Raw genomic sequence first — 72,089 nt, forward strand, 5'->3', positions numbered from 1 at the left:
GATTCCATTCATTTCTTTTCTTTCTCAATTCCTTCATTGTTCTTAATCTTATCTGAATTTCTGGCAAGTGGCAAGTCTCTGCTACATAAGATACTCTTGGGGTGTGGATGGAAAACATTATTCAATTGTTTTCATTCTTCGTTGGTACTCGTTTGAAAGAATGTTTGAGGGTTTAGGTTGTTAATTCCGAGTCCTACTTTGGTAGGAAGACAGTTAGTGGAGTTGTATTTGTGGTTATTTTAGATTCTATTTCTTCTTTGAATTACTTTAAAGCTTTGCTCCAAAAATTTTCAGGGTCAATCAGATCTTGGTCGGTTAGGGAGTAAAAGATTGGTGAGCTCAAGTCTAGGTAAGTAGGTTCTGTATCAGAGTTGAGAAGGGAACACTACTACTCTTTTAATGTTTTCATTGCAGTTTGTTCCAAATTCAAATATTATAATTTGGCTCTGTCCAGAACTTCATTGAAGAATATCAGACGCAGTTTTGGATTTTTAGTTAAGAGTAGTAATATTTGGAAATGAACCTTGTCCTGAATGATTGTTGATTTGCATTAACTAGTGGACTCTACATTTTAAAGGGCGGCATGAGCAAGTTTTCTGTTTTGTGTTTTTGTATTATATTTCTTACTAAACCTTCATATCATTTGAAAAAAAGGGGGGGGGGGATCACTTGCGTCCAATGTGTTATTCATGGACTATTGTACTGTCCATGCTCCAGGTATTTGATAGTTGCCAGGTTTTTATTTATTTCTCTTTCAAGTAAATTTGGTGTTATGGCAATTCTTTTGGTTTGAAGTAGACATCAAACCTGGAAATGTTTGTATGATGGAGCTTTTTTTAGTTCAGAAGCGATTAAGCTATCTACTTGGTTTTAGAACTAGGGTATTGTTGAAGCTGTGGAAAATCAGGTTATTTGCCTAAGTTGGTAATCTGAAAACTTCTTTGGGTTTTAACTATTACGGTTTATTTACAACTTTTTAAGTCCATCAAGGCATACCTGCCAGTATAGTCATGTATTTGATGGAATGCTTATAGTTGTAAGAACATTTGGCTGCCAAAAGCTTGGTGTGTTTACTTTCCTTCTGGCCAGTAGATCGGTGCTCCCAGTGGGCATTGGCTATGCTATCCCTTAAGAGGTAGAAATTTTCCCGTTTAGAATTCGAATAAAAAAATTACGTAGACTATTTACTGCTATTGGAATATAAATTAGTACTGTACTGTTGTGCTTATGTTATTCCTGTTAGTACTTTGTGTGTATCGGTATTGTTATTTTAAAAATATTTAATGCATTTAAACAATATTTGCAAATATCTAAATAGATTTTAAATATAAAATACTCCGTCACTATATATTATGCAAAATGCTTATCGATTATATTCAATAGATTTCAACGTTTTGACTTTTTTGAACTTTTTGTAGTTTTTTTTTTTTTTTTGGTGAAAAATAAAACAAAATTACGTCAACTATTAATAGACGCTAAAAGCCTTGTCCCCGTGAAGAACCATAGACAAAATATGAGGAGGTATTTCAAAAATCTGTAAGGTTGCCTGTCATGTAAGATTTGCACTTAAGTTGCATTCTCTAGGTACATACGTGATCTCCCACTGACCTTCAGAACGCATAAGTTGTTGAATTATTTTGAGCAAGGTAATACTTGAGTCCATCGACTCCTCCATGGTCAAAGCTTGAACTACCTTTAGGTTATCTGTTTGAATCATGGTTTTATTGTCTCCCTTATTTTGTAAAATAAGGAGTCTATCAAGAATGCCTTAAAGTTCAGCCTTAAAAGATGTGCATCTACTAAGATAATGGTTAAAGCCTAATATCCAATTTCTATCTCGATCACGAACCACTTCATCAGTGGAAGCATTCTCGAAATTTTTGGCCACAACTCCATCAGAGAATAACTGAACCCAATCTCCATCATAATGAGAGTCGATTGCCAGATTAAGATGGTTAGCATTGGAACCATTAAGAAAAGGTTCAAACTATTGCGCCAACTTAGAGAAATTTTGATAATATCATAAGTCGTCCAAGTTGTATTTTGGAAAATGGATAAGTTCATATTCTTCCAGATTTGTCATGCAATTAATCTGAATAGGCACGACCAAGTAATTCCCCGATCTTTCAACTTAAAATGACAAGAAAGATTAATGGAAAACCAAATTTGAAAGGGGTTAGAAAAGAACCTATGTTGTTTCTTAAAGGGAACCACATGCATCCATGCTTCATTTGCTCTCAAACAGTCTCGAAGAATATGTAGAATGTCCTCAGTATCATGACCACATAAAGGACACGCGTTGGAATGACCAATTCCTCTTTTAATACGTTTTGAATTAGTAAGAAGTCTCTGTTTGGATGCAAGCCAAAGAAAAAGACGAACTATTTGGGGACCTTGGTATTTCCAAACAACCTTCTAACTAACATTTGTGGGGTGCCAAAATTCTTCTTTTAAGGCTCAATAAGCACTATGAACAGAGAAAAATCTTGAGCCAAATTAAGCCCAGATGACCCTATCTATTCCACCAGCAGAATGAGGGGGGATACTCACTATACATTTAATCACATTTTTAGGCAACCAAATATGACACAAATTTAAGTTTCATGAACCATCAGGTGGGATCCAGTCCCTTAAAGTGCTCTCCAAGTCAAGGTTTGCGCGAGTCGGAACGTAAGAAAAAGAGGACCAATTCTCCGAATCCAAGAATCCTTCCAACAACAAATATCAGCGCCATTACTGACAAACCACATAAGATTCTCACGAAGGAAAGGCCAAACCTTAGAAAGGGAACGCTATAAGTGTGAACATTGACTTCTGATAAGAGAATCCGGAATGTGATCCTTCCATCCATATTTTGAACGAATGACTCTAAGCCATAAAGCATCCTTCATAGTGACCAAATTGAACTCCAATCTTCATAAGAAATGAATTATTTTGATCCTGAAGGTGCCGAAATTCAAGTCCTCTTCGAGACATTGGCTGACAGATGGACGCTCAACCCACCAAAGCAAGTTTTAGATGTACCACAGAACCACCCATATAAACTGCCTAGCTATTCTCTCGATCTCATCACACACGCCTTTCGGGATTGCATTGGACTACATAAAATAATTTGAAATAGTTAGAAGAACTGACTGAGCCAGAATGACTCTTCCTGCAAAGGAAAGTTTCCTAGTTTCCCAATTTTGCAATTTACATCTCACTTTTTCCACCACGAAATTTAGAGTACTTTCAGTAACTCGTTCCTGGAGAGGAGGCACCCCAAATAGATCCCAAGATTAAGAACTTTTTGAATCCCAAATATCTGGCTAATCTGATCACATAACTCTGTCTCAACTCCATTGGAAAAATACATGTTGCTCTTCCTTGTACTAATTTTGTGCCCCGAAAAATCACATAAGTGCTTCAAAATTCTTTTTAACAAATAAGCTTGCTCCACCTCTACTTTGCTGAAAATGACTAGATCGTCTGCAAAAAAAAAAAGATGAGATAACGCTGATCCCTTGATAATCGAATTAGATTCCACTTACCAGTATCAATTTTTGCATGAACAATGTGACATAACCATTCCATACAAAGAACGAAAAGATATGACAATAGTGGACATCTTTGTCTAATCCCTCTCACAGACTTAAATTTTTTAGTATGAACTTCATTCCATAATATTTGCATAGAAGAAGAAATGGCGTCCATAATCACTTTCCTATGGAACTCAGGAATCCTAACTAGTAGCAGAGACGCATCAATGAATCCCCAACTAACTCTATCGTAGGCCTTCTCCAAATCTAACTTGATCGCCATCCAGTTCTTACCAATTCTCTTACTACGCATAGAATGAATGACTTCTTGCACAATGATAACATTATCAAAAACATTACGACTAGTAATAAACTTAGCTTGCTCCTGCAAGATGAAATTCGAAAAAGCCACTTTAAATCTATCAGCAACCACTTTCATCACCAATTTATGCATCACCGAGCAAAGATTGATGGCCGAAATTGACTAAAATCTTTTGGTCTATCTTTCTTCGAAATAAGCACAATCAAAGTATTATTCAGCTCTGCCTCGATTTTATTACCAGCAAAGATTTCTCGAACCCATTAACATATTGCACCTCCAATAAAATCCCACTAACTTTGGAAGAAGTGCGCATGAAACCTATCACTTCCTGAAGCCTTAAGCAGAGTCATGTCAAAAAGGGCATTTTCTATCTCTTCGTTTGAAATTGACTTTTCTAATAAAAATAATATCCTAATTCTTAAGGCAAGGAAAGATATTAAAGGGAAGGTCTATCATAGGAGTAAGGATTTCTCCATAGAGTTTCTTAAAGAACCTTACAACCACATTTTTAAGAATATTCTGGTCAAAACACCACTCTCCATTAACGATACGTAAAGTCATGATACGATTGAATTTCTTCATTTGAATTGTACGACTATGGAAAAACTTAGTGTTACAATCTTTAAGCTGGAGCCAATCACACTTAGTCTTTTGCCTCTATAGTAATTTCTCATGGTTAAGCACATTTTCTAATTCATCCCAAACATTCATTTCAAGATTTACTAACCAACTAGAGGACAAATGATCCATAGCCTTTTGGATATTCGCAAGCAACCTAATAAGCTGTCTTTTGCGAGTACCTAAAAAACCATAGACAGGCTTGTTTCATTCTTTGACATGTGAGGTAAAATCATTAAGAGAGTCAGCCATATTACCTGAATAACTCCACTTATTCTTGACCAAATCAGGAAAATTCGCATGTTTTGTCCATCCTGCAAGAAACCAAAAGAGACGCCCTTTAGGAGCACTAATAGCCGAATTGGTTTTGAGGAGAATGGGCATGTGATCTGGTTTGATGCGCAAAAGGTAAAATACAAGATAGTGCAAAAAAGATGATATCCAAGTGTCATTGGCAAGTGTTCGGTCTAGCCTTTCATACGTATTGCCTCTTTGCCAGGTAAAGGAGGGTCCAATAAATCCCAGATCTTGTAAATTACAAGAGTCAACAAAATTACCAAAAAAATTTGCATCTCTTACTTGTGCTACGATCACTTTTCTTGTCATCAAGTGATAATATAGCATTAAAGTCCCCCATAATCAGCCACAGAAAAGAATCGTTAGGTAACATGATTATTAAATCAGCCTATAGAGAATTCTACTTTGCTCTGTTAGGACTACCGTAGGCAAAAAAGATAAAAAAGAAGTTATTGGGAACACTGCCATAAACACGAAGAAGAATGAACTGGGGATGATTATGGATGACAATTGAAAAAACTCAGAGGAAAAATATTCTGTTATATTTCTACTGCTTTAGTTTACAGATTATAAAGAGAGGAATAATCATTTTAAAGAAAACAATTCCTAATTTCCTAAGAATCTGTAACTGAGATTAGTTTCTATTTACAAGGGAACTATTAGTAACAAGGTAAGGTTTCTATCCTTAATTATAGGGATTCTAACATTCCCCCTCAAGCTGGAGTGTAGATGTTAATCAAACCCAGCTTGCCAATAAGTTCTTCAAACATGTTTCTGTTCAAACTTTTAGTTAACATGTCTGCAACTTGTTGTCTAATAAATAGGTAGGTGATGCATACTTCTCCTGAGTGTATTTTTTATTTTATAAAGTGACGATCTATTTCCACATGTTTGCTCCGATCATGATGCATGAGATTATGTGCGATCTTGTGAGAGCTTTGGTTGTCACAAGACATCTTCATAGGTCCGTATAAGGCACTTTTAGTTCTCTCATAAGCATTTGTATCCAAACTCCTTCGCATATACCATGAGATAATGCTCGATACTCGCCTCTGCCGCATTGCGCTACCACAGACTATTTTTGCTCCTCCAAGTCACGAGATTACCTCAAACATAACTACAATAGCCGCTTGTAGGCGTCTATCATTAATGAACACTTGATCGCATCGATGTAGACTTTCACGTTTCGGTTGGCGGTCTTCTTGAAGTCTGTGCCTTTACCGAAGTTCCTTTTAGATATCTTAGTATTCTATATGCGACTTCGTGTGCTTCTCCCTCGGGGCATGCATACACCGACTAATAACACTCTGCTGAAGGCTATATGCGGACGGGTGTGAGATAGGTAGATAAGCCTTCCTACTAGACGTTGATATCTCCTTTTGTCGATTTCTTCTCCATCCTCATTAGTTCCCAATTTAAGGTTAAACTCCATAAGAGTTTCGGCTGGTTTGCTGCCCATCAAACCAATTTCTGACAGTAGATCAAGAACATATTTCCTTTAGGAAATGAAGATACCTTTTTTCGACCTTGTTAACTCCATACCAAGAAAATATTTAAGACTCCCCAAGTCTTTAAGTTCAAACTCTGTACCAAAAAATTCTTTCAATCTCAAAATTTTGCTCGAGTCATTTCCTGTTAATATTATATCGTCGACATAAACGATAAGGATGCAACATTTACCCTCTTCCGAGTACTTGTAGAACATGGTGTGCTCTGCTTGTCCTTGAATGTAATTTCTGCTAGTCATAGATTTTGCAAATCGGCTGAACCACGCTTGTGGAGATTGTTTCAGCCCATACAAGGACTTCTTCAACTTATACACTTGGTCCTTGTTTTCTTCAAACCCGGGTGGGAAATCTATGTACACCTCCTCATTTAATTCTCCGTTGAGAAAAGTATTTTTTACATCCAATTGAGTCAAGTGCCAATCAAGGTTGGCTGCAAGAGATAGCAAGAACGAACGGTGTTTAGCTTGGCAACCGGTGCAAACGTCTCGTTGTAGTCGAGACCATAAGTTTGGGTGAATCCCTTAGTCACAAGTATAACTTTGTATCAGTCAATACGACCATCGGGTTTAAATTTCATGAAAATCCATTTGCACCCTACGATTTTTTTCCCTTTAGGTAGATCTGAGACTTTCCATGTTTTATTATTTTTGAGGGCCTTCATTTTTTCCATCACGGCTTGTCTCTACTCAGCTGATTCAAGAGCCTCTTCTATATTTTTTGGAGTTTTTATAGAATCAACATTAGTCACAAAAGCTTTGTAAGACTTAGATAAATTTCCATAGGATACAAACCAAGAAATAGGATGTTGAGTGCAGCTCATTGTACCCTTTAAAACTGCAATTGGAAGATAGATGGATGGTGACGGAGGTGGAACTTCTGTTTCAGAACAGTCCTCAGTTGGAGATGTAATTGGCACTGCTGTATCAGTTTCAGGAGAACGATTCCGTCGGGAGTAAACTTGTATTTGTTGTTTTCCTTGATCAGGTGGCTGTTGTACTTCGGTAGAGGTATTGTTATTGGGAAGGACGGTTTTAAATTCTTGCTGTACAGGGGAAACATCAACTAAATCTGGGATAGGTTTGTTTGTGATAGTAGTAGTAGGATGAAGAGGTATAATGAGGAGAGTATTAAGGGTCTCATCTTCATTAAAAATCTCCCCCTGAAGATGAGATGCTGCAAAGTATGGTTCATTTTCAAAGAAGGTAACATCCCGAGAAACAAACATTCGGCGTAATGTTGGTGAGTAACACTTATAGCCTTTTTGTGTAGGGAAATATCCAATGAAGATGCAGGTATGAGCTCGAGGATCAAGTTTGGATTGATTTGGTTGATGGTTATGGACAAAAACTTTACAGCTGAATATTTTGGCTAAAAGATTAGGAACATGAAATAGAGAGAAGGCCTTTAAAAGAATATTTAGAGGTGTTTAGAAATTGAGGATCTTTGATGGCATTCGGTTTATGAGATAATAGACAGTGAGGACAGCTTCTCCCCACAAGTATTTTGGAACATTCATGGTGAACATTATGGCTCGAGCCACATCAAGGAGATGACGATTTTTTCTCTCAGATATTCCGTTTTATCGAGGAGTGTCAGGACAAGAGCTTTGGTGTATAATGCCTTGGTCAGAAAGGTATGGACTTAAGACAGAGTTAAAGTATTCTCTCCCATTGTCAGTACGGAGGGTATGTATGGTAGAGTTGAATTGGGTTCGAACCATTGAGTGAAAATTTTGGAATACTTTGGGTGTTTGATTTTTCTTTGAGTAGATAGACCCAATGAGACCTAGTATGATCATTAATGAATGTTATAAACCATCTAGCCCTGTAATATTTTTCACTCATTTGGCTCCCCATAGGTTTGTGGATTAACGAAAAGGTTGGGACCTGAATATATGGTTTTAATGGGTATGGCACACGGGTATGTTTAGATAATTGACAAATTTCACACTTCAAGGAATTAATACTTTTATTTCGAAATAACAGCGGAAGATGTTTTTTCAAATACACAAAGTTTGGATGTCCTAACCTACGGTGCCATAACATAATAGTGTCCTCTTTTGAAGTGGATAGAGCCAATCCCCCTTGTGTACTATTTTTATTCCAAATATATAGTCCATCATCAACTTTAGCAGTGCCAATCATCCTTCCCCATTTCTGTTCCTGTATCACACAACCAATTGCAGAAAATTCAGCAAGAACTTTTTCATCCTTAGTAAGTTTACTAATTGAAAGTAAATTACAGGACAAGTTTGGGACATATAGGACTTTATCGAGAGAAAAACTCTGTCATTTGTACTTCTCCTATTCCAGCCACAGGTGAGTAAGAACCGTCAGCTATGTGGATTTGAGATTTGTTATGACAAGGGGTGTAGGTGTGAAACAACTTGGAGTCACCTGTCATGTGATCAGATGCACCCGAATCGAGTATCCAAGGAGATTGATTATTAGATTCAAAAGAAATGTTGAGGGCAGTACCTTGAGTGGCTAGAGATCCATGAGTAGTGGGAGTACCAAGTATCTTATGGAGAGTCTCAAGCTGTGTTTTGGTTAAGCAAACATCAAGAACATCATTTGCAGTAGTGGAGGATATCATGGCAGTCTTATTATCCTTATGTTTTTTTCAGGATAGCCATAGAGTTTGAAGCATTTTCCTTTTGTATGACCAACACGATTGCAGTGACTATACCATGGTTTTGTTGATCCAGAATCATTTTCAGCACGTTGTTTTTGTGGTTGTGGACCTTTGGAGATGAAAGCAGAGGATTCAGTAGGACGGTTAGAAATCGGGGTCACAGGTTTAGGTTCCTTTGAATTTCCCATCATGACAAGACGACGCTTTTCTTCTCTTCTAACTTTTGTAAATGCTTCACCGATCGTTGGGAGAGGTGATCTACCCAAAATTCGGCCACGGACCTCATCTAACTCACGGTTCAGTCCTGCTAAAAACTCATAAAGACGTTTATTGTTGAGATAGGTCATAAACCTGTTGTGTTCTAAGTGTTCACCCCAATCTGCCTCATAGTACATATCCAATTCTTGCCACAAAATTTTTAGATTGTTGTAGTAGTAAGTTACCTCGAGTGTTCCTTGTTAGATATCCTTTAACTTAAGCTTGATCTCAAATACTTGGGAGGCGTTTCCAAGATCTGATTAGTTTTCTTTGACTGCATCCCACATGTCTTTTGTAGTTTTGAAAAAAGATAAGTGCGACTTATACGGCCTTCCATCAAACTGATTAGCCAAGCCATTACAATTGAATTGCTGAGTTCCCAAGTGGCATAAATAGGATCAGCTATGGTTGGTCGTGGAATTTCTCCCTTGATGTACCCTAATTTTCCATGACCACGAATCACCATAAGAACCGATTGAGACCATTGCAGGAAGTTCTTCCCATTTAGCCGATGATTGGTGATTATAAGGGAGCAATTAATTTCACCTTGAGTGATTCCCTAATTGATATTCTGAGTTATTTGTGATGTCTCAGTTTCAGAGAAATTTTCATTGATATCACCCACTGGAGGACTAAACCGATGAAATTTTTAGGAAGAGAAATTAGAGAAAAAAATAGGATCGAATGAATCCTAAAGCTCTGATGCCATGAAAAAACTCAAAGGAAAAATATTATGTTATATTTATACTGCTTTAGTTTACAGATTATAAAGAGAGGAATATTCATTTTAAAGGAAACAATTCCTAATTTCCTAAGAATCAATAACTGAGATTAGTTTCTATTTACAAGGGAACTACTAGTGATAAGGTAAGGTTTCTATCCTTAATTATAGGGATTCTAACAATAATCCGAATAAATTCCTTCCAGCCCACCCAAATTTCTTTTGAAAATTCAAATACGATGAGAAAAATCAAAACCCAATTTATCAATAATTAAATTTACTTTATTACCGCTAATTTTTTTGTTCCAGTAGTCACAATATCCGGCATATACTCAAGATTAAATTCACGGAAGACATAAAGAAATTTGTTGCTTGCACAGCTTTGACAATTCCTAGAAAATATTGTTAAACTTAAATCCATATGATCAAAATAATAATAAAATTATGATAAAACAATTAGATCTTACTGCCCAGAGCTTATAAATCAGGCCTGAGGTCATTTCGCTGCATTTGAACCATTTAGGCCCAATTCTTCCATACTTTTTGTCGAAATAGCCTCAACCAACCTGGACATAGAGAAGCATAACAAATTTTAAGAAGAATTTTTAACCTTAAAATTGCTCTATTTCCCATGTGATTTTGTTAATTTTTTTAATAGCTCGAAAACTCTTTGCTTTCCCTCCTGTTAGTTATATAGCTTTATTTAAAATCTCGTTAATTAGGTAGCAGTTAGCAGTTATATTTTCTGTTATCGTCCTTCTGTTATTTTTCATTTTCCACTTGTATATAACAGTATCTTTTGCATCAAATATACTTGAGCAATTTCTTTTTACTTCCATTCTATATGGTATCAGATGTGATATTTCTCTGTTATAATTCCTTGTACTTTCTTGTTTTCCAAACAATTTTTTCTTCTTGATTTTCCTTTCCTACGATGGCCCTCCATGATCATACACTACCTTCTAGTCCATACTATCTTCATCCAAATGAAAACCTAGCTTTGGTTCTTGTTTCTCCCGTCCTATCAAGCTTGAATTATCATTCTTGGTCTCGAGCAATGACAATTGCGCTTTTATCCAAGAACAAGCTCCAGTTTGTTGATGGCACCATCACAGTTTCGCTTCGAACAGACCCTCTTTACTCAGCTTGGGAACGATGTAATACTATGGTGCTTTCTTGGTTGCACCATTCCATCTCACCTTCGATCATGAACAGTGTTCTTTGGCTTGATTTTGCTTATGATGTTTGGCGCGATCTTCGGGAACGCTTTTCTCAGGGAGATGTTTTCTGTATTTCTGATCTTCAAGAAGAAATCAATGCATTCAAACAAGATGATCGCTCAGTCACTGATTATTTTACTGAGTAAAGATCCTCTAGGATGAATTGATGAATTTTAAACCAATTCCAGTTTGTTCTTGTCCCACATCTTGCTCTTCTGGTGTTTTTGCTACTCTTCAAAAGTATCATGATAATGATTATGTGATTCGATTCCTTAAAGGTCTCCATGATCGTTTTGCTGCTGTTCGTTCCCAAATCATGCTCATTGGTCCGTTGCCTACGATCAACAAAGCGTTTTCTTTGGTTATTCAACAAGAACGTCACCTACCTGGTGTTGGCTCTTCCTAACTGTTTGTCAGTAACACACTGCGCCAACACCCTTCTTCAAGGAAATCTCAGCCGAAATCAATTTCTGACTCACGGCAGTGCACCTTTTGTGGCAAATCCAGGCATATTGTTGATACATGCTATGAGAAGCATAGTTATCCACCTGGTTACAAGTCTCGTGGTCGAACTTCTCGTGCACACACAGTGCCTACTTATGGTGCTGCACCATCTTTGGACGCTTCACAGTCTGTTGCTATTTTGCCACCTAATTCTCATGTTACTTTGACACAAGATCAGTTACAACAGCTCATTACATTGCTTCATTCTTCTACCTCCCCCACTCATGTTACCAATACTGCATCTTCTTTACCTTTACAACCTTCTGTATCCTCAGGTAACCTCTTTTCTTTTCAACCCCACCATTGGATCATTGATACTGGTGCAACTGATCACATTACACACTCTTTATCTTTTTTTGCCTCTTTTCATTCCATTAAACCAGTATATATTAATCTTCCCAATGGTACCAAAGTTTGTGCACGAATTTCTGGTACAGTCATTTTTAGTAATAGCCTATACATTACTAATGTTCTTTATGTTCCCCAATTTACTTTCAATATTTTATCTGTAACTAAACTCACTGCTACACTATCTTGCTCCTTTACTTTTCACAAAACTTATTGCTCTTTACAGGCCCTTCCATCTTTGAAGATGATTGGTACAGCTAAAGTTCTATATGGTATCTATATTTTGGACTCACCAGCTCAAACTCTCTCTATTACCACACCAATTGCCTTATCAGCTACCAACACTTCATGTTCCCTTTGGCATCCTCGTCTCAGTCATCTTTCTGACTCCAGATTGAAGCTACTTTCTCCTTACATACCTTCTTTGTCCATATCAAATAATGCACCTTGTAAAGCCTGTCATTTGGCAAAACAAAAGAAAATATCCTTTCCTGTAAGCACTTCTGTTTCCAATGAAAAATTTGCCCTCGTTCATATGGATATTTGGGGCCCAACCAATATTATTTCTATTACTGGTCATCGTTACTTTCTTACTATTGTTGATGATTTCAGTCGCTTTACTTGGATTATCTTATTAAGAACAAAATCTGAAGTTCGTACCCATATTCAGAATTTTTTCACCCTTGTTGAAACTCAATTTTCATCCAAAATTAAAGTCATTCGAACTGACAATGGCAGTGAGTTTGCCATTCCAGCTTTTTATGCTTCCAAAGGCGTTATTCATCAAACCTCTTGTATTGAAACCCCGCAACAAAACGGTCTTGTTGAACATAAGCACCAACACATTCTCAATGTCTCACGAGCTCTATTATTTCATGCTAATTTACCTAAGCATTTTTGGGGACAAGCTGTTCTTCATTCTGTTTTTCTTATCAATCGCACCCCAACACCTCTTTTAGCTAACCCCACTCCTTTTGACCATTTATACCAAACTAAGCCATCTTTTCAGCACCTACGGGTTTTTGGTTGTCTTTGTTTTGCAACCACCCTTACTGCTCATCGCCATAAATTTGATCCCCGAGCTCGTGAGAGTGTTTTTCTTGGATTCCCACCACATGTCAAAGGTTACATTCTTTTTGATCTATCAACTCATGCCATTTTTGTCTCAAGAAACGTTCATTTTCATGAGTCTGTTTTTCCTTTTTCCTCTCAACTATCTTCTTCCTCCTCCATCCCACAATTAACCTTTGACCCCTCAATTACCTATGATTTGCCACTTAAACCACAGGTTTCACCTCCCGTACCCTTGCAACCCTCTAGGCCACCTCGTCTTAGGAAACCACCATCATATTTAGACCAATATCACTGTCTTTTAAGCAATGCTGCTACCAATCATCGTCAATGCTCTACACCCTTTACTCTTACTCTTAATGCCTCTTCTATACCAACTACATATTTACAAGCTAGTAAAATTCCCCACTGGCAAAAAGTAATGCAAGCTGAAATTTCTGCTCTTGAACAAAATAAAACTTGGATCATTCTGGATTTACCTCCAGGCAAGACTGCCATTGGCTATAAATTGGTCTATCGAGTGAAATATCGAGCTGATGGTTCTATTGAGCATTACAAGGCTCGCTTGGTTGCCAAATGATTTACACAAATTGAGGGAGTCGATTATTTTTATACTTTTTCCCCTGTCGCCAAGCTTACTACTGTTCATTTATTGATTGCCATTGCTGTTTCCAAAAACTGGTTTTTGCACCAGCTTGATGTCAACAATGCGTTTTTGCATGGAGATTTGATTGAAGAGGTTTATATAGTTTTGCCCCCTGGTTTTGCTTCCTCTACTCCACATAAGGTCTGTAAATTGTAAAAGTCATTATATGGCCTAAAGCAAGCAAGTCGCCAGTGGTTTGCTAAACTCACAACATCTCTCACTTCTATTGGTTATGTTCAATTTACTTCAGATTTCTCATTGTTTGTTAAAAAGGATGACACTTCTTTCACTGCCTTACTGGTTTATGTTGATGATGTTATTCTAGCTGGTGATCATTTAGATGAAATAACACGAGTAAAGCCTTTCTGGATTCTACTTTCAGCATAAAAGATTTAGGTGATCTGCAGTATTTTCTTGGTCTTGAAGTTGCTCGCAGTTCTGCTGGCATTTCTCTTTGTCAACGAAAGTATACTCTTGACCTCCTGTCTGACTTTGGCTTCTATGATTGTAAGCCTGTTATGACTCCTATGGTTACCAAACTCCCTTGTGATGCTTCTGAAGAATTGCTTCCTGATAATACTATCTTCAGAAAACTAATTGGCCGTTTATTGTATCTTGTCTCTACTAGACCTGACATCGCTTTTGCAATTCAGCAGTTGAGTCAGTTTTTGGATCAACCCACAGTCGCTCATCTTCAAACTGCTCATCGTGTTCTCCGTTACCTGAAAGGCTACCTTGATTTTAGACTTTTCTTTTCTGCTTCTTCCTCATCTATACTGAAGGCTTTTAGTGACTCGGGCTGGGCTGGCTGCCCTCTTACAAGACGTTTTGTAACTGGTTATTGCCTTTTTATGGAGATTCTCTTGTTAGTTGGAAAGCCAATAAGCAAAACAATGTATCTCGATCCTCTTTCGAAGCAGAATATCGTGCCCTTGCATCTACTGTTTGTGAAATTCAGTGGCTTCGGTTTCTTCTATGTGACTTGGACTTATCTCTTTCTGACCCTACTACTCTGTTTTGTGACAACAGTTCTGCTCTTCAAATTGTTGCAAATCCTACATTTCATGAACGTACTAAACACATCGAACTTGACTGTCATCTTGTTCGTGAGAATGTGTTGTCCGGTGTTTTTAAACTACTTCCTTGTTCTTCCAAGGACCAACTTGCTGATATTTTCACTAAAGCCCTTGCTGCTGCTCCTTTTCAGTCTATTTTATCCAAGCTGGGACTGTTTCCTATCCACTCACCAGCTTGAGGGGAGGCTGTTAGTTATATAGCTTTATTTAAAATCTCGTTAATTAGTTAGCAGTTAGCAGTTATATTTTCTGTTATCTTCTTTCTGTTATTTTTCATTTTCCACTTGTATATAACAGTATCTTTTGCATCAAATATACTTGAGCAATTTCTTTTTACTCCCATTCTACACCTCCCATCATTCTCCCCGGATTTCTTGATCTAGCAGCCCCCGAATCTGAAACTTTGGTCCCCTCCGACAGGGCGTCGTCGACTGGGACAGTGAGTTTGAAAGTTGTCATGTGTCTGCTAGGGTTCGGCCCTCCAGTGGAGACGACGACTAGAGCTTCCACTAGACTTATCATCGAACAAGTTGGTTTGGTTGGGAGCTCTGGGACACTATCACTGTCGACATTGAAAGAGCCCAATCCCGAGTCTGGAATCTCACCCTCACCTGTTCAAACATTGAGTTCGCTAACAGGAACCCTTGTAACAAATGATTTCCGCCGACCAATAGCCTCACTTACATAACTTCGAACGGGTGAAGTTTTCCTAGCATCTGGCCCGGAAGACGACCCAGTAGCCTGGCTTGATAAATTAACCAACTGCAGATTATTCGTTCTATGGGTCAAGGAACGCCTAACTTCTATTGGGCTTGAATGAGCAACCTGGTTTCTGGACTAGACAAACCCAACTTCCAAGCCCTTGACGGTCTTTTTAAAACCAACTGGATTAATTATAATTTTAAAATCTATTTCCTTAAGGGGACTTTGTTGTTGACCCCTGGTTGCCATCCGGTCTCCAATCACGTGGAAAAGATCATGCCCTTGATTATCCCCGACGAAATCTCTTACTTTATTACTCCTAGCTTCCATCTTTTAATCTTCTGCTCCAGATTTGCTTCCAGAATTGTGATATGTTTCAATTAAAGCTCTGTAACGAGAGGCTTCATTATTTTTTGTCGTGATTTTCGCCTCAATCTTTGAAAGATCCCTTGTTTTCCTCCTGGATTTATTTTCAACTAGCATCCAAGGCTCGTAAGTTTCGCCAGTCTCCTCCGAACTATTAACGATAATTTTTCCCACTTCTATCAAGGTACTAGACGGCGGTGGCTGTTTTACAGAGCTGGGTTCAGAGACCCTAGAAGGGCAAACCTCCTTCAGATAGCCGTATCTTCCACAATGACAACACACCGTTAGTAAAAACTCATACTCAACTTTTTGTAACTTACCGTTGATTAAAATATGGGATACCAAGGACATGTCTTGATTAATGTACACTACCAAGCGAGTGAATCTTCCTTTTGTTCTATTATCAGGATTCAGATCTAGTTTGGCCACTTTACCCACCAGGCCCACTATTTCCATTAAAATATTATGTATATACATATATCCTAGCAACCCTGGGAGTTTAATCCATGCCATAACCACGCTCGAAAATTTTTGTTCCAGATCGAACGAAACCGTCCATGGTTGCACAGTCAAATACTGACAAAAATAATCCACAGCCCCTCGATAGAACCTTTTTGCAGTCAACCTTATTATCCAATCTGGCTAAGAAGTAATCATTCTCAATGTCCATCAGATGGAATGGTGCAGAAGGCTTCCAAAGGTTATAGATTTTATTATGAAGGATCGAGAAACCAATATTGCGACCCAAGAGCATCAAAATTACAGTATTTTCCATGTCCCGAATATGAATATGTTGGATTCTGTCAGAGAATTTGATTAATGGAATACCATTGCCTGCCAACAATTCGAAATCCTCATTTGACTCTAAAACGAACCCAGCAGATCTATAAGAATAACCTATTAATTTGTCTTTCCAAGAATTTTTTGTATTCTCAATCTAATCTGCCGCTAAATCCATACTCCCATTCTCATCTTTATCCCTAAAACGTACTTTCGTAGGGATTTCACCTTCCTTGAAATAAACAACAGAAACGATAGTCTCACAGAGAGAATCCATTCATTTTTAGGGCTTATTTAAATTTTAAAATTCATATCTTTTTATACTATCCTATACATTATATTTTGGAATTTACATTGAAAGGAAAATAAAATTATGTGTTTTGGCTTGTTCTGAGTTCAATTCTACGGGGGTCGAACCATCAGCAATAAACCAAGTTTTCAAAAATATAATTCACTAATACAAGATTAATCCATCCAATCTTACTTTACTCTTTTTTTATTTCCCTTTCTCTCCTTATTTCTTGAACTTGTAGGTTCCTCTTATAGACCTAACAAATGTTACTCATCAATTCATCATTTTCTATACAAATTCTTACTATTTCAACATAGTTAATAATAATAGGAAAAACCCTCCTCACTTCCTTCATAAGAAGCTCTAAAGTGATTTTAAGCGTAACTACTTCAGCATTGATTCTCTTTTGATTTCTCAAGCTCTCATGATTAAGAACATTTTAATAATGGAAATTTGAATCTTTAATATGGTTTACTACCTTTCCTTTAGGGCTTGAAGTGATTGATAAGAAGAAATGGAATGAAGTAATTTTTTCTATTTCGATAGAAAAAGGATCACTAAATAAGAAAAAAAATGGAAAGAGAAATGGATTTCTCTAAAACCCACCATCTACAAGCATACCAATAGTGGACTTGTGTCGACCGTAACATCCACCATACTATTTTTCTTCTAAACTTAATAGAAGAGAAATAAATTTCACTTAAACTAATTATTCTTGCTATAAGATTATAATAAAATATATCATAACATGAACTGAAGTCCGATCGGTGACTTGAAATTTGACCTGAAAAATCCTTTTATATACATTTCTAAAAACCCTCTTGAAGGGGGTGCTCTTCAAACACTCTACGGGATTACCTTCTTCTTCACCTGAAAATATTCTTCCTCTTTACTCTAACCATCCATGTCAGGAAGAAAAAGAACTAACCAATGGGGCGACCAACCAAATCTAAAAGCTCAACAATTGGTACGGTGAACGTGGATCGAGCACCATCGGATAATTCCAAAACCCATCATCATTCGATATCTAGCATCATCACCCTTTGACGACATTAACGACCACCGATCAACAACTTTCTTACCATTGAACCCATTATTAGCCTCTGCATGCAACCAAACTAACCCATCAGACACTGGCCCCATATCAATCTACACAAAGCACATCATAAAATGCCATCACTGTTTGATAGCCTCCTCCTTGCCGAAAACCACTAACATAACCGTTACTTTTCTCCCTCGACCACTAAAAATCCTGTCGGGACTCTTTTTCGTCCCTCCCCAAAATAATGATTTATCAAATTGGGACTATTTTTTGGGGTTTTAAGCGATTCCTTCTTTTGCCTTCCGAGAAGAGCAGTAAAGTCAAATAAGCTTTGAAAATTGTAATGAATGGAAGAATCACCCCAACTTCATTGTATTTTTAGTGCATTATTCTTCTGAGGTTCTGTAGATCATTGATGCTTAAACCAGATAGTTCTTCTCCTATCAATCGCCTGCAGCACATCGTAACTATGTAAGCTATTGCGTATCACATTGTATGTAAATCCCACTATATCATATTTTAAAGGTTCTTATCAACCATTAAGAGTTTCCTGATAAGACATTGTTATGAAGAATATTTTAAGTGATCTTTACCATTTTCAATATTATGTTATGTATATCATATTGTATATACTAGCATTTTGTGAAATCCCATCACAAGAGTTGTTAATTTTTTTATGTTATCTAGTCCATAAAATTTTCTGGTTTTACTGGTTTGTTTATAAAATTACATGTGAGATTTGTATTATAGGATTCCCATATCACTAGTGACGATGAGAATTAGATATAGTTTTAGGAGTTTTGGTTTTGCTTAAATTGGTGCTCTTATATTAATTGATGATGGATATTATTATCCATGTTCATACTAAAGTTTAAGGATAGTATGTTGAAATAGGTAGAGAAAATACATTCACGACCTTCGACTTTCTTACAGTCCGCTGATTTACGATCACGACCTTCGATTTTCTAACAGTACTTCGATTTACAATCCTGATTGTCATTTTTAAAGCTTGTCGATTTACAATCACGACTTCAGTTCATTAATTTACGATCGTAAACACTTCATAAAGAGTTCTTCGATTTACGATCAACACTCCACTTAAACAGTTCGCTGATTTACGATCATGATTGTCATTTTTAAAGCTCGATGATTTACTATTATGATTTTAGTTTATTGATTTACGATTATGAACACTTCATAAAGAGTTTGCCAATTTACGATTGCTACTCCACTTAAACGATTCACCGATTTATAATCACAACTGTCATTTTTAAAGCTCGTTGACTTACGATCATAGCTTCAGTTCATCGACTTACGATCATGATCACTTCTTAAACAGTTCATCGATTTACGATTGCGACTCCACTTAAATAGTTAGCTGATTTACGATCACGACTGTCATTTTTAAAGCTCGTTGATTTATAATTACAACTTTAGTTTATTGATTTACGATCACAAACACTTCAAAAAGAGTTCATCAATTTACGGTAGCGACTTCACTTAAACAGTTCGCTGATTTATGATCACGACTATCATTTTTAAAGCTCGCTAATTTACGATCACATCTTCAATTCATTGATTTACGATCATGATCACTTTTTAAACAGTTCGTTGATTTACAATCGCGACTCCACTTAATCAGTTCGCTGATTTACGATCACGACCTTTTACTTACGGGATTTCACAAATCTCACGTCCGCTGATTTACGATCATGACCTCTTGCATACAAAATTTTTAGAATATTATGGATTACAATACAGTTTGCAGTATTCTACAATACATTTCGTAACATTTCTTCAGATATAGTTTGCAGTATTCTACAACAAGGTTCATTTCCTTAAAACCATTTCTCAGATAACCTTTAACTTCTATACCTCACTATCAGACAACAAAACTTACTCAGTAAAGTTTTAAGTTAAAACTTATGTAGTAAGCCCCCAATTACACGTTTTACACGTGTAAATTTGTCTTAAAAGAGTCATTTTATAACTCTTCTTCAACAAGGTAGGGGAAAAATTGTTATAGAATTATAATAAAATATATCATAACCCTACTTGAAGTTCGATCCATTCTGATGACCTAGAATCTGACCCGAAAACCCACCTTATATACATTTCTGAAGACCCTTTTGAATGGGGTGCTCTCTAGACACTCAACAGGATTACCTCCTTCTTTACTAGAAAATTTTTTTCCTCTCTATTCTAGCCATCCATGTTAGGAAGAACACGAATTGATTAACGAGGCGACCAACAAAATCTGAAGGCTCAACAATTCCTTTAGCCAGATGTTAAATTTAGTTTTTATAATTAAACTTTTATCTTGACATCAATTTAGTTTATAGGTCTTTTTTTAAAAATATTATGTTCCCATTTCAGACCTCATTTACATACTTTACTCATATCTCAAGTTACTCGAAGTAAGACACTAAATATAGTCCAATTACGTAGAGTATGTAAGCTATGACATGTTGACTGATCTCAACCTTAGTTGCATCAAGTAGAGTATGCCAAATTGATTAGTTGACCATTAAACTTCATTCAACATCCATTGAAATCAATTCTATTATCAAGAAATGCACCCAATGATAAGAGTACTTCATGTAGCACAAATGAACTATATTTTTATGTTGATCTTCTATCAATTAGAAGATCCATCAATAGAGTTGCATCTTTTAGCGTTGCCATCACTTTGCCACATAAGAAAAAAGTATTGGTTTTAGGCGTCTACCTTTCAACTAAGACGATAATAAACTTTGACATATAAAGGAACTTTCCATTTGAGATGTCATATATAAACAAGCTCTCTTTAAGTGTGACTTAATTCAATAATTTAATGCACATAAATTTATATTATGACTGGCTAGAATAAGTTAATCTTTAAATTGCTAATAATCAAAAAAATATTAATATTTTAACTTGCTGCAATTAAAATAGAATTTAATAATAACACAATAAAAAATAAATTTGAAAATTTACCATGATTGTGACAAAAGAAGTTATGTACTCATCTTTTAATATTAAGACAACCATTTTACAATTTGAAAATTTAGGTTCAAAAAAGGGACTTTGGTATGGAGAATTTATAGGTGGGAGAGTCACTTAGATCAGATAGTTGGGCGACCCAACAATAAATGTCGGATCAATGTATCTGGGAGTGAAAGTTAGGCTAAATATGTTGATTTCGTAGTTTGAAAGTGAAAAACCTCAAGGGATTGGATATTATTAAGAGAAGGTAAATTGGTAATTTAAAATTCTTTTCAAAAAGATTGACACAATGATGTATAATGATTCGGCCTCAAACGCCCTTAGCCTCACTTGTCAATGATTTTATTAATTCACTAATTTGAATTGATACCTTTCAAGGAAAAGATATAACATTTACAATTCCTATATCTTATTTATGCTAAGATAGAAGCATCCCCCTTAGATTTCAATGCTAAACTAGAACCCCTAATCACTCTAAGGTTTTCTACTTAAAAATCTTAAGTGCACTCTTTAATACAAAGAGAAGATTTGAGCAAACAAATGATGAACCTCTAATAGGCAAGTGTTCACAAAATTAACCATTAACAAAAACCTTGTACAATGATTTTAAATAAAGCCCAATAAACTACGTACAAGAAAAGATGAAGAATTAGAAGATTTTTTTACTAATTTGCTTGCTTGAGTATTTGGATATCTCTTGATTGTTTCTTAATGTGTTCCCAAGTTCTATTTATATCAAAAGTAAATTCTAGTTGTTTATAGTTGTTGTGAATGATAAAGTCCCGCTAGTGTAAAGCCTTAGATTTTTTTAAGAATTAGAAAAGCTGATTTATGGCTAGAATTGTGAACTGAGTTATTTTGAAAAGTCAAATCAAGAGGTTTTTTAAAATTACCATTGAATTAAGTTGTAAATCATTTACTAGTTAATTACAATGATTAAGGTGTTATGATTAGTTTAATTAGTGAGGTTAGGACTAAATTGTAAATTTTATAAAATTTTGGGTAGTTTTTATAAATTAGCAAAAGTTACATTTAAACACTTGGGAGTTTTAAAAGGTAATTTGACCAAGGGTCCAATAGCAATTAGACTCTTGGAATTTTTTGAAAGGGTTTAAATGGTTAATTTTTTTAACAAGCACATTTTCTCTTAAAATTCTCTCAAATATCTCCACCATTTTCGAAGTTCTTGATTCCTAACAATAAATCTTGGAATGTAAACTTATTTTTCTAGCAAAACCATCAATGTTTTTAAGATTAAAATATGATTTCTCATTTTTCTTTTCTATTCTCTCCATTTTAGCAAGAAAATATAAGTTAAGGGAGATTGATTTTGGCCTTACTTTTTGAAATTTCAGTAAGGTAACGATTATTTTAACATTAATCTATGATTCCTTAATCTTGAAAAGAGATTTCCAATGATTTTTCTTATTTTTCTCAACTATGTTATTGCTTATAGGGTAAGTGTAAGGTAGATGAGATTTCTTGAGGTTTTTGATGCTATCAGGTTAGATTTATAGTGTGAATGAGTTTAGAATGTTATTAGGATGTTGGGAATTAGATTTGATTTGAGTTTAGACTTAGTTCTTTAAAGTTGTCATTATTGAGTGCTCAAGAGAATGTGAGGTAATAGAGGTTTCCAACTGAGAGTTAGGTGTTCAAAGGCTAGTTTTGAGTTCCTAAATATGAAACCAAAGTTAGATTTAATTTTTAGTAAGGTTCGACTGAGTTCTCAAAAGCGGGCATTGAAGTAGAAAAATGCATCGCTTGATTGCATTGCATGTTTTTTTATTTAAAAGGTATTGATTGTTGTTTCTTATTGTTCTAACTTGTTTTGTTATATTGATGTCAATTTTAAAGTAAAGGAAATTGGTGAGAGCTCAAAGGTGAGAGGGAAAGAGAAAATCAATGAAGCTTGAGCGGTTTCAATTTGCCCAACACAAATTTCAATTTATCCTATGTTATAATCTAAATTGAGTTGTTTAATTTTATTTTCATTGTAAATATATTGATAAGATACTTTGATAAGATGCATGTGAACTTGTATAAATGATGAATCATGATATGTTGATTGAAAGCGATGATTACTTGTGGTTGTATGCCATCTATCTCTAAGATTATGTTGTTGTTGGTCTTATTTATGATATTGTGAGGTACATATGTTAATTGGCCTATTAAACAATTTTGGATAGTTCTCAAGTATAGTTGACATGTAGGATATTTTTTGAGCTCTTATGTTACGATTTAGCTTTTTGCACTCAAGAGATTCATTTTTGTGGCTCTTTATGCAACATCAGGGTACAATTGGATTAAGTCGTGTTATTCACACACCAAAGATTCGTTTTTATGCACCTATACATGTGCTTGTGCACCATTTGTTGGGGAATTGATTAGATGTTTATGTATCTATTTATGAGAACGACTTCACTTATTAAGCACTAAAATATAAAATTGAGAATGGAAATCATAATATGACGTCTTAATATATGAATTGAGTATGCATATGTTATAATTGATATGAAAATTGGTATACGACTATAGTGCACTGATGGAATTCTTCATATGTTATAATAATTATAATGGTCTGATTTTTAGTGATATTAGAAAATGTAGTTTCGAGGCCCCATTTCCGTAAACTGAGTCTATAAGGATAATGTAAAAATATATTAAAGATTGGTCCAGTAATTTTGTCGAAGTAATGGTTAATTAAAGCTTAGGGACTAAATTGTAAAAGTCCAAACACTATAGGTTTTGAACTGGCCAAAGGTTTAATGACCTAAATAGCAATTAACCAAAGGTCTAAAATGGTAAATAAACCATTTTATATCATAATATAGTGGATTATGATGTTGTTTTCCACTGACAAATTTAATGATGATTAAGGTAAACTAATTAAAGATTAAGTTAATTAATTAACGTTAATTAAGGTATAATCAAGGTATAAAAACTTAAATTAGTGGGAAAAGATGTCATCTTCTTCATTTTCTTTCTTCATGTCGTCCATGGAAGAGAGAAACCTACAGAAATTTCAAAAACATTCGACCCTCGTTTGGTAAGTAAATTCAAGTCATTTTTGTTGTAATTCTTTGGGATTTGGGGTCATGGCAGCTTAATTTAGTTAGCCCATGTACCAATTTGTAAACTGTTGAAGTTTTAGAAAGTTGACATTGTTGATTTCTTGAAGAATTAGGCTTAAAATTGATAGATGTTAAGCTTAGAATATGAAAAAGGACTAGATTGTAAAGTTAATTTAGCTTATTGTCAACTTTGTTAAATTAGGGACCAAATTGAATAAATGTAAAAACTTTCATAAAAACATGTTAAAAATAAAAGTATAAATTCCTTAATAAGAATATATGCAATCGATTTTAATCCGAATCTAGGAATCAAAAGTTATGCTTATCTCGAGTTCAAAGACTAAATTAAATAAAATATAAAATATGAGGGAATAAAAATAGAATTATATGAAATCATGCATATCATGGTATAGTATGAAAATGTTTTTGTATTGATTGGTGATATAAAATAATTGTATAGATCAAGAATTGGATAGAAGTGGAGTTAATCGAGGAAAACTAAAATTGCATATTACTCCTTAAGTATCCACTCCTTTCACATTTTTAACAGGTAAGTTCATATCAAACTTCCTAGCTTATTTTATGTATTATTTGATTTTGTGTTCGATTTCTTATATAGGTTTAGATATAATTAGAATTCTAGTAAATTTAACATGCATGGTTGATTATGGACTGGATTGAATTGTCATGTTGGCTATTATGTAATAGTACAGGGTACAAATGTGAAAATTAATTGATTACAGGACATGTAAATGAATTATGTGATCATGTATAGGGATTGGTAATGACATATATATATGGGAATGAGGCTCGTGTGAACTTAGTAAAAGGTTAGGATACGTTTGGCTTGCCAATAGGGTTATACGTGCACTTGATCAGGGATTTTACATGTTATAGCGAGGTATAACATTTGTTTCAAGTTCTCAGGTTATATGTAATTTAGATTTAACCCGGACGAAAAATCTGCGATAGCAAAAGAGTTCGATTGCAAAAGAAATCTCGAGGAAAGGAAGGGGAGCCAAAGATTTATACGATTAGGGCAGACTCCGTAATCGACATTGAAAGGTAGGTGATCTTTTATTTGTTTTTTTTTTGGAAATGTTATGGTTTTTGTTTTTTTTTTAATTTGGTATAGTTTAGATACCCAAAATCGAAGGGTTTACGACGACAATCTAGGGTTTTTAATCACAATTTCAATGGCAAAAAAATAGGTTTTTTAATCTGCAGTGGTGGTTGAAATTTGTTAGTGCTATCGATATTTGATGCGATAGTGGGGCAGAAGATGTAGAGACTGAACTGCATAGAAAAGTAATAATTCCAAGCAAAAAACTTTTGAAAAATGTTTAAATACCAAAAAGGGTGGATACTTATTGTGTTGTGTTGTTTACTTTTAGTAATGTCTTATTGTTTGTTGTATTCAAAGAAGTGGTCCCTACGTTGTTTTGGATTTTGTTTTTTACTGGTTTTTACTGAGTAAATTGTTTGTTTATGCTTGCAAATGTCGTGTGATGAGGAATATTACCTTATTTTGCATGTGGGTGGGCACTTGTAAAAGATCCATATGTTAGATATGTAGGTAGGGAAGTGATTAGGCTTAAAGAGGACCCAAACACAATATCATATTTTGAATTATGTAAAATAGTTAAAACTGGGTTAAGGTTTCACACTATCCTATTAATATATTTTCTTAAGCCTGGTATAATAGGGTTGCAAAATAATCTAGGGATGATTTATGATGACACTACCACAATAGTTATGTTAGACTTTTGGGTTAAGTTTAAGGAGATTAACTTATATGTTGAACATGGGGTGGACAACCCTTTCATTGTAGATGATATGTTACTATTGATTACCCCTCTATTTAGATCAAATTAATAATGAAGGAAAATGGAGCACATTTGGTGATGTTGAAGAAGTTGATGGAGAGTGTGATGTTGAATGGGTAGAAACTGATGGGGAGGGGGTACAAACTGCTAATGAGGGTGTTGTTGAAAGGGTAGAAGCTACTAGGGAGGGGGTAGAAGCTACTAGGGAGGGTGATGTTGAAGGTGTAGAAGCTGCTGAAGAGGGTGATGTTGAAGGGATAGAAGTTGTTAGGGAGGGTGATGTTGAAAAGGTAAAAGCTGATGGGGAGGGTGTGACTACTGCGCAGTTTGAGGCAGATGAGTATGGTGGTGAGGAAAGTGGTGGGCATATGAGTTTAGGATCAACAGTTGGAGAAGATAATGATAGTGGTTTTAGATTATCTGTTGGTCATGAAAATGCTGCTGATTTTGCAACATTAGTTGGAGAGGACAATGTTGTTGCTGTAACTCATGGAGAAGAGGAGTCAGAGGTAGTGTTGGATAGGAATGAGACTAAGGTATGAGACTCAGATGAACATGGCTGCTTGGTTGGTCAGATAAAGATGAAGAACATAAAGATGGTGAGAGAATGTGAAGCAAGTTTCCCCTATACAATGACCGTCGAATAGGCAAAAATTTAGTTTAGGAATATTGTTTAATGATAACAAACAATTTAGGACTACAATTCAAAACTACTCTAAAGATTGTAAAAGACAACTAAAGTTTCTTAAGAATGAACCGAAAAGGGTTGTTGTGAAGTCCATTGCTTTCCCTAACTGTCCATAGAGAATTTTGGCTAGCTACATCTTGTTGCTAAGTGTTTGCAGATTAAGACTTTTCAGGAGAAGCTAAATTGTTTAGTTAGTTTTAAGAACAAAATTGTGACTGTTGCTATGATTGCCCAACATTTCAAAGCAACTATCAAGGATCGCCTTAAAATGAAGCTGAGAGAAATTCAAAGAATATGTGCTTCAGAGATGCATGTAAATGTGAGCATTGAATATTGTTACAGAGCCAAGAAAATAGTTGGGAATTCCAAGAAAAAAATTGGCTTGTTATAGAACTATGCTCAAGAGTTAAGGTCAAGGATGCCAAGCAGCACAATAAAAGTGGTTGTTCAAAGGGTGATAGCAGACTCCCCTCCTCATTTTAAGAGGTTTTATATATCTTTTGATGACTAAAGAGAGGTCAGAAAGCGGGGTGTAGGCCACTCATTGGGCTAGGCAGTTGTTTCCGAAAAGGCCCATTTAAGAGTGAATTTCTCACAGTTGTTAGAAGGGATGCAAATAACCAGATGTTTCCTATTGCATGGGATGTGGTTGAAGTGGATTGCATTGATCTGTGGGTTTGGTTTCTCAATCTTCTATCGGTTGATTTGGGCTTGGAAAATGTTTATGGGTATTAGTGACCAATAAAAGGTTAGTTAATTAACTCATTTGGGCTTGGTATTGTCTTATTATTATGTTAATTATAATTAACCAAATATTTCTAGCAATCTATCTGGTTCATTATGACACAAATAGGGTCTTGAAATTGCGATTTCTGACATACTGACAAGGATAGAGCATAGGAATTGTGAGAGGCATGTGTTTGCAAATTGGTCAAGGAAGAAGCTAGGGAAATCTTTTGAGATTAATTTTTGGAAAATTAAGAAATCCACGATTGAGAGGGAGTGGGGGAACTATGTGCAGCACTAGAGAAGAAAGATAAGGATGCTTATGATAACTTGATGAGAAAGTCTCCAAAGATGTGAACCAGGTCTTTTTTTGGGGCTACTTCTAAATCAAATCTAGTTGACAACAATCTATGTGAAGCCTTTAATTCGAGCATTTTTGAAGCTAGGTTTAAAAGTATTATCAGAATGCTTTAGGATATTGGAACCAAGATGATGACTAGGATAGTACAAAAAAAGAAGTTATCTAATGGATAGAAACAAAATTATGGTCCACTGGTGAAAGCTAAGTTTGATGCCAACAAAAAGGACTGTGTAGAGTGGCAATTGATATAGAATGGTGAAAATGGATATGAGATGAGAAAAAAAAGTTATCAATATATAGTGGACCTAAGTCAAAGGACATGTAGTTGTAGAAGTTAGCAGATTAGTGGGATTCCATGTGCTACCATGTATCATCTAGGGCTTCAGCCAGATGACTATCTGCATGACTATTATCACATAGAAACCTACAAGAAAGCTTACTCATTTCTAATGCAGCTCATAAAGGGGCCATATGATTGGGCAAAAATTGGTATTGAGCCAGTGCTACCTCCTATTGAAAGGAAGATGCATGGGAGGCCAAAAAAGAATAGAAGAATGGCCAAAGATGAACCAAAGAAATTGAAGTCTGGCCACTTGAGTAGGAAAGGTCTAATCATGATATGTACTCAATATGGCCAACATGGCCATAACAAGCAGTCTTGCACACAAGGAAACGAACATGCTAAACATGTACAATGTTGTTCTTCCGTTATATAAATTGATTAAATTTTATTCTATCTAATCACTTTTATTATGATCCATGTTTTGCAGCAAGCTGCACAACCACCCAAACAAAATGAGAAATCTCTCATTAAAAAGTCAACTACCTCCTAAGGGAAAGTAATCCAAAAAAGAAAAAATTACATGGAATAGGGTTGTATATAGACTTGAATACTATGAATCAAACATTTTATGTGAGTTTTCTTCCTTTTACAATTGATCTCCCAACCAACAATATTGTATATTGTTCTGATCAACTTAAAACACTTTTACAATTTGGTATAACCATAAGGAGCATGGTGATAGGTTCAAGTAAGGATAGTAGTAGACAATCTTCTTCGATGCCCAAGTCGCCAAAAAATAAGAGAAAGGCTCCTCTCGACCATCTGGGAACACAAGAATCGGTTACAGGAAACATGAGTAATTCATCGAAGAAATAGTTGCCAATTGCTATAATCTCCCCTGCTTTGTCACATTTTGAGCCTACAACCTTCTTCTTTGTCACTTATAATAGTATATTATATCTATTAAATCAAACTTGTTTTTGGCTGGTATAGCATAAATGGTGTGTAGGCTAAATCATTACTTTTGGAATGCTTTTGTAAAGTACATTTTATCCTAATTGCAATGGGGAAATTATATGATTAAATGTGGGATGTTTTTCAGTCTTATATTTTTTCCATTGCATTATTTACTATGTTAAAATAAATTACATAGACAACAACCAAAATTGGTCATTAATTACAAGCAGAATGTATATCAAGGTTCCAAATTACATAAACAACATAACATAGAGGTATGTTGGAAAACTTTACATTCAATCAACATTTCCAACTAACAGCTGCATATGCCGCTTACCACTACTGCCAACAACCTATGGCGATGCATAGAATACATAACATGGAGCAAGAAAATAATATTTTATACATTGACTTCTCCTTCTTGATAACTTTCATTTTTTGCTTCATGGTCATCATTTTGTTCCTTAATGCTAGTTCTCCTTCAACACCACAAACTAGTCTACCTCTTTCAACCTCATTGTCAACAGCACTACTGCCACCATTATGGCTACCATCAAATGCAACCAAATTCATAACCTTCTTTCTAAGTGCTAAATTCTCCTTTGAAAGATTTCGTTCACTGTCACACAATTGACGCAATAATTCAATCACACAGTCACACATTTGCCTATCGTACCACTTGAAAAAACCACAACCATCGTCCTACAAACAAACCCCAAATGAGTGACAAAAAAATTAAATCATAAACCCTCAACCTAGGGAAATTTTTGAAATAATCCAAATTAAGCTGAAGTAGCAAATAAAATTAGTTACTTACCCGAAAATCTGAGCATCCATAAAATCTCCTCCCTAGATTTAAATTGCTCTATGAAGTGTCTCTTGGAGCTAACTTCTTGCAGTAACATTTTACTACTTCCCCATTATACACATGCTCCATTCGTGATGAAGTACTAATATTTGAATACCTCGATTTTTTCCTTGAACCATGCGATACCTATTCTCTAAGTTGGCTATTCGAACTGTATGATTCAGATTTGAACAAATTTCCCAAATCCATGATTTTGAACGACAAGGAAGAAGAAGAATAACAATTTCCTAAGGTTTATGGTAAATTGAGATAATGAGAGGAGAAGGATTTCAATCCGGGTTTCTTAAGAGATAGTGATTTCTTGAAGATTGGAGATCGCTGAAGGATTTTGATCGTAATAATTTTAGGGATTTCACGATTTGGGAATAAGGGTTAAGGATTTAACGATATGTTTTAATTTTACCTATAATTTTTTTTACAAATTATTTATTTCTTTTTTAATTTCATATTTAATTATTTTTTTACATGTCATCATGGCTTGACTGACGATCAACTCATGTCTACTATTAAAATTGAGATGATTTCTAGAAAAATTGTAACTTGAGGGCATTAATCCAAAAAAAAAGGTCAATGGCTCAAACACAAAAACTCCTAGACGTTGAGGGTATTTTAAATAATTATACCTTAATTTTATCTCGTTAAGAAACAAAAACATATTTACTATGCAGAGTTGGGTTTCTCATAAAACAGTAAAAACAGTTCAGCTTTTTTCTACTCTTCTTTTTCCTCCTCCTCCTTTACTTCACTGTTTATATTATCCCTGCTAGGGTTTTGAACCAATCGTCTGAATAGATGGAGAGACACAGAGATCGCGGAGAACGTTTCAACGATCACCCGCCCTTAAATCCTACTCCTTGGTATACCAATGCCCAAAGACCTAATTTCCCTCCCGACTACCACCATCAACACCACTATCATCCTTACAACCACCACCATAACCCCCAGCAATTCGACTATTGCCCTACCCAGCAGCAATTCGATCATCTGCCGGCCCAGCAGCAATTCGATCACCGGCCTACCCAACAGCCATTCGAACACCGGCCTACCCAACAGCAATTTGATCACCGGCCTAACCAACAACCATTCGAACACCGGCCTAACCAACAGCCATTCGAGCACCGGCCTAACCAGCAGCAATTCGATCACCGGCCTACCCAGCAGCAATTTGAACACCAGTCTAGTCAGCAGCAATTTGAACACCAGCCTGGCAATCAGCATCACTTTGAACGCTTCCCGGAGCAGCACCAGCAACCGATCAGTGAACAAAACGACGCGTTCTGGTCCAACGGTGGCAACGGTCCCAATGCCGGTCGAAAAAGAGGGTTTCACGATTCTGGCCGAGGAGCCTCTCCTGGTAACAGCGTAACATTACCCATTCATATTTTAACTTCTTTTTTTTCCTTTCATTAGGATTTAAGCTCACTTCGACTGTGCCTATTTGCCCCTTTTCTTCTTCTTTTTTTTTTCTTGGAATTCTTTATATTATTGTTTTTACAATTTATGAACCTTTTTTTGGAAGTTACAGAACTCTTATATTTTTTTCATTCCTCTTAAATAAAATTTAGACCATAACGAAGGAAGCAGTCTAGCAAAACTATATATAGCAACGGTTCCAAAAACTGCAACTGAAGAATCCGTAAGCCATTATGATTTTCTTTGCAATTTTTTTAGTCATTGTAGTATCGGTTACTGGCTTCCTTGAATCCATTAGTAAAATGTGTTTGCGTAAGGGGATTATTTTTGTTATAGCTATTAGTTCCTAATATAACTCTTTGGTAGTTCACTGAGCCTTTGGTGTAACTGTTTTTCTTTTTTTGGTTAGATCCGCTTCATGTTTCAAGAACATGGAAATGTTGTTGAGGTGATTCAACCAAAGGATAAGAAAACTGGTGAACGACATGGTATACAATCTTTTATATGCTAGAGTGAGTTGTGATTTTATTTTTAAGCGAAATTAGTTTTGTTATCAACAAAGTGGCTGCTTTCAGCAAATGGAATGCCGACACTTGTTTGTCATAGACCTTTAAAGTTGCAATAGATAATAATTTGCTCTGTAATGTTATTCACGTGCATGTAAACTGTGCTGCTTTTAGGATATTGTTTTGTGAAATATGCAATGTTTGAGGAAGCTGAGAGAGCTATTGCAGCTTTAAACAATCGGTATATGTTTCCTGGGGTAAGTTCTTTATTTGCAGTCAGATAAGGAAATTCCATGGATATTGGTTAAAGTTTTGTGGTTAGGATCACCATTTAGTAAATTTGGTTTTCCCAGGAATCGACTACCATCAAAGTCAGATATGCTGATGCTGAACGAGACCGGCCTGGTAAGTGTTTACCTTTTAGAACTTATATGTATTCCTTGTAGACCTTGGTCACTATTCTATATATTGCATTTAACACCTTGAAAACATGTCAACTTTTATACATATTTAGAAGTTAAATTCTGCTAGAGACAGGAGATTTATGTTCACGAGATAACCAAATGAACAGACTTTTAGGTTTTGAGGATAATAAGATTTCTTGCTGCAAGCAAACAGTTAAATGCACTAAAGTGAGGAAAGGAGAAGTAGGAAACTTTCGGGAATGCTTGCTACTTTTCAAAACTTTTTGGTGATGCCAGAATTTTAAAAAATTGCAATACAGTTTTGATTTTTGTCTTGTCTATTTTGTTCTCAGTTATTTGTTTGTTTCTGTGGTAGGGCCACTTCCAGACAAATTATATGTGGGTTGCCTAAATAAACAAGCTTCTAAAAGGGAGATTGAAGAAGTATGTTCTGAATACACTTGAGAGTTGATGCTTAATTTGCTTTCATCTGTACCAAATAATTTCATTCCTCCTGCTTGAGTACTATTTCTTAAGTCTAATCTGACATCCAAGATTATAAGAGAGATTTAAGGCAGAGAAAGAGAGTAGGGGGGAGGGGTATGGACTGGATGTAGACACTAGAGATTGCCATTCTGCCCGAGGGTTTTAGCTATTACCTAATGTATGTCTTTATATTTCATTCCCTAGCACTGGTTTAATCCCTTCAGATGAGAAGATATGCTGTTTATGTTTGACCGTAAGAATTTTGTGTTATGCATGAAGCAGCCTGCAAACAGTAATAAGATGCATTTTTAGTTGCTTGCATGCATGATGGATTCTATTGGCACATTTTATATTTGATGACAGAGTTACATTATTCTGCTTAGGTTACTTATATGATTGCATTAATGTGTATGTATGCATTTCAATTCTTTAAAGCCTGACTCATGGCATGCTGGATTGGGCATTTGATTGTAAAACCTGATTTTTATTTTTTCCATTCTTATCTCTATACTACACCTATTTTGTTCCCTCAGTCAATATTGGTTAATTAAATTTCCTAGTTGTGTTTTGAGTTGTATTCAGCAAATAATTCTTCTTTCAGATATTTTCTCACTATGGTCATGTTCTAGACGTCTTCATTATGCGTGACGAGCACAGAGAACACCGCGGTTTGTTCTTATCATTCTTAGTCATCTCTTTCTTTACTATCAATTTCAGACCTGCTTTCTTAGAATGGACATATTGGAGATGATAATTTGCTTTATCTGCCATTTTGATGTCATCAAATTAGCTGCAGTTTTACAATTGAATGTTGAATGTTTTATTTAGTTGTATCCTTTTCCATTTTTAGGACAGTTTCTTTGACTCTGTTTTCGTGACACTTATGGTACTAATTCTCAAAAGCAACCCTGTTTAATTACTTCCTTCTTTCTTTTCTTGAAAATATTATCTGCTTGTTTTCGCTTTGATTAATCAAAAAGTGTATAAATAATCATAATGATGCTCCACGTTTTATCAATAAATGTAGGCATCATTACTATTTTATGTGTTATCTTGTGTGGTCTGTGGTTCTTCTTTATCTCTAAAAACTGCTTCATTAAAAGTTTATGCTCTAAGATTAAAACTCATCCTATTGTTTGCTTTATCATCTTGTCTTGATTTCTTTAGCATTGCATGCTTTAACCGCTTTTCTCCCTGTTGAATCATTGCAATAGTTAAATGTTATGAGGGTTTAACTATGGCTGCTTCTGAAATAGACGTTTATACTTTTATGAAGGATGTGGATTTGTCCAATTTTCTCAAAGAGATATGGCTCAGGCAGCTATCAGAGGATTAAGCGGAATTTTCACCATGAAAGTAATGCTTATAAATTATCATTTTGTCATGTCTATATCAGCTTATGCTAATGAAGAGTACTGATTTAGCTGTTCTGTTCTTATCTCCTTGGCTTTATTAGGGTTGTGACCAGCCATTGATTGTTCGATCTGCAAATCCAAAGAGACCTCGGAATGGGGAACCAAGGTTTCTTCCTGGATGCTTTCTTTGTTTCATTGTAGTTAGAACCGTACATTGATGTTTTGTTTGTTACTAACAGGTTATGAATGAATTGCATTTTGACTCGTGCCAGACATTGGCCACCTAACTGATTGACATTTAATTACAATAGACCTTCATATCAGGCTTTCTAGTTGGATATTTCAACCTGCAATTTAGCAACACTTTTTTGCACTGTTAGTTCTACTTGTATTTGGCTTTTAAAATTGCTTTAATAATTTGGCCGATAATTTTCTGATAGGGTTGGTGTACTTGAAACCATTGAGATGTCCAAAAATAGATGTTGAGTTGTTGGTGGAATTATAGAAACATGATTTATTGTCTCATTGGGCTTGCAACTGTATGCTTTATTACAACTTACTCTTTCATGGTTAAACTATGTTGACATATTGCTCCAACTTGCTCTGTTTCCAGAGGCAATTATGCTTTTAATAGCATGCCTTCTGGCCCACATCTTCAAGAATTGGCTATGAGGTAAGTTCTTTCCCCTTAATTTTTTCTTTTTTTGCTTTTTAGCATTTTATTCATGTTCAATAAATTTGATGGACTTTCTATTTGTTGTTTGCTTGTTCCAGATCTATGCCAAATCTTGGTGATTCTATGGCAGGACATATACCGCCCAATGCATCATATCCCGGGCAGCACATTTCTACAAATCCACAACCACAGGGTGTTTCTCATTGGGCAAACCCTCAAGTTGCAGCATGTCATGTTACTTATCAATCATATCCTCCAGTTCAGCAAGCACACTCACAACCAACTTCACTGCCATCACAGCAAACACAAACTCTACAGGGAAGTTCTCAATCATCTCACCCAGCTGATTCTGAGCAGAAACAGCAGCCTCTTATACCACCAGCATCACAAGTTCCATCCCAGCAGAATGGGAATGTCCCCAAGCTAGAGGTACAAAGGTTTATTTTATAAATTTAGTGATCAAAATATTTTCATTTTATTATTTTGTTACTAGAAGTCTAGAAAATTTAAATGCTGAGCACAAAGGTGGCTAGAGAGTCCAATCTATCATTGGAGCTTTTATCTGTCGTTGCTACTATGCTTTGGACTAACAGAGGTACTGCAGGTGGTATTATTACTCATAGTCTATCTTCTTATATGAATCCATGCCCCTTTTGGTGGATAAACATTTTCCATACCCTACTTGTCTAAAAGCGAAACTGCAGTATACTAATTACTGACATCATAGATACTCTGCTACACTGTAAATTAGCAACAATTATGATTCCACAAGGAGATCTGAGAATTCTTCAGAATGTTGTATTCCTAAGAAAAGTAAGGACTTTTTCAAATTCTTAAAGCCTCTACAATCTCAAGCAATAGAAAAGAACTCTTGAACTCCGAATAGAAAATAGATGTAGTTATCATGTCATATGCATAATTTCCTGCTTATTCTTTGTTCTATGAAGAATGATATGTTGTTGTTATACCTGACTGGTAGTCCCCTTGTCAAAAGGATCCCCTTCAAAAGTGTTGACACAACTATCTTCTTATTCCCTTTTCTCTGTTTATTTTCTCCCCTTACGATAATGTGCTGCTAGTTAAATATTTGACTTCAATTTATCATATTTCTCCAGTCTCCACAGACTGGAAGTAGCCAGCCAATTGCTGCTACTTCAGTTGTGCCGATAGTCCCCCAAAGTCTTGAGACAGTGGCTTTGCAAGAGTCTGATTGGAGTGAACACACCTGCCCTGAGGGAAACAAGTATTACTATAATTGTGTCACTTGTGAAAGCAGAGTAAGTTTCATGCATTATCCCGTTGTTGCATTATGCTGATTGTAAATTCTCTTTCCAAGCAACTTTAGCAATCTACTTAAAACTTGTGTTGTAGTGGAATAAACCAGAGGAATTTGCATTATTTGAGAAACTGTTGCAGAAGCAACAAAAGGTGCAAAATCCTAGCCAACATATTCAGCCTGACTCAACTGGTCCCTCTGTTAAGCAAGTTTCTCAAAGTCAAGAGGTGCAGCTTCAGACCTACCCAATGCATCTGAAACTTGAAGTGGAACAACCTTTTTCAACATTGGTTAGAATATAAAAAAAAAAATTCTTCAAGAGTTTTTCAATATTTCATTTTTTTGTTGCACCCTTTTTCAGCCCAGAGACATTGTGCTAATAACTGATGAGTAACCAATACAGATATTTTTTTCTGCAAAACTTTTATACAGTTTTTTTTTTTCCTTAAAGAAATAACTTGCGTCTGTCGATGCTTCATTTCATACTCTGTTTCCTTATCATGGCATTTCTAAATGAAGTTGTGACTTGCTTAACTTCAGTTCATTCTGATTTTCCAGGGGATGGACCATATGGAAATCAAGTCAGAAACAAGTCCTGTTGTGGATTTAACTTGTGTTTAACTGCTATCAGGTGGCAGCATCTTAATTATTCATTCTGATTGAATCTGCATGATTAGGGGTTGTCCAGTTTGTCTAGCCTTTCATGCTATAAACAATTTGCTATTTCTGATTTTGATTATAGCAAGAAACTCATGTAGATCAGGCACATATTCCCTTAGGCTTCTCTCTCTCTCTCTCTCCCCTTTCTGATTAATTTTGGGATTGCAGTGAGTTTCACGGAACCGCAAGGAATCTTCAAAGGTTATGTTTATCTGCATTGTTCTCTCTTAAAACAAAGAATTGACATGGGGTAAGTTTAATTAAGAACCAAAGTTGCAGCTTTGTAAAGCATTTATTAGTCAAAGGTGGAAGGATGCTGCTGTTATTACTTTCAGAGTGGCATCATTCAGTTGTTATTAGGCTACATAAATACATAATAGTTAGTTTGTAAAATATCTCTATTTTTCCTTAGCTTAGAGTGGTTTAATGACAACCCTGGTAGTGAAAATACTGACTCTTGTTTGTGTTTTTTTAACTTATGTTGACGACATTTACAATTCTAAATAGAACTGTAGACCTGTTGCTACATGTTCTTGCTATTGCAGTTTAAGTGATCATTTGACAGAATTAAAAAGGAAATTTACAGATGTGCAGCAAAGCCGTTTCTTAATGTTTTCTCCCCTAACCCCATTGCAGTTAGTAGTGTTTGACATGGCCATCTTCTCGGAAGCATGCGGAAACATTACGCTGCTAGTCCAAAGGTTTTTTCCTGATCTTTTTTAGGACTTGACTTAGAGCCGCATATACTTTATTTGTTAAATTGGATAAATGAAATATTCAGTTATCATTTTAAAAATCAACAGTTAAAGATTATATTTTTATTCCTTTTTTTTTAATGATTTAGAGGCCGCTATGAAAGGATTTTTTCTTTTTACATGGGAATTACATGAAGGGTTATTAGGCCGACCTCATATTCCCACCTTATTGGCTAAACTATGAATTAATTGCAGCCTAAGGATAAGAATACTTTTGGTACATTAACTAGCCAAAAGTTCTGTAGGTTATCATGCATGAAAAGCTGCAGCTCATGTGACTTTTGCATTCGTCACCTAATCATCCATCAACAATATATATGTATATATATTTACTAGTGACAGACACGGCCAGCACCCAGGCATACAACGAGAAACAAACTTTGGACAGTGATTTTAAGTTTAGATGTATTATATCTGAATAAAAGAATCATGCCTCGTAGATAAGAGGCCGACAATATATTCTTAACAGTGGCAATCTCACATGACATTATATTATGGAATACTAGGTGAAAGTATCATTGTCTCTTACACACTTTGTGAATACCCCATAACGTTACATTTTTCCTTTTACTTCCCAGTATCCCTTCAAACATATGAATTTGCATTTTCTTCCTTGTTTCAAAGGATAAATATGAGACCTGCTTTCTTTTTATTTTTAAAAAGTTTGGATGTCGCTTCACACTCACAATCCAGTCACCGGGTTTTTTTTTCCTCCTTTAATTTTATTGTTTCTGTTCGGGCTGACTGTAGACCACAGATTTGGTCTACAAAGAAATTATCAATTACGGGCCCAACAGTATTGGACTCACTTGTCGGCTTTTTAATGGACCCTGCATTACTAATGTTTCATTAGCAGCACGGGCCAGAAAGAAATATTACTACAAGAGAAAAATACATGTATTTGAACCTAATATAACATGATTTTCAACATCTCAATTTTATCATTTTAATTAGAGTCTCATTTGTTTTTAATATTAATATTTTATAAATATATTTGTCGCATCTTTTCTTTTACTAATGTTGCGAGTGTGTCATAATCTAATACTATATTGAAGTGTTTGATTCAGTTGATGTCACGAGTTAATTTAACAAAGTAATAAGTATCACAACGTTTTTTTTATATGAAAGCAACTAAAAGGTCAATTTAACCCATATAATTAAAAAGAAAAAGAAAAACACATTTAATGGGATTTAAATAAGTTTATATCTTACCATTTTAACTAAAGCGATCTTTTATAAATATTAATATTTAAAATCACGTGTTAAATATTATATTACTTATTGAATTTTTAATTCATATAATAAATGAAAATTAACATATTGCAAAATAATAAATACATTTAAAACATATAAATTATTTAATAATTTAAATATTGTAATAAAAAATTCAAATCATAAGTACAATATTAAAAAATTTAATGTACTCTTCTTCACTCTTTGCTTTTTATTTTTATTTTCATAATACTTAATAATTAATGTAAATCTTAAGAATGGTTGTATATATATGATATATCATATAGGATTTTTATTTTAAAAAGTTTATAATATTTTTTCCTTTTTATTTAAGGGTGATTATTTTGTTTACTATCAATATGATATCAAGGGTCCTTTCTAATCATTTAATTATTATTTTATTACACCCTAAAAATAAATGAAAACATCCTAAGCTGATTTGTGGAATTCTTTTTACTCCACTAATTGTATATAGGATTATAATCATATAAATAACTTAAAATTATAGTCTTTTAACAAAATTTAGATTGCTTATTTACAAGTGTGATAAACTTTATTATCACAATCAATTTATTTTACCAAAATCTTACAATAAAATAAAAATATTTAAAATCAAAGAAAATAGTAATATAAACCATCAATATATCTAATTTACTTAGTTCAAAACTTTCTCCTGAATTCAATATTTATACTTTCCATTTTTTTCTTATTTTCATAAATAATATTCTAAAAAATTCATAAATAATATAAAATTACTATATTTTAAGAATTGTTGTATGTCTTCCAAAAAATATTGTTAGGATTATATAAGATATTTATTTTTAAAAAAGTTTACATATTAAATATTTTCTTTTATTTAATACTTAAAACTTAAAAGCCATTCAGTGGAAGTTTTAAACAAAATTAGATTTCTTATTTATAAATTTATTTAAAATGGAAAAATTAGTAATATAAAAATGATATCAGATAATTTAGTTAATTCAAAAGTTTATTTCAAGCTTATGGTTTTATATGTACTAGTTTTTAGAGCCACAAGTTTATTTCAAGCTTATGGTTTTATATGTACTAGTTTTTAGAGCCACATTTGTGATATGTATTTAAATTTTATAATTCATTAAACACTACATTTATATTTTATTTAATTAAAGCAAGGTAAGCGTATTTTTTTATCAAAACTAATAAGCATAATTAAAATGTATCAATTAGGGCGTTTTAAATTTTTAAAAGTTTATTTTAAAAGAATATATAAGTTTTATAACTTTTGAATTTTTATATTATAAAGTTTTAATTTTTAAATTTTTAAAATAATATTAAATTGACGAATGTTAAAATATTAAGGGTGAAATTTATTTATATTTATTATATTAGGTCACGTCAGTATACACATTTTAACGGTAGAGTAATTAAAATGTGAAATTGAATTAACGAAAATGATTAAATTAATAAAAAATTGATGAGTAAAATAAGAACATGCTAAAATTTGGGTGAGTAGTTTAATTTTTTTTTAATTGATAATGTAACGATTACATAATCGTTAAAATCCAAGGAGGCAATAGGCGAATGACACATTGACCCAGACAACAGTAAAATGTGGGGCCACATCCACATAGTTGACTGTATAATCCAAAGCCACCAACCACCAATACATCCCACAATTTTGGCCAATACAAGAAGGTGGCTGCATTTGTGGTGCAAAACGTACATCATACAATTAACCAATCACCATCTTACAAATACATAAACAATAAATAAATATTATTGAAAAAACAAATATACATGATGTGTAGTAACTATTTTACTAGTAAAAATAATTAAAATTTAATTAAGTATTTAATCGAAACAACAAATTTTTTGAATTATGAATTGTCGTCGATGAAATTTTTAAAATTATTTTTCTCTCTTGATAAGCCGTTAAATATTGATGAGGCAATTGACGTGAAAAAATGAATACATAACAGTCTGACATAGAAAATGATGAAGTGGAGGGTTTAATTGATTTTTAATTATTTTGTTAGGATTCTTTCAATATTTAAACATATTTTTAAAATTATTATTTTTATAAAATTATAAATTATTAAATAGGGCAAACAACCAAAATAGTCACTTTTGTTTACCTCGGGTTACATTTTAGTCACTTATGTTTGAAATGTTACATTTTAGTCACTTACATTATCATGTTATAATATTTTAGTCATTGAGCCATTAATTGTCATTAACGGTGTAATGGTAAGTTGACGTGACACGTTAAATCATTATTTCAAACAAAAAATTTAGGTTAATTTATCGGTCTCTATATGTTTTCGTTTTGAGCAATTTAATTTTTTTTATATTTTTTCTAACTTTCCTTTTTACTTTTTTATTTTCCATTCTCTTCTGCTTCTCCCTCTATTTTCCTCCCTTCTCCATTTCTTTTAACATAGTTTTTCTATATTTTCCATTTATTAAAACTAGTCCCTATACTTTTTTTTTGAACAATTTAATTTTTTCGAGTGAGGTGAGTTTGTGGACTAGTATTAACAAATAGAAAGCATAGAAAAACTATGTTAAAAGAAATGAAGAAGGAAGGGAAACAAAGGGAGAAGCTGAAGAGAACGGAAAATAAATGAAAAAGAAAAAAAGAAAGTTAAAAGAACATAAAAGAAAAATAAATAAATTGCTCAAAATGGAAAAATATAGGGACCAATTGTAGAATTTAACCTAAAATTTTCATTTGAAATAATGATTTAACGTGCCACGTCAGCTTACCGTTACACCGTTAATGATAATTAACGGTTTAGTGACTAAAATGTTATAATACGACAATTTAAGTGACTAAAACGTAACCTTTCAAACATAAGTGACTAAAATGTAACCCGAGGTAACAAAAGTGACTATTTTGATAGTTTACCCTATTAAATATTATGAAAGTTTTAGAAAAATATATAACAACATACTCAATTTTAGAATAATGATTAAAATAATTAAAAATATTATAAAAGGAAAATTATAAAAAAATTATAAAATTACTCTTCTTATTTTTTCTAACACATTGTCTGTATCATATATTAGCTCATCCTTATCAATTTCACTCGCATCATTCTTTGTTAACTACTATTAATCACTTTAAGCCACCAAACACTAAAATCATCGTCACTCAAACTCCTTACTCAGTCCCCACACAAGTTCGATCACAATCACACTTCAATCTCTCCATTTTCTTTTTACCAAAACCAAATACTCCATACCTACAAAATAACAAAAATATCTATAATTTTTATAATTTTATAACTTTTAAATATTTTTCATGATTTTTATTATTATCAATTTTTAATACCTTTAGAAGTTTTTTATCATTTTTATATAATTTTTGTAACTTCTTAATAATTTATTTTAATATTCTCATTATTTTATATATTTTACAATATTTCAATATTTTTTAAAAAATTAGGCCTAAATGTTAAAATAACTCTTTACAAAATTATTAAAAATCAATTAGGCCCTCCATGTCATCCTTTTTTTTCAAGCCGGCTTGCTATGTTATCATTTCTTACATCAACTATCACGTCAAGTTGTTATTTTAACATTTAACGGTTTGTCAAGGATTTTGATCAAAAAATGAATTCAATGGGTTCAATTGAGAACATTTCATAATTCAAAAGACTCAACTAGTGTTGTTTCGATAAAAAAAATAGTTATTTTTAAATTATTTTACGAGTACTTATTCAACATTTTAGCTTAATTTTTAAAAGTAGGAGGTTATAAGCCAATTAAATATTATTTCAGTTGACATGGTTGCTAATCTGGCAATTTTGAGGTTCAAAAACACTTAACCACGGTTTCAAAGGATGATGAGTACGTAATTTATAAATTGCATAAAAATAAAATATGTAAACAAATTTAATCTTATTCTATAATTGACATTTAAAAAAGAAATTATCAACCAAGATATTTAGTATATATATATTTTTTGTACATTTTAAAGAAATTTAGCAATAGCTTACAATTATAATAAAAATCTATTTACAATTCAAGCAAAGTTAAATAGATAGGATTTTAGGTGAATATGTATAGATGGAGTAATTTTGAATTTTGAATATACACTGTAAAATAGATATGAAAAAATATAGATAAATTCAATCGTGTGTAAAAATTACAATGCTATTGTAATATCCTAATTTTATAAATTTTAAAAATCTCTCTGTGATGAGTTAATAACAGATAAAATATAACTCGACTTGTAATTTATTAGTCAAGTGTTCAACTTTCTTAAGAATAGTTTGAGTTTGGATCATAGTTGTACAAGTATTTTAAAAACGTAATAATTTAAGACAAGTATAGTTTAATTTAGAAATTATAATAACATTTTACTCTTAATTTTTAAATATATAATATAAAATTATAATGATGTTGTTGTCTTTATTTATTTTTTTATAATTTTAAACTTTTATCAATTAAATTAGTGTCACTTAACTCGTAGCACAAAATTCGGTTAGGTGTATTATAACAAATAAATCACGGTAGTCGACATTAGGAGTACCAACAAGTATGTGCCCTTTCAATTTTAAATCAATACCAAGTGGTTTAAACATTCTCATGGTTAAAGTTTCATTGTGTTTCTGACGTTTTGATCAATATTAATGATGAGTTAGTGCAGAATTTTGATTTTAAACTAATTTTTTATCTAAGTTATTTTTTATTTTTATAATTATATTTAAAATATAATATAATAATTTAATTAAGTTATCGAACTTAATTAATATTTTTAAAATATATAATTAAAGTATATTTACATGTATATAATATAAATAATACACCAATATGCATCCATACCAATATATATTAATACCAAAACAAAAATATTAGTTACAATTATATTAATACTAAATTAAAAATATTAAATTCACATACCAATATATATATAGACCAACAAGCCTTGAATGTAATTATAAAACATATTGCTCTCAAAGTTAGGATAAGAGGGATAGACCACTATTTTCAGAATCAAATTAGACCCGTTGGGGTATTGGTCCGAAATAAGAGATTGAATTGACTAACCCACGAACCAATTGGATCGGTTGAATTGGAAACTAGTGATTTGATTGGTTTGATCACTAGTTTGATTCTAAAAATTTTAGAGTAGACATAAATTTCAAAAAGATTAGTTTTCATCAACCATAAAATGAGCATGGAAGAGAATTAACAAAAAGACCCCTCCAATCTCTCTCAATTTTGATACTGAACAAATTGGTCCCTCTCAAGAAATCGAATCAATTTAATTATTGTCAATTTTGAAAGTAAGCAACTAAGAACAATTAGTTACAACGTTAATGGTTTTCATCAATTTTACATAAATTTGATTGGATAATAACAAATTTAGCTCTCATAATTTACCCATTTTATCAATTTGGTCATAAGTTAACAAATTTAGCTCACAATAAATTTGTAAATGTTAAGGCTAAATTTGTTTTTTTTAATCAAGACCAATTTAACAAAATATGTAAATATCAAGGGCTAAATTTGTTATTATACCAATCAAAATTATTCACAAACATTAAACTCAAATTGCTTCAATTTTGAGAGGGACTAATTTGCTCAATTTGGAAACTGAGAGGGAGTGGAGAGATTTTTTTTACCAAGAAAATTTATCCATTAGAAAAACAAGTATATTTAAAAGGGGGAAAATAGAAGGAAATTGGAAATTGGAATGATAAATTTGACGGAACAACTTTCTTTATAATTTTGTTACAATAAAAGGTGAAGTGCGAATTTGATTCGTAAGTCGGCTAATGAATGTGGACCGAAGCGAGCTTGTAAACCAAGCAACAACAACTCAGACACTTGCTCCCTTAACGAAATTTCCTGCTCAACGACCATGCTTCGACTCAGCCTGCTAACCTTGTTGGTACTATTGGGATCCGGGCTAACCCGACGAGTCACCTCGCACGAGGAATCTGGAGAGTGGAGTTGCGAGTCAAACTCGGAGATCCAAGTCCTGGCGGACTTCGCCCCTGGAGTCATCACCCTCGATGGTCACGCCGATGACTGGAAAGACATTGATGGGTTCGACTTCTCTCTCCTCCCTGCTCTTGACCCACACGAGGATCATGAGTACAAAGATGGGAAAATGACGGTCAAGGTATTGCTATTGCTTGGATTTCAAAACAAATGAACAACATTTGACCATGAGTTTTGATGCAAACGCTTTTGTGGGGATTGTCTTAGGCTGTACACGATGGAAATGATGTCTTCTTCTTGTTGCAAGTCGATGGGGACTATGCATACACCAAAGGGTAAGCTTCTTTATTATTAGAACTAGATTTAGTTTCTTTTTGGACGGGTTAGCCATTATGATTCGAACCCCTGAATATGTTGGTCTTTTAATACTGTTTAAGATGTCCAATAAAGTTGGATATCTGGTGCCTCACGCGAATAATTAGAAAAGGAAGCTTATTAAATTATCATCTTTGCTTTATGCATCAAGATATGTGGTATTAGTTTTAATTTTATTTCCTCTCTGTTGTGTAAATTGAATAGCGAGCATTTTTAGCTGAATCTGTAGCCACGCGCTGACTTTTCTATGTTAAATCCTTATGGCTAACCAGTTTTTCACTCTTCAATGCAGGGATAACGTGAAATGTCCATCTGTAGCTCTCATGTTTCAAATCGGTGACGATGCTACGTATCATGATGTCAGTTTTTAAATCTTGTGCTATTTTTATCTTACTTTATTATTCTTTGTTAGTTTCTCCTTTGTTGCAAGGATGAAAGTTGAGAAAGTTTACTGTGGTTCAAGATGGGTGGCTGTAAAGAACCAAGGGACTCTTGTACTAACAAGACTTGCAAAGGTCATGAAGTTGACATTATGCACTTTTCTATTGGAAATGCTATACCTGGAAGGCTTTACGGTGGCAACCCCATAGATAACAGAGATGGAAATGGAGGTGACAGGTAATGTAGTACAACATTGTTTGGAGTAGTACAATGAATCCTTAGCCTTCACAATAGTAAAGTGAAACAATGTACTTTTCTGGCAAAATGTTCTGGAACTTAGTATTTGATGATAACACTTTTAATTGCCGACAGGTTTGGTCATTTGGTTGATGTGTATGCTTGGAACCCGCACTGTAGATACCTTGATGGAATGGGACCTTCTGGTAAATTATAAGATCCTCTAATCTTATTGGCCAGCTTTTGAGTATTATATTTGATTTTTTGAGATGAAAATGATGGGACTTCCTTTGAGCACGGCAAAATAAAGTGGGATGAGGCACTAAAGAAAGTGACTACAAGGGTCATCAAGTTGTCATAGAATGAGAACAACTCCCAAAAGTCAAAAAATTATCTTTTATGAGACATTAGATTGCTTTCTTAATGGATATGGCACTCACTAGAAGGAACTTTTTGAAGATCTTGAAGCATTAATAACTTATTTAATGACATTAAATCATCAAGATGGCAATCAACAATTATTTTTAATCTGATTGACTATGCTTGTCTATCATTTTAATGCATTCTGATAGCAATCATCTTGCCCTTATACTGCTTTAAGTGTTGAAATACCTTTTTATCGCTCTCTGTACTTTTCTTTGTTGCCTTCAACTTCTTCTTTAAGTGCCTTCAACTAGGATCAAGTTACTCATTCCAATTGTTGCTTGTTTTTCCTATCTTGTGTTATTTTGAGAAGGAAAAGAATTATGGGGATAGGATAATCTAGTTGTTTTATCATTGTTTTAAGTTTCTTCCAATTTCCAACTCATAACTTCGTAGGACAAATTATGCCCCTTTTTATCTTACCTAAGATATTATTTTAATCTTATTTCGTATCACCGTCTCCACGCATTTCTGGCTTATCAGATTCTCAATTCAACGACTTTTGGTAGTAGACTGAAAATTCCTACTGTTAGATTATATTTCTTTTTCGAACCATTGCATACGAATATAAGAGTTCTTTTCTCTTCTTTATACATGAATCTCATGATCCACTCTAGCTAGAAGGAGATGGTTTGTCTTGACTTTGAAACTTGTGAATCCCTTACGCAAACTATGCTGGTTTACGAGTCTAAATGCTGCATTTCTAAGCCTGCAATAGTTCCCTGCTTCCTGCCGTACTCTATATTAGTTTTCTATTCTAGGGGTATGCTTTACAAGAAAGCTAGTGGATTCTTATTGGTGCTTTTAATTATTGATTGGCTTTGAGATAGGTACTAGATAAAACGAAAAATTAGTAACTTTTATTTCTCTTGTGGCTTTATTTAGTATCTTTAACTGATGATGGCTTCCTTCTCTCTTTGTCCTTTCTTCACCCCTGCCCCCTTTAAAAGCTATTGGTTTTTAATATAGTTTTTATTTCCTCATTTTTTTAAATTAATAAGATTTATCCTTCTTCACTGTTAGGAAATGATTCTAGTGCACAAAATGACTGGAAAGGGGCATGGTGGCACAGTAGCTTCACAGTTCATTCAGGTAACTTAAGTATTGTGATTATATACTAATGGAGTTGAAGATCTTGGTTTTACATCTCTGATATCATAAGTTCAAAAATCAGTTCAGATGCATTGCTTACTTTTGCTGGGTGATATTTATTAGAAAGTTAGCATATCCGGTACAAAAATGGAATGGTTAGGTAGGCTGATATGCATTTCTACAAGCCAGTGGTCCATATGCATGTTTCAATGTCCTCAAACCTTCTGGGTTGTGATTGCTCCTTTTGCATGTTTTTAGGCATTAGATAGGAAAATTTCCATGCATCAAGTTGAGCATTATATTCTGCAACAAAATAACAAATGAACTTGGTTTATTGTATTTTCTAAATGTAGAGGATGATTTTATTCTCAACTGTGTTTTTGTTAGCATCGTCACTATTGGTCAATTAGTTTCCTTTTTTTTTGGTTCTGTGTATGCTTAATCAATATTGTGCTCTAGTGTCTTAGGGAGTCGGTGTGAATACATTTTTCTAATTCTCAATGGTAAACTTACTTTTAACAGGTTTTGTGGAGGATGACAGCCCTTTTTCCACGGGAGGTCAGAAGGGAACTTATTATTTCGAATTTTCTAGGCCTTTAAGAACCATGGATCGTCTTCAACAGGTTTGACAATAATCTTCTGCCTTTAGGCTTTTAACTACTTGCATTAAATGTTAACAAATGTAAGCCCCATTTTTTGTGTTTATGGCTAAATTATTTTAATCATGTACATTATGATGTATTTGTGTTGTTTCTGTTGCTTGTCAAACAAACTTGATCATGGATCATGGATTCAAAATTGTTTGTCCTTACTATAGGTTGATTTAACATGAATTATTGGAGCCCCTTCTCCCATTGACCTTGCCAGAGAATCTAAGATCCACTTTTATTGAAAAATGTTTCCATATTTTCTAATTTTCTTTTTGGGCATGTACTGGAATGGACCTTGGGCTGCTTAAGGGTTAGCTTTCTCCCATCTCATAATCCACCTCTCTCCCCCCCCCCTCCCCCCAAACTAAATGGCTTATTGATAAGTTTTTATGGTTTAGGATTTATGATCTTCTTCTAAGTAGAATTCACTCAGATCATATTAGTGTAATTGCTTCTAGTTAATTTTTTATATGTGAATTTAAGACTATTTTTTGCTTCATTTAAGAGGTAAAGCAAATAAACATGTAAACCCACTGCAAGGAAACCTCGGCTCTCTCATTTAATCACATAATACTGTAAGCTCCTTGTATAAGATGACCTCATGACCCCCCATGTACCCAACGTGGACCTTGCTTTCAGCTGAGTTTATTGTTTTATCTCAAAAAAGAAAACAGCATACTCACTTTACTCCTATTCTATGCTACCTTCCTTAGCAGAAGGCCGGTGTTTAAAATGAAAATAAAATATATTAGAATTCTGATGTCAAAACATAAATGGTAATGCTTCGGTTCATTTCTGTTAAAGCTATTTACCTTATCATAACAGCCAGACATGAGTAACTTCTATATTGCATTGCAGGATGTTCAGTTCACAATAGGTGGATCAAGCAAGATGTCGGTTGCACTCTGGTATCCGGTTGACGGGAATCCATGGAGTGGATCTGGACACTATACTATTAACTGCGATTGGGTGTCGTTTGATATTGCTTCAGGTGGTTCTAAGCTAACCAAGTCTGTGAAATCAAGCAGCTCCTGGGATGCTGCCTCTGCCTTTTCTCTTTTATTCTCAGTAGCAGCTCTTTGTGTGGCTATATTTGTGGCGTATCAGGTTTCAAGACCAAAGAATATCCCATTCACACCAATGGAAAATCTTTAGATTACAGATGTTCAAGTCTGCCATTGTACAATTAATCGAGTTCGAGTTTAAGCTTGAGCTTCTCATACATGTTAGAGATTGTACTATTATTGCCTGTGTTTGTACTGCCTTAGCTTGAGTTTGTACTTTGAATGAATCCCTTCCCACTTTATTACTATTCTTTTAATTAAAAAATTTTTAGTTTTAGTTTATGTTTCTGCTTTTGATGAAGCTTGTCTCTTAGTTGAAGAGTGGTCTCCTCCATGTCCTTGAGCACATCACATGTTTGACGGCTTTCTGTAAATATTATAAGGAGTAGCAGAGCATTAACTACCAATATTCTTATGGAAAGTCCTAACTTTTAACTTTCTTAGGTAAAATCCCCTAAATTTAATGGTCCTTGAAAATTACATTGTTGCTAATAACTGATTGAAGAAGGAAGTTTTAATGTAATGTGTTGTAAAAACATTATTAACGTTTCAATGGAGTTCAGGCTGCAACATTAATATGCGTAAGAAAGTATTAGTTAAAATTCGAGAAAGTAATTTTATACATTTGTTTCGGTAAACGCTTTACTAAAATTGTGGTATATCCTGAAAACAATTATGTTAACATTCAAATTAAATATGTAATAACTAAGTTGACTTCTGTTCAAATCCACTCATATTGATATATTTTTTTAGATTTTAGCTCTTATAAAAATATGCAACTTAATTTCGACTCCCAGATAAATTTTATGCTTTCACCCCTAAATTAATGCCTCAATGACAAAAAAAAATCAATTAGGTCCATCTGTTATCAGAAATTGTCATTGACCAGTTTAACTGTTAACAGACATTGATAAACTAACAAAAGCATTGAGAAGCTGACACATGACATGCCATGTAGACAAGTGTGTTGACCTAGCATGCCACACTAGCATGTATTTTAAAAAGTAAAAAAAAAATCCTAAAAAAAAAAATAAAAAGTTACTATAAATGCATGTCTAGAATGAACCTAAATAAATGGATATCCAAAATCATCTAATTGTGAACATTAATTTGTTCAAGTTCATTTCAAATATAGTTCCAAATATTATAAAATTTATTAGTAATTATTAAAATTTTATAATTTTTTTTAAAAATATTATAAAAATTCTAAAAATTCAAATTAATCTATTACATCAAAATATCACACGGTATTGAAAATAAAACAAAATTTGACACAAATACATGTTTATATATATATATATTCAAATTTGTGTTGAAATTTTGTGCCACAATTTTTCTTAAAAACACCTATTATATTTTGATATACATATATGTCATATATTCAAAACCCAAAAATATTAACACTAATATGAGTACATAAATCTATACTATTAATATAAAAGGTAGGTCATAAGTACTTCTTTCTTTGACACTTCGCTTGCGTTTTATTATTATTATTATTATTATTATTATTATTATTATTATTATTACCATAATATTTCATTTTCAAATTTAGTTCTTCTATTTTTTTTATATTTTTTTTAGAAAGGTAAGTTCTTTAATTTATTCAATAAATGAAACTATACAATTCAGAAAAGAAAAAAAAACAAATACTCATCCTAGATGGTAAAGGACAAGCTCCACCAACACAACAAAGGTTTTAGCCTCAATATCAATAGAACATTATGACATGTTGACAATTGGTTTTGTCACAACTTAAGCACGACATATCTGAAGCGATTGCAAACACTTAATACGATAAGAAAATTAACCTCGGATGGCCCAAAGCAGCGAGTAAAAATTGACAAAAGAATCGAGTATTCACCAAACTAGAGAGGACGATAACAAAATCATCCCTAAAATTACTCGTAAAACTAAGATTACATGCATAAGCAATACCAAAAAACATACTACAAGAGCAAACAAAAACTTCTAACACTGAAGACTTATTAAACAATGAAAAAAATAAAAAAAATAAATAACTTAAGACAACACGGATCTAAATTGACACGTGAAATAATTTATTATTCTGAAATACTCTCAAAACAAAAACAAATTAAGAAGTTGACAAAGAGCCATCCACTTTCCAAGAAAAACTACTGGTGACCAGTGGAGTTTTAGCGGGAGACAGACATCGCCATTTATCCATCACAACTTGTGAAACAACATAGATACTATAAAATAGATCTGCAAACTGAAAAGAGAGGAAGCATGTGTAATGAATGAGAATAATAAAGAAATAAAACGTTGATGAGAGAGGAAAAAGGCGGGCGATAGCCATCTCGGAGACTGGCACCACCGCTAAGTAAAACAAAAGAATAGAAGTAAACAGTTTGGAGAAAAAAAGAGAAAAGTTTTCAGGGTTTTTCTCAACACATCACAATTCTTTAACTAGTTCTTCGACTTTTTAATTATATAAAAATAATTAAAATTTAATTTTAGTCTATATTTTATTAAAATTTGAGATTTAATCTTTACACTTGAATTTTTTATACAATTGAATACATTCAACATCTATAATATCATTATTTATGATCAACAAATAAAATTGATTAGAAATTAAAGGGTGTTTGGTGGGAGCAAACACCGTAACATACAAAGCATCAAAACACCTAAAGAAGCAGTCCATAACCAAATGGACAGTAACACTAACAAACCATAAACAAGACACCCACCATTACAATAATACAAAATGCCAAACCACTCCCTAAGCTTGTCGCCTTCTCAATATGCCATTCCTATTTAGCATTCAAACTAATACACTCCTTAATTTCTGCCATGCCTTCAATATTTTATTTTAATTAAAATGCTGAGAGAAATTTAAATTTAAATAATTATTAACATTATTTTTTAAAAAAATTTAGAATATCACACCAATAAATTTAATGAAGAATTTTAATAGGGTTAGCAATTGGATCTAAATTTTAATTTTAAAAAGGGACTAAATTCTTAAGAATAAAAAAATGAGAGATTAAATTCTAAATATATTGAGAATAAAGAAACTTGGAGTATATTGTAACATTTAAACTTTAACTATTTAGCCCAAAATAATTAACCCAACGGGAAGCGTGGGTCAAAAACCATACTACTATGTATATTTGAGAAAAATGGTGGCATGAAGTATCAATACTAATACTAATGTGTTGTTTGATAAATTCACAAGTGTTAAAAATAAATAAATGTTATAAAATTAAGTACTAAAATTTGAATTATTGAATGTAAGTAATAAAACTTGGTTGATATATTACTTAAAATTTAAGTACTAAAATTTAATTATTGAAGATAAGTTATAAGTACGAAATATGATCATATGGCTTGATGAATATAACTTTTAAATTATGAAAAATGTTATTCTATATTTTATCTTTAATTATTAACCATTCCATCTTATTCTAAATAAAATAAAATTTTAAATATAAATTCTTTATAGAATAATATAATGTTTAAATAAATAAAATAGAATAGAATTAATTGAAATTATTCTCTATAAAGATTTTACATTAAAATTTTGATTTAATTTTTAAAAATATTTTGTAACCTCCTAAACCTGGCTTAAAAGCTACGGCCGAATTCGGAAGATTACATTGGCCACCGAAATGGTCTAGTAAACGATCAGAGTTTTATTTAAACAAATTTTTTTTAAATATTTGCTTACTTTAGTAGAAAAACTTAGTGTGTTTCCAAAAGGTACAATTTAATTTCAAAAACCGGTTGATCCTAATGATTGTTTTGCAAAAGTTGAATTCCAGTTTTATATAAATTTATTTTTCAAAATTCATTCACATAATCATGCAGCGGAAAAGTGATGTTTTAACATAGTTTTAATGAAAACCAAATTCCATGCAAAATTAAATCAAGTTTTATGTTTCAACAACCTAAAATCAAATTAAATGTCATGCATACTAAATAAACCCAAAGTCTAAGTCTCATGCCACAGTTCAAATAAAACAATACAGTTCCAAATAACATGAATTATAATATTAAGTTTAAAATACTTTTAATGAAAAAAATATTAATCTGAGTCGAGACCTTCCAGATGCCAAGTTCGTGCATTAACCTTGTGGGTTATCTGTAAATATGGAAATTAAGGGGGGTGAGCTTTACGAGCTCAGTGTGTCCAATCACGAGAAAATCAGTAGAAAACAGTAGATAAAGCGTACAAAATAACAATTCTCAAAACAATCACAGTCATATAGCAAAGTAGAATTCCAGAGTTCATTTGGGCATGCTTATGAATGTCAATGCAATACAATAATAATATGAAAGATCCTACCTATACTCCGCTACATACCACAGTAAGAGTTTCCCATAAATCATCCATCCGATAACATTCCATTTTGAGGATGAACCACCAGTAATTTGTAGATAAACTACCAGTAAAAATTTGGGGATGAACCACTATTATTTTTAAATAAAAAGATTGTAGATAATTGTCGATAAGTTGTGGATGAACCACCAGTGTTTGCAGATTATTAAACTGTTAGTACTTCCTCCTTTCAATTGCCCCACCCCATGCAATGCAATATGGCATGCTAGTAACAATATAATACAGAAATAATAGACATGCTTAACATGTATTTAATTTAATAGTAGCCGTAGACATGCTTAACATGTATTCTGTTTAATAGTAGTAGTACACATGCTTAACATGCACTCAGTAGGGTAGAAGCAGTAATAACAATATCAATTAATTAAATTTACAGTGACAGTAGACATGCAACATTCACATATCATATATTATAACATTAGCTATTTAGTCATTAAATCATGAATTCCAACATATTCAATATGTCAAGGACTCAATTGAGTTTAAAAATAATTTAGGGCTTATGTAGGGACTAAACTGAATAATTCATAAAATTTTGGGCAAAACCATAAAATAAGGGTCACATTGTCGTGTGGCAAACCGTGTGAGAGGATTAAGGCCTTGTGGAAGGGTTACATGGCCATGTAGAAAATTGAGGCCTGTGAAAAATGCTAAAGTTACCCTACAGGAGGGATACGTGTAACACCACTTACCCGAGACCGTTGCCGGAGTCGAGCATGAGGCGTTACTTGACTTAACTTAAAAGTTCGGGGCATAAAAAATTACTTTTAAAATTTATTTCACTGTTCATAATAAGACTATCCACCTGCACAGCAGTCATTAAATTAATTATAACTCAAGCTACAAAACTCGAAATTTAGATCCATAAATTTTCCATGAAACTAGACTCATATATATTTTTACCATAAATTTTTCAGAATTTTTGGTTCAGTCGATTAGTACATTTTATTAGTTAAAGTCTCCCATGTTTCACTAATCGACTATCCTGACCACTCATCACTAAAATTCAATTATCTCATTTTACAGACTTCATATGGTGCTTCCACTTATTTCTGCTTAAAATATACTCATTAAGGAATCTAGACATATAAATTATAAATCATAATTCCTTCTGTACAATGAATTTCTAAAGTCAGAACAAGGGACTTCAAAAACCATTCTTACTCTATCTCACTAAAATTCAAATATCTAAACATATATAACTCTTTTGCTTACTCTATTTCTTTCATGTGAAGGTATACTAATTCAGCTTTAATTTCATATCTCACTCAGCTTCTAATTCAATTTACACTATTTTTGGTGATTTTTCAAAGTTACATCAATCTGCTGTCCAAAAATTGTTCCATTGCAATTTTATTTTATTTTTTTAAAAATTCAATATAACCCTTTTATAATTATCTAACCTTCCTACAAATTTCAATTCACAACCAATTTTAGTATTTCAACTACTTCATTTAAATACTAATAGAGTTCAACCAATCAACCATTTCAAGCTAAAAACATGTATATTTCAATGTCTAACACAACCATCACATTCATATTTACCTTGCCTACTTAGTCATTCATTTTATTACTTTTTACTTCAATTCCCTATACATGCCATATAAATCAAAAAGTTGTTTAACAAAATCTACCGGAGTAAATCTGGATAGTGTGATCGTTGATGTAGATCTGATCCTCCGAACATATATATATCAATCTACAAGAAATAATAAACACACACAAGTAAGCTTGCAGAAAGCTTAGTAAGTTCATAGGCTCATAATAAAATCTTACCAAAATTTCACTAACAACATTAATAAACAAATAAAAATTCAACATTTCCTGCCAACCACAATCTCAAACAATGAATCTATCCAATCGAGCTCAATATCAGATGTCAAATTCAATTCTGACATTTAGCTTCAATTGCACTTACAAATACTTGTCAAATTAAGGATCGTCTTACGGATTTGAGTACATCGTTTGCCCGGTGCCACGATTTGCTTGAATATTTCACATTGCTATAACTCAGTATGGTTTTCTTCACAGAAATACCATACCTACTTTTCACAACTCAGTATGGTTTTCTTCACTGAAACACTATACCTACTTTTCACAACTCAATATGGTTTTCTTCACTGAAACACCATACTTACTTTTCACAACCCAGTATGGTTTTCTTCATTGAAATACCATACCTACGTTTCACACTTTCCCATGGATCCACCATGGACTTATCCGTCAATTCATCACTGGTTACCGAACGTATGTACTCAATCCTGCGTATCCCTTAATTTGAACTAATAATCTCATCTTATTCTCATTTTTACCATAATCATAATTTAACAACAATATACGAATTGATGCATTATATCATTCCCACATTAACAATTAATCAAAAAATTTCAGCCATATGAACTTACCTGGGCCAATTCGTAGAAGTTGTAAAAGTTCAGAAACTAGTTCAATACTTTCTCTTTTCCGCGTTTATCTTCGAATTCCCGATCTATAATATTAATTTTTCCATTTATTAGCATCTAATTCAATACTAATTTACTTCACAATTTATGCCTTTCAATTTTTGAAATTACACTTTTACCCCCAAAATTAACAACTTTTACAATTTGGTCCCTACTCAATTAACCCTTCAATTGATCTAATTTTTCTCAATTAACACCTTATCCAACCATTTTAGACTACTAAATAGCCATTTATATTCATAATTTCAGTACAAAACCCCAATTCCTAACTTTTTCACAATTAGGTCCTAAAAATCATTTTCTACTAAAATCACTTAATAAGATCATAATATAATGAAATTAAAACTTAAAATCTATAATAATTCATCATAAAATTCCAGGACTTATTCATGATAACTTACAAAATCACCCATGGAATCAAAAACTAATGAATTCAATAGTTGGACCTAGTTGTAAAAGTCACAAAACATAAAAATTTCAAGGAAAAAGCAAGAATTGAACTCACATGGTATAAAAATATGAGAAACCTGCTTGTTCCAGACCTCCTATGGCATTTTTGCTGATAAATTATGAAGATATCTCTAGATTTTTCACTTTTATCTTTGTTTTATATATTTAATTTGTAAAATTTCCAATTTTGCCCTTGTTTCTCCTTACTTTCTTGCTGGATTTTTCTTGCCCAACCGTCCAGCCCATATAATTTGGGCCTAATTTCCTTTTAAATCCCTCCTTATTAGTCACTTAAGCTATTTAATCACAATTTAACAAATTTTGCACTATTTTCAATTTACTCCTTTTTAATTAATTGACTATCCAAACGTTAAAATTTTCTAACTAAACTTTTATACTAACTCAATGACACTCCATAAATATTTATAAAAATATTTATGGCTTGGTTTATGAACTCGAGGTCTCGATACCTCATTTTAGACCCAATTTACCTATTAAATTCTTTTTAAATCACAAAATTCAACAAATCACAAAATTCACTAATTCAAAAATTCTTCTAAATTCACACTTGACCCATAACTAATAGTTTATTAAATTTTAACTCATTGGTCGGATTTAGTGATCTCGAATCACTGTTTCCGACACCACTAAAAATTTGGCTGTTATAATACAGCCGTGTGGACGGGTTGTGGCCATGTGGTTTATGAACTAGCCTAGGATTTACAAGGCACATATTTGTGTGGTCCACATGCCCATGCGAGAGACCGTGTAGCTCTAAACTTCACATAATTTTCTACCGAGCAATCTACCAAATATGTCGTGACACTAGGGGTGTTGTGTCACGACACCAAGCTCAAGGCCGCGACTCCAAGCCTTTGAGGTTTCAATACCATTGTTTGATGGTTGAGGTGAAGGATCCAAGGCTACTACTGAGGGTGTTGCGACTCCATCTAGTCTGTTTGGCGACATCGAGAACCCCCAAGCCAAGGTTGTACCTACTGCCGAAGATGTCGCGATACCAAAGCTTGGTTGTCGTGACACCGAAGCTTGACGGGTGAAAAATTGCAGAGGCAATTTTGAGTCCAAATAAGCTTAAGTCACTTTTCATTTAAGGGCATGTAACATCCTAGTTCTGATGAGTACAAGGTTTAGCGTGTAGTCCTAAAATAGTTTGATTGACGAGGTAGTATTCGTCCAAGTACATCTTTTGGCGTATAAAGTGGGCGTCTTCCATTATGCGCGTAAGTTAATGGTGGTTTGACATCAAATTTTCGTGTTTGTTGGAGTATGATGTCAGACAAGTGAAAAGGTATTGTGGAATGAGTTCATGCTTGAAGGGTAGTGCGCCTTTTATCTATAGCACTGTGCAAGTTAAGTTGTAAGGTAAGCTGGTTAGGAACCAACTGGATGCAAATTAGGGTAACTAAAATAAGGGGGTACTTACTTAGGTTTCTCGAAAGTTGCAAACCTTTGGAAAAGACAATTCAGTAAGGATGTGACGCATGTCAGGTTCCACTATGAGAACATGGATCATAAATATATATTATGATATGGACTTGAGAAAAATGAGAGTTTCTTTTCTTTCTTCCATTTAAAAATATTGTTGTGATTTCCTTGGAGATAAGTATAATTCTCTCTTGTTAAGTTGAAACTAAGGATCCGAGTTCATTCAGAAAGTTGTTTCATATCTTGGGTAAGTATTATAGTCTTGCATGTCAACTTCTAAAAGAGTAAGCCTGTTTTATGTGATTGGATAGTAAAATGAAGAAATAAAGCTTTGTATGGGGGGTCATCAGTGCTTGAGGTGATGATATATAGTATTTGAATGAGTTTTAATGGTGTTCCTATATTTTTAAATAGTGGTGGCTGCAGTTAATTATTAGAGGTTGAATTTGGAGTTCAAGCTTTTGTCCGTGATGGTCAGGTGAGTTTTATACTGATTCATGCATGTGTACTGTTCATATTGTGAATCATCTATAGAAAATTGATTGAACTATGGATCCGAAGTCATGCAGAGTATAGTATGTGAAGATTGGTGTACGGGTATTGAATTATTAAAGTATGGTTGAGTATGTATATGTCTAAAATGTATGCTATAAGAAGTGTGTTCTAATTGGGTGAATGTTAGTGAACTAAAGGGTTGAATTTAGATTGTGTCAATGCATGAAGAGTTTGTGTCTGTTCTCCACGGAGTTGTCTAAAAGGGGTCCATCGAGACTTTAAAATCGAACTCTGAAAAAAAAGTTCATGACCATGACACCCTCGGGAAGAAACTAAAGGATTATGATTACCCAATGAGGTTCTCTATGTGTCCTAAGACAATAATGGACAAACCTCACGTATTGTGAGTTTAGGCAAATCCATGTTGTAAACATGTCAGGAAATAATAAGCCTTTGTGGCGAACTATGAAAAAATAAGCCTTTGTGGCAAACTATGAAAGATTAACATTTGTGACGGGCTTCGTATGAAGCGATATGGCATATCCTACATGTCTTTTAATCATGATCAGAAATACTAGAATAAGCTAAATTGTTTGATGATTTCAAGGTAAGGACCTAGTAAATTTAAGAAATGATTGAAGATGATAGTTTGAAGAAATAATGAGATGAATAAGCTTTCATTGAAAGAAAAAAATCTGAATAAAAGCTGCCTTCGATAATTCGAATAAGGGTATATGCCTGTATACAATAATAGAAAAGAGTAGTAGAAGTTAAGATTAGGTATGAAAAGTAAATTTTGAACAATAGTTTGCAAAGAATACGAGTAACGATCCATGATCAAGATCAGTTGAAAGAGATTACTGAGAGAATGAAGTTATTGACATATGATGATAATGGATTCAGACTATGATATAGTAGATAAATGGAATGAAAATGTTTTGCAATTTGTGTGACACTCATTGTGTATAGTGGATGATGAAAGAAGAGAAGCTGATGGTGATGAACTACTTGGCACTTTACGAAAACGACGACTAAGGTATAAGAGATTATTTTTCACTGAGCTCTTATGAACTTACATGAGTTACACTTTATGTTTCAAGTTGGTTGTGAGTATGCGCCAAGTGGGACGATGCCAGGACTACACTGAACAAAGTGACGTATCGGGTTATTATGCATACAGAGCAAGTTTGGTGGCGTGTTCAAAGTATGAAATGTTACTTAGGAAACCATATTTTGGGGTAATTGTAATATATTAAGGCTTCAATTTAGATATCCTTGTAATTAGATTATCATGTGCCATAGTTGTATCTACCCATTGTATATATATTTATGTAATTTAGTTTGAATTTGTATGAAGCTAATGTGTAAAAAAAAATTTAATTTGTATAAGTAGATTAAGCCTTGTTTGTATTCGTGTGGTAATACCCGAGATCTGGATCCGAAAAATTGGATCAGGTTGAGAGTGTTACATATTAGGTTAAAATTTTAAAAATTTTGAAGGACCTAAATGGAAAGTTTTCCATTTTAGGGGGGCCCTGCCAGCCCTTCTAGTTTCACCCCTGTGTCATTGGTTCCACATTTAAATGAGCATTTCTTACTCTTACCTTTATGTTGTGTATATCAATTGTTCGATGAAATGTCTATTTAGGTAGTAAGCTTTATTATGTGCTAATATTGCTTATTGGTTAATTGATGAATTAATTAGTGGATTAAGTTCATGTCTATACTTGATTGTTTGGTTGTTCTTTTATATCAAAATACTTCATTAGCTAGAATTGACGCCTCTAGTGGAAAATTTAGATAAACGAGATTGAAAGGAGAGTTTATCATTAGATTGTTCGATATAATTGTGCCGAATAGTGAGACCGAGAGGATAGCTTAGGTTGTATCTTTTAGTCTAGGATGAGGCTGAGAGGAGATTCCTAACTAAGAGAGTGTCGAACAATATAATTGGTATAGGTTCATTAGTTTAAATTGCAATCGACTAATCGACCATTTAGTACGTAATATAAGCCATCTTTTCGTATTACAATTCAACTACGTAATATCGTTTAGTATTAGTTAAACGTTAAATAACCAATGAGCCAATATTTGCTTCCATTTTACTTTGCGTGCAAAAATTGTTGATGACAATATACAAGAAATATTAATGTAATCAATGAATATTTTATTAAATTATTTGTTCAAAAAACAAAAGTGTATAAAGGCAAATATACTACACTTAAAAAACTAAATCGAACAGTTTCCCACTTACATTAATAAAGTAGATAAGTCAAACTTCGCATCATATTTCTTACTTCATGTTTTTCCTTTATATTGTTATTTTTATACCATCTTGTTATTTTTTTATCCATGTCTTTTTGGTGTTGTTTCTTTTCTTTTATAGTTATTTTTTGTTTTGGGAGAAGAAAATGGGGTGTTGAAACTGCCCACAGAAAGTTATATTTTGGTGGTAATGGTTGGATTTTGATATTTCTGCAAGTAATTTTCCAATTTATCTGGCACTGAAATTCAATTTGGAATCTGGGATTTACTCTAACTTGTAACTTTTCTTTCTTTTTCTTTTTTTGTATAATATAGTCCAGTGGAGTTGATTTTAGGGTAATTTTTCTTTCCATGGAAGCCTTCTTATTTGACTTGTTGAAGGAATTGTCTGTAGTTTTGGTTTGGTGTTAGTGTGATTTGCATTAACCATAATACTTCAATTTGACAAAATATTATATATATATATTTTATAATTTTTATATATAATTAAGGTCAAAGTGAGAAAGTATAAAAGTATGGGCTAAATTTGTGAAATATTTAAAATTGATTAGAAATTTAAGGTCAAAGTCACTTAAACAGATGACCAAAAAAAGACAATTTAAAAAAGGCTTAATTAAAAAATACCCCTAAACTATACATGTGTTCTCAAAATGGTATTTAAAATTTTTTTTTATCGGTACTCAACCTTCACGTTTGTTATTCATTTTACTCCAAAAGTTAACACCGTCAGGAAAAAATTAACCAATCAGGTGCTGCCACATCAACCTTATTGGACTTTACCCCTTCTTTTCTAGAATTTGAGAAAAGAAAAAGTAGAAAATATTAAATGTAATAAAAAAAACAGAGAAAAAGAAAATTACCTAACTCAAGAAACAACATTTGTATCTGACTTCTGACTAAACTGAAATAAAAATTTTAAAAATATATAAAAAGTTTATAAATAAATATATAATTAAAAATATTATGTTAATATTAATTAAAAATAATTATATAAATATTTAAGAAAAACATTTTCCTTTCTCCCACCGTCTCTTCTCCCTCCCATCATCATCATCCATCAAAGAAAAAAAGAAAAGATCGGTAGAATGAATGTTTGTTACATAGTGTAATGTTTTTGGGTTTTTTATCGTGTTCTTGGTTTTTTTTTTTTTTGTTTTCATGGGCCTGTTTTCAGATTTCCAGAGGGAGACGGTGGGGGAGAGGGAGAGGGAGAGGGAGAGGGAGAAGGCCGGTGGGAGGAAAGTTTTTTTTTTTATATATTAATTTTAATTTAATGTTTTTAATTATATATTGATTATTTGTTTATAATATTTTTAAGTTTTAGTTATAATTTTTTCTTTTTTTTGAATTATTTGATATAAATAATTATGTAAAATTACTTACTTGGCATGCCAGTGATTGGATCACGTCGTTTTTCTTTCTTTTTTTTTTTTTAATGAGAGAGTAATAATACAGTTAAAAGAGTAGGTAAAGAAAATTTCACCTTTTACTTTTTTTTATTACATTTATTTTTTTTTTTACTTTTTCCCTTTCAAATTCCAGAAAAAAGGATAAAGTCAAATACCATTGATGTGGCAGCCCCTGATTGGTTAAATTTTTTTTCGGAAAGTTACGTTTGTGTATGACAAAAAAAAGGTTTAAGTACCGTTTTGAGAACACGGGTATGGTTTAGGGGGTATTTTTTGAATTAAGCCTTTCGAAAAAGCTAGTGATAAAATTATCACTTTTTTATTCAAGTGACTAAAACGAAAATTTATGCATAGTTGGATGACTATTGTTGTAGTTTTACGAAAAAAACTAAAACCCCAATAACATACTCAGTAACTCGAAAGTCGAAAATTAGTACCAAAAAGATGGAGTGAAAAAAGGCCACAACTGCTTTCAGTTTTCACCAACAGTCAAAGCTACTTCTCTGTTTCATTTTATTTCTCTCATTTTCAAACTCGAGGGGTTTTATTTCTTTCTTTCTCTCTTTTAGCTGAAGTTCTTCGACTCGGAAACTCAGTAATGGCTATTCTGACTCTGAGTCATTTCGTACGAGTTCCGATTCTTGTGATGTTGTCTCCACGGTTGAATCCTCCCTTGCTGCCTGTTGCAAATAAGTTGTTCTCCTAGTGTTGCTTTTATGTCTTTGGAGGTGTTAATGCTCATTTGAAACTGTGATCTCGGCGTTGGTTTGTTGGAAGTTCCCCAGATCTGAGTTGTCCCCGGTTAAAATCAACGGCGTTGGTGATGTCGGTTCTTGCTCTCTTAAATCCCAGGGGTAATTTACTGAATATAACTTGCCATTTTTGTTTTGAAATTTAACTATTCATGGTTTCCAATTTGGTTTGCTTGAAAAAAAATCGAGGACTAAGACTAAAGTTATATCTTCATTTTCCTTCTCATCGTCGATTAAAGATAACCTAGACAAAGAGATGGATTCAGCTCTGTCAACAAGTTCCTGTATTCTTTTATTTTCAATTTTGCTTGTTGCACTTAGAGATATAAGAAAGGAAAGCTTTCATTGATTCATGCAGTTATTTTGGTTTAGCTGGAAACTTAGTTTTGGGACTGTGAATTGCCTACTAGTTTTTTTTTTTATGCTATTATGCTCACTATGTTTTGGGCAAAGAATGAGGAGAAGAAGAAGAAGAACCCTTAAGAGTGAGAGAAGAGAGAAAGAGTTCTAAAGGTAAAAAGGATTTTTTCAGTAGATAGATTATTTTCACGAAATAGTTGTCGACATTAGCTATATAGGTCCTTGAAAGAAAGAAGGTCGATTATTTTGCAAATAAAGAAGTATACTTGCATTTCAGTGCATTAGGTTTACATTTTTTTTTGTGGCCAGTCACGTTTGTGATTCACATTTAATTTTTGGAGTTATTATGCATTGTCGCGTAGACACTGGATTTTTTTATCTGTTATGTGTGTGTATGTATTTATGTACGGTTCCTTGCTTGATTGAGTGTATTCTTTGTATAACATAACAGGAGCGTTGGGAAATGTCTGTTCATTTTTGGTGAAACTTGTTGTTCTGTGTTGTGCAATTTCCATCACCAATGCTGATTTTTCCGGAAATCTTCAAGTGCCAGCACAATCTCCCACCACAGCAGCTGAGGGTGTACCAGCTGTTTCTGATCTTCCCTCACCTTCCAATCTGCCATTGGTTCATAGACCAAGCCGAAGACATTTTGCCCCTCGCAGTGCACCAACACTTGTAGCACCAGCCCAATCTCCTCTTCATGGTCCATTGATAACTGCTGGTCACCCTCCTATCAGTTCACGCCTGTCAAAACCATTGATGAAGAGGAGTGCGTTGGTGCATCCTGGTATGGGCTTGCCAAATATTGCCCCTACACAGATCAGTGCTGGTCCAATTCCAGCTGGTTTAGCTCAACCACCATTGTCTCCTGAAGTGTCCAGTAAGATATTTTCTAAATCATTTTATTACCAACTCTATTATAGTTTCTTCTTTAGGCATTCATTATATATTGCAACTCTTACATCTTTTACAGCTCTTCTATGCAAGATGTAGTTAGAAGGCAGCATCTTGAGCATTTGTTATTTATATTTATATTCTGTATAAGATGCTTACATGAGAATTTTCTCACTTGGCCAGATTGTTGCAAACCAGACTCAATTTTGAAACCTGGGACTCATGGTTGTCATTGTGTGTATCCCATAAAGCTTGACCTTCTCCTTTTAAATGTTTCCCAAAACCCTGATCGTAATGCTTTTCTAGTGGAGTTAACTTCTCAGCTTGATTTGCTGCCTAACCAAATCGAGATTATCAATTTTTATGTGCTCAGTTTATCAAGATTAAATATCTCTATGGATATTATTCCGCACACAGGGATCAGTTTCTCTGCCAGTGATGCATCTAAGATAAACTCTTCACTTGTGATGCATAGGGTTCATTTTGACCCAAATGTAGTTCGGGATTACCAAATCCTTAATTTTACCTGGTTTGAGCCTCCAGCGCCTTCCCCAGGTAACTTATGATGCAACCTAAATTCTTCTAGGATCAAATAACTTCAATTTTTTTCTTGATTGGATAATGGATATAGTTCTTATATGCTATAGTTTTCCTGGCATCTCATAGCTTACTGTAATTTTATATAGGGAATTATATCTTATTTTATTTGTCCTAACAAAGAAGCATCTTGTTCACAGCTCCCATCGTGGTTTCTAGACCTAGAGCTGCACCGGCACATCTATCCTCCAATTCTACATTACTTGGCTCTTCAAACAAGGGGAACCATTCAAATTTGATTCTTATTTTTGGTATTTCTGCTGGCATACTGGTTTTTGCTATAATATCAGTGCTTATAATTTGTTCGTGCACATTCCATAAGGGAAAGACAGAAGCATTTCCCAAGGAATCTGGTATGTTTATAAGCAAAAAAACTATGTCTGTTGGCCTAAGGTTTAAATGTTTTGATTATTTTAATAACATTTGGAACTGGCACTGATCTTGTCCCTAGTTATACGTTGATGAAATATGGAATAAGAAAACTCGTTTTTCCCTATCCTTTTCAAGTAGGATGACTGTAATTGCTAACCGAATCTCGTGATTGAGCTGAAAGAAGAGAGGAAGAAAAAGGTTTCAGAAAACATTAGTGTGCCTGATTTTGCACATCTAGTCACACCTTATGAATGAGATTGCAGATTGATTTTGTGGTATTGTTTTATGTTCAGATTCTTGCTGACACTATAAATGGTCTAATCCCCTTGCATTGTTTTTTCAGTAAAGTCAAGGACAACAGATGTAGTTGAGCGAGCAGGATCTTTTCCCCACCCAAGCAGTACAAGGTTTCTACAGTATGAAGAACTCAAAGAAGCGACAAACAACTTTGCTTCCGCGAGCATACTGGGGGAAGGGGGGTTCGGCAGGGTTTTCAAGGGTGTTTTAAGTGATGGTACTTCTGTAGCAATTAAAAGGCTTACCAATGGAGGACCACAAGGAGATAAAGAGTTTTTGGTTGAAGTTGAAATGCTTAGCAGGTTGCATCATCGTAATCTTGTGAAACTTGTAGGTTACTATAGTAGTCGCGACTCTTCACAAAACCTACTTTGTTATGAGCTTGTTCCAAATGGAAGCTTAGAATCATGGCTCCATGGTATTTTGGCCCTCTAAATTCGACCCCGTGTGCAGCTCATTTGTTGATGTTTTCCTTTTAGCTGCGGTCCATTGTGATACTTTAAGCTGACTTTACTCTGTTTTGCCTCAGGCCCCTTGGGAGTAAATTGTCCTTTGGACTGGGACACCAGAATGAAGATTGCACTTGATGCGGCAAGAGGGCTTGCATACCTGCATGAGGACTCACAACCATGTGTTATCCACAGAGATTTCAAAGCATCCAATATATTACTTGAGAATAACTTTCATGCTAAAGTAGCTGATTTTGGACTTGCAAAACAAGCACCTGAAGGCAGAACAAATTACCTGTCTACTCGTGTAATGGGCACATTTGGGTTGGTTTTCATGCACTACACTTGTAAATCTTGCTTTCTCTTGTTTAAATTGACACTAAGGTAGAGTGGGATTGGTTTTTAGGTATGTAGCTCCTGAATATGCAATGACTGGACATCTACTCGTAAAAAGTGATGTTTACAGCTATGGAGTTGTACTGCTTGAGTTACTCACAGGAAGGAAACCTGTAGATATGTCACAACCATCAGGACAGGAAAACCTTGTCACTTGGGTGAGTAGTAACGTAGAGTTAGCCTCACTGTTGCTTGCTTCTATATACGGATTTTATGCGATTAGGAATCGGTGGACGTGAACCTTTATTAATCACTTGATCTGCTAGATAACTCAAGTTGGCTGTTCTGGTTTCAGGCGAGGCCAATCCTAAGAGACAAGGATCGGCTGGAAGAGCTTTCCGATCCAGGGCTCGGAGGGAAGTACCCGAAAGAAGATTTCATACGAGTTTGCACAATTGCTGCTGCTTGTGTTGCTCCTGAGGCGAGTCAAAGGCCCACAATGGGTGAAGTAGTACAGTCGTTAAAAATGGTGCAGCATATTGCAGAATATCAGGATTCCATGTTGACTGTTTCCAATAACCGGCCCAACCAGAGGCAATCTTCAACTACCTTTGAGTCTGATGAGATGTCTTCAATGTTCTCTTCTGGTCCTTGCTCTGGTCTAAGTGCTTTTGACAAGGACATTTCACAGACAGCGGTTTCCTCAGAAGATCTGCATGAAGGACGATAAACGATTCTCAAGGTTGAGCAAGCGAAGCGGAATCAATCCTTCGTACCGAAGCTTGGAACTGAATACAACAATGTGAAATTTACTTAGTAGGAAATGATAAAATTGGAAATAGGATTTTTAGAAATGTAATTTGCATGGGATGGAGAATGGGTAAATTCTTCCTAATTGTGCCACTTTTTAAGTTTTCCCCAAGCATGCAGTGCTCGATGAAATTTTGTACATATGTTTCTTAGCTTTCTTTCTTATTTTTATATTGAACTTTTTGTTTAAACTTCAAAATAGTCACTTTTGTTTACTTTGGGTTACATTTTAGTTATTTATGTTTTAATTACTTATGTTATCGTTTTGTTATGAAATGACTACTGAGTTGTTAATGATTGTTAATGGTATAACGGCAATCTAATATGCCTGTTATTTCATCATATCGACTAAAATTTTAGATCAAATCACACAATTAATCCCTACTTTTATTTTTAAAACAATTTAATTTTTTTCTTTTATTTCTTTATTCTTTTTTCCTTTATGTTTCTCTCTTCTTATACTCTTCACTACATAATATTGTGTCTAAAGGTTAAAGGTTAAAATTAAAATTTTAATTAAATGTCAATTCATCAATTTTTATTCAATCCAAAGTAAGAAAATTTAATAAAGCTCTTTGATTTTTCTTCTTGTTTTCGTCCTCTTCCGTCTTTATTGCTTTATCCTTTTTCTTTAAATGTTTCAATTCATGTTTGTCTCACTCTCACCTCATAATCCCTCATTTTTCTTTTTAGTGTCTTAGAAATTTCTATAGGGTTTTCCTTAGCTGGGCATGTAAAGATATTACTTACAATTTCTTCTTCTCCTTCTTTTTTTTTTTTTTTTTTTTGTAAATTTTTCTTGTTTGAATATTGTGTTATTTCATCTTTATTCATCGAATTAGCATTCAGGTTTCTCATATTTTGTTACGTAAGACCTTAATTTGACCTTACCAGACCTTTTAGTTTGTTGCATAACTTTCTTAGCGTAGATTTTAATGGTTTTTTTAGTCTTAGCATTCTGTCTAGATTCATGTTATTGCCTGTTTACTTATTTCTCTTATTTCAACTTTCAGTTTTTATTACTATTCAAGATTAAGTTTTGATTTAACTTAAGAATTTTTGTTGTGTGTAGTTATTAATTTTACTCTAAATTTTCTTTAGCTGCAAAACATGGGGAGCTAATACACCAATTGAAATTAAAAGTTGTTAAATTTTAACATGTTTAATTTAACTGCAGAAAAAGAAGAAGAAGATAGGTACATATTTCAGCACCCCCAAAATTGAAAAATTCTCTAAAGATGGGGGAGAATGATAGGTTAAAATCTTAATTTTAATCTTTAACATTTAGGCACAATATTCTGCAGTATATTAGAAGAGAGAAAATCAAGGAGAAGAAGAAGACAAGGAGAATAAAGATATAAAAAGAAAAAATTAAATTGTTCAAAAAAATAAAAGTATATGGACTAATTGTGTAATTTGTCTACAATTTTAGTCCGATATGATGAAATAATGGGCCCCGTAAGATTGCTGTTATACCATTAACAGCCATTGACAACTCAGTGACCATTTCGTAACAAAATGATAACGTAAGTGGCTAAAATATAACATTTCAAACATAAGTGACTAAAATGTAACCTAAAGCAAACAAAAGTGACTATTTTGTTAGTTTACCCAACTTTTTTTTATTCAGTTCCATTATGTTTTTTAATTTATTATCGGGATAATATAATTTTTGACCCTTGAACTTAGTAACTAAGTTCATTTTGATACCTGTATTTTTTTATTCACTTAGGTACTTGAACTTGATAACTAGATTCATTTTTATCCCTGAACTCGAAAAATAATAGAAATATGATGATGTGACACTCTCTCTTTGAGATTGTGCTACATCATCACTTGAAAATTAAAAAAAATTATATAAATTTTCAAGTGATGACAATGTTATAATTTTAGGGTGTCACATACAGTGTTTTAATAACTGAACCAATGTTAAACCGATTAAACCATTGGTCCTCAATTCAATCGGTTTGATTGGTTCAATTGCTAAACCAACATAATTTAATAATTAATTAAAATTTCATAAAATTTTAAAAAAGTTTTTTTTTTGCTAAATCTATTTAACTATTGGTTTTTATCCTAGTTTTCGAGCATTTTCCAATCCAATTTGGTTTGACCTCTTTATTTGGACCAATATACCAGTCAGTTCCTAATCCAATTAATTTAACTGACCAATCTAGTAGTGTTTCAAAAAACACTAGCTATATTATCAAATTTAGATGAAATCTAAGTTCGGTGACCAAAATGGATTTAATTACCAAGTTTAGGTACCAAAGTGAAAAAAATACAGGTACAAAAGTGGAACTAATTGTCAAGTTCATGGGCCAAAAATTATATTATCACATTATTATTTATTTTCTTCTTGGCCAAATTCTACCATTAACTCTTGTATTATGTGTACAAATTGAATTATTGTATTATAATTGATCATTTTAGTCTTTATATTTTTCAACTTTTAAAATTTAAATCTCGACATATTGTTAAATGTGTAATATTATGTTAGTTTGCTATTTTCATATAACACTTACAAAAAAATTACATTATTTTAGTTAATAGATTTACAGTTATTATTTGAGATTTGAAAAGTACGGGATTAAAAATGATAAATTGGCAACAAAAAAACTAAATTTTCAATTTAGGAGACCAGTGGTAAATTTTGATCTCACCAATTTAACTATTATCATTTAGTTTATGATTGAAATCTCAAATTTAAAAAAATAAAATGTTAAAATTAACCAAATTAAATTATAATAACTCAATTCAAACTTACGTAATAGGGGATTTATAATAAAATATGATATTATTAATGAAAATTTTTAAATAAATTACGTAAAATAAATATAAAAATAAGATCATAATACCTAAGCACATATATTCCCAAATCGCAACCCTATTAGTGAAGTAGAGATATCGACACCGTACAAGAATAACCATTGAACACTTCATTCATAAATTTCACAATACGGGAGGAGACGATCCCACCCAAACGGGGGAGAAGTAGACCAAATAACTTAGAGACACGTAGCACAAAGTACGGCTAAAAATAAAAGAAGGGACTCCTACTATCATACGCCCCCCTGTGCGCAGGGCTTTAACCTACGCACGCTCTTGCAGCGTAAACCGTGTTAAAAAAAAAATTTAAATCGTTAAGACTAAGAAACGAAGAAGGACGAACGGAATGAAAGAAAAAAGAAAAGCGCGAGAAAGAGAGGGGGAGGGGGCTGAGTCGGTTCGGCGAGTCGAGTGACCGAGTCAAATATCCAAAAAAATCAATCTCAAAACCCACCCTTCCAAGTTCCAGCCCACACCCAAACGATAAAAAGGAAAACACAGGGGTGGTGTGGCAATAGCAAAATAATGGTGAACCAGCGGATAATTGTTACTATAACAACATCTGCCTATCCTTCTCTAACCCTAAAACCTCTTTTTCTTTTTAACCCTTCCATTCCCATCTCTTCCCTTTCTTTCTTTTCCCCTTCTCTACGAAAATCCTTTTATTCTTTTTCACATTCCCACCTAATCTATTTTACCTTCCGCCTTCTCCTTCTCTCTTTCCTCTTCTTCTCTCTTCTTTTCTCTTCCCTGATTTCCTCGGTTTCTTCTGTACGGTTAGCTCAAGAAGGTACATGGTCGAGTATTCGTGCCTATTTGCTAATTTGATCTATGGGTTTGAATGGGGGTTGAATTCTGGTTACTTTTTGATTATTGATTTTTTCAGGGGTGTTTGATGGGTTGGTTCTTGTGATTTTGGGTGTTTTTAATCTCGGCTTTGCTTTGATTTGACCCATTTTGAATTGTGGGTTAATTTTATAGAATTATTGGAATTTATCTTTTGGGTTTGGAGTAATCTTTGATATTTTGATCAACTGCTTATGAAATTTGAAGTCATTGATTGTTTGGCCTCTCTGTTGTTTACATTGGTGAAACTCCTTTAGCTTGATGGTCATGCTTCTACCGGTTTTCAGGGGATGTGTTTAATTTTGATCCCATTATGTGTTTTATAGGAATTTAAGGATGTTATATGAGATTCTTGAGCCTTTTTTTTTTCTTTCCATTATCTTGTTTGATCTGATTTGACCCGTGATGAATTGTAGTTGCTTTTGTTATGCTCTGGGATCTATGCGTTTTAAATCTCATGTTTTCATTTTCCTTCTTTTAGGATTAGCGGTCTTGCTAGATTATCCTTCTGGTAAAGTTATTTACCACCATGGAAGAGTCGGGTAGTCGGTTTAACGGTGCAAATAATGCTGTGAGGAAGAAGAGGAGTTCTCGTCGGCCTCGTCCTGATTCGCTGTCTTATACTGAAAGCCAGAATCACTCACCATTGTCATCGACACCACCTTCGGATGATGTGAGCAAAGTCTCCAGTGATGAGAATGCCGGTGTCGATGCTAGTTCAAAGCGGAAAGAATTTAATCTTAATCAACATGTTTCTAGGATTTCTCCTGACATTGGTTTTGAAGGTGACAAATCCCATAAAAGAAAGAAACAAGATGGAGGGTTCAATGTATTTTACGACAATGAGCCCGGGCGAAGCGGGTCAAATAGTAAGCGTTCTAGCAAGGGTGTACTTGCCCCTGCTAATTGGAAAAGCAGTACCAAGGAGAAAGAGTGGTCGGAATTGGAGTCAAGAGATGCGGAGATTCAGAGTTCAACACAAGAAGCTGTTATTGATAATAATGAAAGCAAGGTTAAAAAGGTCAAGCTCAAGGTTGGTGGAGTTACTCGCACAATTCATGCAAACTCGACAGTTAATGGATTGCCGGGGACTGGGTCCTCTGCAAGGAAGAACAGTCTCCAGGTGGTGAGCATTTGGTTCAATAATAGCAAATTTATATTGAAATAAGTCTTCTCTTTTGTTATTTGATGTGGGGTTCTTATAGATTAGCATTATCTGGAAGATTCTGTGAGATAAATGATCGGTTTCAAAGTCTTAATACTCGTATGGAAGATTATGTATTAATGTGCTTTGTCTTATTATTAATTATGTTGTTAATGCAGGGAAGTAGCAATGATGGGCACTCACCTCCAGGTAGGAGTGGTTTGCAAGGTGTACCCTGGAAAGATTTCTCCCAAGGTGGTTTTAGACTTGGGAAGGAGGGTTCTTTGATGGGAAAGACATCTGGAAAGAATGCCTCTGGTAAACAAGGAGACCATGCCGGCACGGTTCGTAAAAACAAGCGGGCCCCTAAGAGACGTCTACTTGATGGGGAATTCAGTGAAGATGACAATGATGATGAGATTCGTTACTTGGAAAAACTTAAAACTTCGAAGATTAGTCCAGCATATAAGGAAGATGATGATGAACCAGGCAAGAAGCAGAAAAAACTCTCCAGGGTTTCCATCATAGAAAACTTTGGCACTTCAAGTTCTGCCAAAGATGAGAAAAGGAAGCATAGATCAGATAGGGTTTCTGAGGATACCGATTATGAGGAGGAAGATGAACCAGTAACTGATAGTGAGCTTGAAGGTAAGAAGAAAAGGAAACAAAGGAAAGAATCTGTTGAGCCATCAATGGAGAGTAAGAGGGAAATAACTCTCACAACACGTCAACGGGCTCTTCAGTCTAGCAAAGATGCCTCTTCTGCGCCTGCCTCAAGCTTAATTGAGTTTCCAAATGGTCTACCACCTGCCCCATCAAGAAGTGAGCATTTATTTCTGTCATAACCTTTTATGCAATTTATTGGTTGCTTTCCTCCCTTTTTTACAGTGATTGTT

At 33.6% G+C, this 72,089-nt stretch overlaps 5 protein-coding genes across 14 annotated transcripts in view; all 5 read left to right on the forward strand.

The window, feature by feature from the left end:
- The window catches only part of LOC105794942 (uncharacterized), a 3,717-nt gene extending 3,141 nt beyond the window's left edge, over window positions 1-576 (forward strand). Inside the window, exon 6 of the mRNA XM_012624355.2 lies at window positions 295-576. The gene's annotated coding sequence lies outside the window, so the exon portion shown is untranslated. The remainder of the gene's footprint in view (window positions 1-294) is intronic.
- A 29,789-nt stretch (window positions 577-30,365) lies between these two features.
- Window positions 30,366-36,995, forward strand: LOC105794896 (flowering time control protein FCA). 8 transcript variants are annotated; one of them, XM_012624295.2, is made up of 15 exons: window positions 30,367-31,045; window positions 31,257-31,327; window positions 31,514-31,592; window positions 31,785-31,867; window positions 31,964-32,015; window positions 32,391-32,458; window positions 33,102-33,168; window positions 33,777-33,856; window positions 33,957-34,021; window positions 34,469-34,528; window positions 34,630-34,960; window positions 35,647-35,808; window positions 35,903-36,097; window positions 36,366-36,441; window positions 36,636-36,995. In XM_012624295.2, exons 1-14 carry the CDS (start codon window positions 30,484-30,486, stop codon window positions 36,426-36,428), a joined length of 1,938 nt encoding a protein of 645 aa, XP_012479749.1. In that variant the 5' UTR covers window positions 30,367-30,483; the 3' UTR covers window positions 36,429-36,441; window positions 36,636-36,995. The 8 variants fall into 8 exon arrangements, with proteins under 8 accessions (XP_052489391.1, XP_012479749.1, XP_012479741.1 ...); XM_012624287.2 differs by having other exon boundaries at window positions 36,366-36,438; XM_012624318.2 differs by having other exon boundaries at window positions 35,903-36,034.
- A 7,143-nt stretch (window positions 36,996-44,138) lies between these two features.
- On the forward strand, window positions 44,139-48,893 carry LOC105794886 (uncharacterized). The gene is made up of 8 exons (XM_012624269.2): window positions 44,139-44,570; window positions 44,657-44,724; window positions 45,057-45,123; window positions 45,228-45,382; window positions 45,518-45,588; window positions 46,829-46,897; window positions 47,420-47,520; window positions 48,406-48,893. Exons 1-8 carry the CDS (start codon window positions 44,307-44,309, stop codon window positions 48,700-48,702), a joined length of 1,092 nt encoding a protein of 363 aa, XP_012479723.1. The 5' UTR covers window positions 44,139-44,306; the 3' UTR covers window positions 48,703-48,893.
- Window positions 48,894-61,966: 13,073 nt separating this feature from the next.
- LOC105794867 (probable serine/threonine-protein kinase PIX13) lies at window positions 61,967-66,589 on the forward strand. 2 transcript variants are annotated; one of them, XM_012624251.2, is made up of 8 exons: window positions 61,967-62,358; window positions 63,068-63,499; window positions 63,697-64,068; window positions 64,251-64,361; window positions 64,826-65,197; window positions 65,309-65,552; window positions 65,635-65,782; window positions 65,920-66,589. In XM_012624251.2, the coding sequence occupies exons 1-8, from the start codon at window positions 62,328-62,330 to the stop codon at window positions 66,292-66,294; spliced, it is 2,085 nt and encodes a 694-aa protein (XP_012479705.1). In that variant the 5' UTR covers window positions 61,967-62,327; the 3' UTR covers window positions 66,295-66,589. The 2 variants fall into 2 exon arrangements, with proteins under 2 accessions (XP_012479705.1, XP_012479697.1); XM_012624243.2 differs by having other exon boundaries at window positions 61,969-62,358; window positions 64,251-64,463.
- A 2,944-nt stretch (window positions 66,590-69,533) lies between these two features.
- Window positions 69,534-72,089, forward strand: part of LOC105794857 (uncharacterized) — a 3,559-nt gene continuing 1,003 nt past the window's right edge. Inside the window, exons 1-3 of one of the 2 annotated variants that reach the window (XM_012624225.2) lie at window positions 69,534-69,993; window positions 70,531-71,175; window positions 71,373-72,015. In XM_012624225.2, coding sequence (XP_012479679.1) covers window positions 70,579-71,175; window positions 71,373-72,015 — 1,240 coding nt within the window. In that variant the 5' untranslated portion in view covers window positions 69,534-69,993; window positions 70,531-70,578. The remainder of the gene's footprint in view (window positions 69,994-70,530; window positions 71,176-71,372; window positions 72,016-72,089) is intronic. The other variant, XM_012624230.2, reaches the window with a different exon arrangement.

The sequence above is a fragment of the Gossypium raimondii genome, chromosome 7 (genome assembly GCF_025698545.1).
Source record: "Gossypium raimondii isolate GPD5lz chromosome 7, ASM2569854v1, whole genome shotgun sequence".
In the NCBI taxonomy this organism is placed as follows: domain Eukaryota; kingdom Viridiplantae; phylum Streptophyta; class Magnoliopsida; order Malvales; family Malvaceae; genus Gossypium; species Gossypium raimondii.

Bases quoted from the DNA above. Each gene is read 5' to 3' on its own strand.
- LOC105794896 (XM_012624280.2), top strand. From the start codon at position 30,484: ATGGAGAGACACAGAGATCGCGGAGAACGTTTCAACGATCACCCGCCC. The intron at 31,046-31,256 runs GTAACAGCGTAA...AATAAAATTTAG, and splicing joins TGGCCGAGGAGCCTCTCCTG to ACCATAACGAAGGAAGCAGT. The intron at 31,328-31,513 runs GTAAGCCATTAT...TTTTTTGGTTAG, and splicing joins AAACTGCAACTGAAGAATCC to ATCCGCTTCATGTTTCAAGA.
- LOC105794886 (XM_012624269.2), top strand. From the start codon at position 44,307: ATGCTTCGACTCAGCCTGCTAACCTTGTTGGTACTATTGGGATCCGGG. The intron at 45,124-45,227 runs GTCAGTTTTTAA...CTGTGGTTCAAG, and splicing joins ACGATGCTACGTATCATGAT to ATGGGTGGCTGTAAAGAACC. The intron at 45,589-46,828 runs GTAAATTATAAG...CTTCACTGTTAG, and splicing joins TGATGGAATGGGACCTTCTG to GAAATGATTCTAGTGCACAA.
- LOC105794867 (XM_012624243.2), top strand. From the start codon at position 62,328: ATGTCGGTTCTTGCTCTCTTAAATCCCAGGG. The intron at 62,359-63,067 runs GTAATTTACTGA...ATAACATAACAG, and splicing joins TGCTCTCTTAAATCCCAGGG to GAGCGTTGGGAAATGTCTGT. The intron at 65,198-65,308 runs GTATTTTGGCCC...GTTTTGCCTCAG, and splicing joins CTTAGAATCATGGCTCCATG to GCCCCTTGGGAGTAAATTGT.